This window comes from Lithobates pipiens, unplaced genomic scaffold, assembly GCF_037356315.1.
Source record: "Lithobates pipiens isolate NorthernLeopardFrog02 unplaced genomic scaffold, aLitPip1_a1.2 Scaffold_25, whole genome shotgun sequence".
Lineage (NCBI taxonomy): Eukaryota > Metazoa > Chordata > Amphibia > Anura > Ranidae > Lithobates > Lithobates pipiens.
Window position 1 is genome coordinate 74,199,840 of NW_027507787.1, and position 72,089 is coordinate 74,271,928.

Consider the following 72,089-nt stretch of genomic DNA (forward strand, 5'->3'; position numbering starts at 1 on the left):
AACACACACACACACACACACAAACACACACATTGCCGCTTAGCCAACCATATGCAAATATGTGGCCTCACACACACCAGGGTTTCTGCTGGGGGAAGGTGACGTGGCAAGTGGACAATACTCAACTTTGATGCCGAAAAGTGCTTGACATTTGGATACACATATCTCGGGGTCCCTTGTAGTTATAGATCCCAAATTTGGAAATATTTTAGTGCTAGATCCACTGTGTTTGCAGAAAGTTGAGGTTTCTAGCTATACTTGGCCCCGAGATACATGGCCCCAAGTAGTGTCGCAAAATGTCATTCTCTGCTACATAAAAGTACTTGCCATATTGTCCATATTTTGGGGTCACTTGGTGCTTGGAATCTCACAACTTGTGTCCGGTCACGTGGCTCACACGGCACATTACATGACTCACATGGCACATCAATGGGGCTCATGGGGTGGGTCACGTGGCACATGTGGCATTTCACGTGGCACATGTGGCAGGTCACGTGGCACATGTGGCGGGTCACGTGGCACATGACGTGGCTCACGTGGCACATGTGGCAGGTCACATGGCACGTCTCGTGGCACACGTGGCGGGTCACGTGGCTCACGTGGCACATCACATGGCTCACGTGGCACATCACATGGCACTCATGGCACATCACGTGGCATATGTGGCGGGTCACATGGCACTCGTGGCGGGTCACGTGGCACACGTGGCACATCACATGGCACTTGTGGCACATCACGTGGCACATGTGGCGGGTCACATGGCACTCGTGGCGGGTCACGTGGCACACGTGGCACATCACATGGCACTTGTGGCACATCACGTGGCACATGTGGCGGGTCACATGGCACTCGTGGCGGGTCACGTGGCACACATGGCGGGTCACATGGCACTCGTGGCGGGTCACGTGGCACACATGGCGGGTCACATGGCACTCGTGGCGGGTCACGTGGCACAGGTGGCACATCACGTGGCACATGGGGCGGGTCACGTGGCACTCGTGGCGGGTCACGTGGCACACGTGGCGAGTCACTTGGCACACGTGACGGGTCACATGGCACTTGTGGTTCATCACATGGCACTTGTGGCGGGTCACGTGGCACATGTGGCGGGTCACGTGGCACTCGTGGCGGGTCACGTGGCTCACGTGGCATGTCACGTGGATCATGTGGCACGTCATGTGGCTCACGTGGCACGTCATGTGGCTCATGTGGCACATCATGTGGCTCACGTGGCACGTCACGTGGATCATGTGGCACGTCATGTGGCACGTCATGTGGCTCATGTGGCACGTCATGTGGCTCACGTGGCACGTCATGTGGCTCACGTGGCACGTCACGTGGATCATGTGGCACGTCATGTGGCACGTCATGTGGCTCACGTGGCACGTCATGTGGCTCACGTGGCACGTCACGTGGATCATGTGGCACGTCATGTGGCACGTCATGTGGCTCACGTGGCACGTCATGTGGCTCACGTGGCACATCATGTGGCTCACATGGCACGTCACGTGGATCATGTGGCACGTCATGTGGCACGTCATGTGGCTCACGTGGCACGTGGACAATGCACAACTTGTGGCAGGTGACGTGGCAAGTGGACAATGCACAATTTGTGGCAGGTGACGTGGCAAGTGGACAATGACATGCAGCATATGTACTTGCCTTGCGATGGACATCCGTGTATAGTTTAAAAACTTGTCCTCAAAACCATGCAAGTTCTCATACATAGCCCAGAACTGCCCTCTGTTAGGTCTATTGACAATGAGTGGATGGATCCAGTAGCGACGTCTTCTTCTCATCCTCATCCTTCGCTTCCTTTCTTCCTCTTCCTCTTCCTCTTCCATCAACACTGCCAACCCAGCAGTTATGACAGCTGACATTAAATAACGCAACAAGAGCATTTTGGACACAGCACCAGGAAACAGGGAATAAGGAAGAGAACAGGAACAATAATTATGTCACAAGAGCAGATAAGCTCTTATTGGCCACTTGTACAGTATCCCTTTGCTGGAGGCGACTTGTAAGTCGCCCCAAGTCGCGTTGAAGTCATCACAAGTCGTGTTGAAGTCGTCCCAAGTCGCGCTGTGATCTCAACTCAAGTCGTGTCCAAGTTGCCTGACTCAAGTCGCCTACAAGTTGTGTTGCCCCTGTGTGAACGGACCCTAATTCTCACCCACAGGGAAGTTTGAACCCACAAATACACAAGGAATGTTATATTTATATTCCTTGTGTGTAACTATTTAACTTTGTATGTACTGTAACTATGTATTTAACTTGTTAAAATTCTCTCAAAAAGTTCTACCAAATTCAAGAATGACTTTCCACTTCAAAGGTCCTCTTCTGAATGTGCCAATATATGCATTTTGCAAGATGTGGGGCTTTCAACATGAACAGTAACACACGATCGGACATTGATTGGACGTAAATTTTTTCTGACAGATGTTGGCTCAAACTTGTCTTGCATATACCCCGTCACACAAAGTTGGTCAGAAATTGCGAACATCAAGAACACGGTGATGTACAACATGTATGAAGACCCGAGAACAAGTTCAATAGCCAGTGCTGCTCTTCTGCTTAATTCCGAGCATACGTGCCACTTTGTGCATTGGAATTGTGTACACATGATAGGAATTTGCACAAACTGATTTTGTTGCCGGAAAATTTGAGAACCAGATCTCAAATTTTGTGTGACGGAAATTCCAATGGAAACTGTCCGATGGAGCCTACACACGGTCGGAATTTCCGACAACAAGCTCCGATCGCACATTTTCTGTTGGAAAGTCTGACCGTGTGTACAGGGTATAACTGTTATTATTGGACATGTGACAATATTGATATTATTGTATACATATTGAGTATATTATTTGCAATAATACTACATTGTGTATGTTGGAATTTGGATTTTTTTATTGTAAATTGCATTGCATTGTAAAAATATTGAGAACTTACATACATAGTTACATAGTAGGCTAGGTTGAAAAAAGACAAAAGTCCATCAAGTCCAACATATGTGTGTGATTTTATGTTAGTATTACAATGTAATGACTTCTAAAGTCTCCTTTACACGGACGTGTCCGTGTACCGAGCCTGCTCTGCTCAGCGGGGGATCGCTCCCTCGATCCCCTCTGAGCAGGAAGATGACAGGTCCATCTCTGCACACTATGGGGGATTGGATGAGGATGGACTGTAGAGTTCGTGGTCACCCGATCTGATCATCATATGGATGGAAAAGTAGGTTTTCGGGGGGCGTGACCAGCGCATGAGCTGAATGGAAGCTCTGTGAGAGAGCTCTGTGACACGAACGGGCATATTAGCGACAATTCACAGCGAATATCGGTAAAAAAGATACGAACAGACAATGGAAGAGTTCCTGAATCCGAAGGTGATGTCAAAAAAGCGGAAAGACGAACGGAAAATGAAAAAACTAACGACATTCTCCTCTCAGTCAGCGGGAGGGAGAAAAAAAGATGGCACAGATCCTCTCACAGCTGCTGTACCAGCAACAGCCTCCTCAGGGAGAGCGCAATACACTGACAGGCCTGATGCTGCTCTAGAGGAATCACCTCAGAAAACATATCTGGAATCTCCTCATGAGGAAGATTACCTCAGTCCTACATGTCGCAGCCCGGCTAAAACTCGTATCAAACTGGATTTCACAGGCCAGGAGGTAAGCTATAAAATACCTCATATTAGTCAAGATAACACAGTCATAACTCCTATAGCTTCACCTATAGCCGCATTCCCCACTAATAACCAGCCTATTCTGGACACCCAATTAAAATAAATGCTATTAACTTTACATACTTCGCTTCATACGGATATTTTACAACTCACAAATCAATTCTCCAAAGCAGTGAACTCCTTAGGTGAAAGAGTACACACTATTGAGAACTCTATGGGAGACATGACCAATACTATTAATGATTTAATAGATGCTCATGAAGAAAATAAAGCTGAAAAAGAGTGGCTTAAATTTAAAATCGCAGATTTAGAAGACCGCTCAAGGAAGAACAATCTCAAAATCAGGGGTATCCCTGAAAATATACAGCAGTCTGATCTTAAAAAATATGCCACTGACTTATTCTCCAACTTGCTGCCAGCTATACCAGCCTTAGAGCTCACAATTGATCGTATCCATCGGATTCCGAAACCGTCATTTCTCCCTCCACAGATACCACGTGATGTACTACTTAGAGTACACTTCTACCATGTTAAAGAACAAATCCTATATAAAGTGCGACATCTAGGACAACTTCCACAACCATATAATACAATCCAGATTTATGCTGACTTGTCTAAACATACTCTAGATATGAGAAGACAACTTTCCACGATTACAAAAGCTCTGCGTAATCATAAAATTGAATACCGTTGGAAACAACCATCTAAACTACTGATACAGAAGAACGACACCTACCATACAATCACTTCTGTGGAACAAGGCATTAAGTTACTTCACGCATGGGATATTATCCCCGAACCAACTCCACCTATCGGAGCTAAGAAGAATCTGGAGAAACTTACGCCACAATGGCATTAGCTTTCATTGACTAGATCCGGTCAAAATACAATCCTATCTATAGGAAACCGATCTATCAGCTTGCCCGCCGTGCCGTGCGATACTAAATCTTTGGAACAGCTGACCTTTGAACTAATTCCCCATTCTAATGTTGCAGTATACATTGAAATGTTTACCACTGCAAGTTAAGTTTAATGTTTGGTTATATTTTTGTTTGTGCTTTTACTTTTATTTTTTTCTTCACAGTATCCTATACACAACTCATAGCATTCAAAGGGACAGGTATGTTGTGAACCTACAAAATTTGAATCAAAACTTTTCAGTCACTAAATTTTTGGACATTCATAGTCATTTCAGACTACAGATTGTTCACATGGAAGTAGAATTTAAAGCTATTATCAGGGTAGTATGTACTTACTTTTTCCATCTTATTAATATCCTTTTATGAGTATAAAGTTAATATCTTTAAATACTAATGGTCTTAACCATCCAGCAAAAAGAGCGTCGATGTGGCAAATGGCTAACACCCAGCGATGTCAAATATTGTGTATACAAGAAACCCATTTCAAAACAGGCGCTACTCCCACTTGCACCCATAAGAACTTTCCTCACATATTTACAGCATCAGGCCAACAGAAAAAAAGAGGAGTACTTATTGCCATACATCATTCAGTTAATTTTCAATTGCATGAATCTATTGTAGATACCAATGGACGATACCTCATATTAATATGTACCATTGATAATACACTTACTACATTGGTAAATGTGTATGCGCCTAATAAAAGGCAATCCCATTTTCTGAATGGCCTGATGAGAAAAATAGGTAAATGCCGAAAAGGTGCCTTAATAATTTGTGGAGACTTCAACACAATACATGAACAAGAACTAGACACTTCTAATCCCAAAACCAGAACCAACTGTGCACTTTTTTGAATAAAAGCGATCTCTATGATGTATGGAGATGCCATCATCCTGGAGATCGTGAATACACATATCATTCCCTGGTACATAATACCTATACTCGTATCGATTATATTTTTACGGATAAGTGGTTATTGCAGCGGGTGAGGGAGTCTGACATTGCACCCATCACTTGGACTGATCATGCCCCAATTAGTATGACTATTCTACCCATTTTCTATGGAGAACAAATGCATATCTTATCAAAATGCCTACCTATGCTACAGCTATACAAAACTAGATAACTGAATTCTTTAAATATAATGTGGGATTGGTGTCAGACTCCGCCACCCTATGGGGTGCTCATAAAGCATTTAGTAGGGGAATCCTAATGCAACTGAATGCTCAATTCAGGAAAAATAAAACGAAACTCATTGAGAAGCTTACTGCTGACATTAAAACATTAGATTCCCAAAACCAATCTCACCCATCACAACAACTGAAAACTAAACTACAAATATTACGACAGGAACTCAGAACGACTTTATTGGATACATTTGAAAAACATACTAGAAAACTTAAAGCTAAATATTACCATACTAGCAACAAAGCTGGAAAAAACATGGCACTTCGGATCAAAGGCAGATATTCCAAATCAAAGATTCCATATCTATACCACCCTATTACTAGAGAAAAATTGCAAGACCCCCAAGACATAGCGAATGCATTTAGCTGTTATTATAGCTCCCTTTACAATCTTAAAGATGATTCTCAAACTCCCACACCTACCCCAAAGATAATAAGTGATTTCTTAGATACTATTAGTCTCCCATCATTAACTACTGATCAAATCTCTGATCTTAACGTCCCATTTTCAGTGGAAGAAATTGCTAGAACTATAGACTCCCTGCCCAACAATAAATCTCCGGGCCCAGATGGAATGATAGGAGAATACTATAAATTACTTCGAGATATACTGGCTCCCCACTTATGCTCACTTTTTAACGAAGCGGCATCCAAATCAGAATTTCCGGCTGAGATGCTTCAGGCCTTGATCATAACACTGCCGAAACCAGGCAAAGATCCCAATGCTCCCCAAAATTTCAGACCGATTTCATTATTGAACATTGACATCAAAATATACGCCAAAGCAATAGCGAATCGACTGATGAACTACATACCAGACCTCATTCACAAAGATCAATCTGGCTTTACTAAAGGTCGACAATCTTCAGATGCAACAAGACATCTGTTTGATATTATACACTTCACTGAGAGACATCAAACGCCTTCTCTGCTCCTTTCTTTGGATGCAGAGAAGGCGTTTGATAGGGTCCATTGGGGCTATTTACAGTCAGTGCTTTTAAAATTTGGCTTTCGTGGAAATATTTTATTGGCAATTTTTGCACTGTATAAGGGCCCCTCAGCGAGAGTATACACAAATGATATGATGTCTAGGCCCTTTGGCATCTCGAATGGAACACGACAAGGTTGCCCCTTATCTCCTTTAGTATTTAATTTAGCCATCGAACCTCTAGCAGAACGTATACGATCTGACACAAAACTATCTGGTATAAAAATTGGGCGAATAGATAATAAAATAAGTCTGTTCGCAGATGACATAGTGCTTATAGTGTCTGATCCTATTTCATCTCTCCCGAATCTCCAAAATATACTAACGACATTTGGAGCAGCATCATATTATAAAATCAATGAAACTAAGTCCAATATTTTAGACCTAGGATTAGATAACACAACCAGGCAGTTATTGTCTAATAAATACCCCTACCACTGGAAAGATGAGGGGATTTCTTACTTAGGAATCACTCTCACTAACAAAACAAAACAGTTATTTAAAACAAACTTTTTACCATTTAAGAAACATTTTGAAACAGATCTGACAACACTTAGTAAATTCGAATTTACATGGGCTGGTCGCCTGGCAGCTTTCAAAATGATGACCTTACCAAAATTATTATATCAACTCAGGTCCCTTCCAATATGTATCCCTAAATACTACTTTAAATCCTTACAAAGCAGTTTGGGAAAATATCTATGGAATGGCAAAAAATCCCGTTGCGCATACCATATACTAATTAAACATAGAAATATAGGTGGTGCGACCGTACCTGATCTACAGGATTATTATGACGCAACTCTTTTGACCCAATTGCAAGAATGGTTCTTGCCTACTCCTAAAACTTTATGGGGACAAATTGAGAAAGACATCACACGACAGCCTAATATGCAATTCTGGTTACTTAGTAGGAAAGCTAAAGTCCACAATTACAGCTCAATACCCACCAACGGTGAAAGCGACGCTACACTCTTGGCAGAGAATCATCACATACAAATGGGATAAAACTCCAATCACGGTGTTAAACCCTCCTCTAACAATTATACCAACATTGATTCCTGGTGTACAAATACACGACTGGAATTTGGGTGGGGATATCAAACTTGGTTCCTTCTTCCAACAGGGCTCATTAAAGTCTTTTTCTCAGTTAAGTAATGAATTACAGCTTCCGAATTCTGAGCGATCTACATATATTCAAATAGAAAAGTGTCTGCTACACAATCCACAACTCAGAGCTTCAATCCCTCAATAACCATGCCACCTCACAGAAAGGAGTAGCTACAATATACCCAATTCTAGGGGAAAAAAACATACCCAGCAAACTACCTTCCTTCCTTAAATGGGAACAAGATTTGGGGCAAGACTTTTCAATTAAACAATGGATGGCTTCCCTACGAAGCATATATAGGGCCACTGCATGTGTTACACTATGGGAACTGGCACAAAAAATTGTTCAAAGACAATACCTGACTCCACATATCCTAGCAAAATTCAAGGGGAACTCGTCACCTAATTGCTGGAGAAATTGTACCCAATTGGGGACCCTATTTCATATTATGTGGGACTGCCCAAGCTTACATAACTACTGGCAGGCAATCTCCCATTTACTCACTTCCGTAACAGGTATTGTCCTTCAACTTTCACCAGAACTAGCCATTCTGAATATGAATTTACATACGATTCCCAAACAATATCGTAAAGTAGTAACACATATACTTTTAGCTGCGAGACTATCCATAACTAGAAAATGGAAAACTGACTCTCTTCCTACTATGACAGAAGTTATAGAATTAACCCAACTCCACCACTCCTATGAATTGTTATTTCCTAATGACAAATCCCTATATATTAAGGAACAACAACTATGGGAACCTTGGAGTACATGGTACAAAAATTATACTTCCACAATTTAGATAATGCTAGAGGTCTATGGAGTGTCCGTTCAGGTCCGCCTAAAAAACAGACAGGCGGACCTGAACGGACAGTCCGTGTGAAAGAGGCCTAAAACAGTTGGGTATTTACAATAAAATGGCAGTCCAAGGGCTTGTTCACACTAGCCACTGCATTGCAATACAGCCGCTGCTGGTGTGCAGTGCAGTCGGCTTGGACCAGCGTGGTGTTGATGCACTGATATCTACTGTTTCCTTATTTTAAAACAAACTTTAAAGTTTAAAGTTCTATCAGCAGGCGGTGACCCATGCTGCGCTGTAAAAAAGTACTGAATGCATTACTTTTTTTAGCACATACCCTCCCAAACACCACTGCAACCATTTTGCCTTGTCACGTGGTGGAGGCGAGGTGGGACTGCGCTGGAATAGTCACCCAACGCAGTCCCACTGCACCTGGTATGAATGGACCCTAAAGGCAGTGGATGTCTTACCCTGGTTCACAATATCTAAACTTGTTGTATACATTCATTTTTCATGCTAATTGGATGTTGTAAACCAGTAAGTTATATGTAGGATGAGAAAACCATGAAGAGGGTTCCGTTTTTGGGAGAATCGAGCTGGAAGTCTGTGAACACCAAACTTAGTGGTGAACCTCACTGAAGTCTACTGGAGTTTAAACTAGCTATTTTTTCTGCAATTTTTCAAAGCTAATAGGAAATCTATTGTTGAAAAATGCATGGTCACTGCCCTTTCCAAGATACCTCCCCCATTGCTGAAAGGCACATGGCCTGGTAAGGTATATAAAAGGGGGGCTACATGCTTTCTGCTATCCTTTTCCTGGTTACCCTGGCTGCATACCTGGATAAGGGCCTGGTTGGTATTTTAAGGAAATCTCACACAATTTCCCAATTTTTTGAAGTGACAGTACAGTTTAAAAAATAGTGTAGGTTTCTCCCTAAAATTTCAACCAGAAACGTATCCAAACATGCAGCCTGGGTGGCCAGGAAAGGGAGAGCAGTAAGCACCTGGCTCCATTCTAGAACAGCGCTTAGCAAAATAAAGAAAATAGAAGCGCAGGGCTGCATGAACAGGGGCACAAGGGAGCCAGGCTAGTGGGGGTTAATACAAAAACTAAAAAATGCAGCGTTAATGAAAAATAAACGTGCTAATGGAAATGAATTTTCAAAGCAGGATATATATAATAAATATATCTACTGTGCACGTGAGTAAAAACAAAATATGCAGGCGATATAGACCTAACATGTGGCCTAACCAAGCTTTGAAACAAAGTAAGACCACCGAAAATATGTGCAAATATCAAGTGTGCACTATAAAATAGTATTATGATCTACATTCAAGTAAATAAAATAAATAATGAATGTAACATAGCAATCACCAGTAAAGTGAAAAATCAATATTAAAGTGACATGGATATTAAACTGTATAGCTTGACTGTGTCCATTAACCACTCGACCACTGGGTACTTAACCACTTGAGATCCGCGCTATAGCCAAATGACGGCTATAGCGCGGATCTCCTTTTCCGGGACTACATCTATTGACGTCGTCCCGTGCACGAGCGGCCTGTGCGCCCCCTGAGGGGAGCGCGCGGCGCGCTCTGTGATCGGCGAGTCCATGAGACTCGCCTGATCACCGATCCGTGCAAGGGGTCGATCCCGACCCCTTATCACGTGATCAGCTGTCAGCAAATGACAGCTGATCATGTGATATAACGGAGCCGGTAATCGGCTATTATTCCTCCTCGCGCTGTCAGAGCGAGGAGAAAAAAAAAAAGCCGATCACCGACGGCCGTGATCGGGACATAAGTCCCGATCACGGCCAGCCCTGCTAGTGCCCACCTGCCCCCTGCCAGTGCCCACCTGCCCCCTGCAGTGCCACATGTATTAAAAGTAAGTGCCCCCCGTCAGTGCCACCCAGCAGTGTCCACAGTGCCACCCAGCAGTGCCCACAGTGCCACCCAGCAGTGCCACCCACAGTGCCACCCAGCAGTGCCACCCACAGTGCCACCCAGCAGTGCCCACAATCTGCCTCAAAGGTGCTGCACCCCAGTGCCACATATCCGTGCCCATCAGTGTCATCTACCAGTGCCCAGCAGTGCCGCCCATCAGTGCCCAGCAGTGCCACCTATCAGAGCCACCTATCAGTGCCACCTATCAGTGCCCATCAGTCCCATCTATCAGTGGTACCTATCAGTGCCCATTTGTGCCACCCATCCGTGCCACCCATCCGTGCCATCTTATCTGTGCCCATCTTTGCCCATCAGTGCCGCCTTATCTGTGTCCATCGGTGCCGCCTTATCTGTGCCTATTAGTGCCGCCTTAACTATGCCTATCAGTGCCCACCAGTGCAGCCTATCAGTGCCCACCAATGCAGCCTATCAGTGCCCACCAATGCAGCCCATCAGTGCCCACCAATGCAGCCCATCAGTGCCCACCAGTGCAGCCTATCAGTGCCGCCTAATCAGCGCACTTCAATGAAGGAGACAAATGACCCGTTTGCAAAATTTTATAACAAACTATTAAACATGATTTATTTTTTAATTTTTTTTGCATCTTTTTTTGTTTGTTTAGCAAAAAATAAAACTCAGAGCTGTAACTAAATACCACCAAAAGAAAGCTCTATTTGTGGGAAAAAATGATACAAATTTCATTTGGGTACAGTGTTGTATGCCCGCGCAATTGTCATTCAAAGTGCATCAGCGCTGAAAGCTGAAAATTGGTCTGGGACTGAGGGGGGTTTAAGTGCCCAGTAAGCAAGTGGTTAAACACACTTAATAACCAGACCAATTTTCAGCTTACGGTGCTCTCACATTTTGAATGACAATTATTCAGTAATGCAACACTGTACCCATAAGAAATGTTTGTCCTTTTTTTCACACAAATGGAGCTTTCTTTTGGTGGTATTTAATCACCACTGGATTTTTTATTTTTTGTGCTATAAAAGAAAAAAGACAGAAAATTCTATAAAAAAATGAATTTTTCTTAATTTCTGTTATAAAATTTAGCAGATTAGTAATTTGCCTTATACATTTTGGCCAATCTTACATATCTTTGGTAAAAATAAGTGCAAATTGGTGGATATTATTTGGTCTTTGTGAAAGTTATAGAGTCCACAAGCTATTGTGGCAATATCTGAAAATTTATCACACCCGAAGGACTGACGGCCTATCTAATTTCTTGAGACCTTAACATGCCAGAAAAGTACAAATACCCCTCAAATTACCCCTTTTTGGAAAGAAGACATTCCGAGGTACTTAGTAAGAGGCATTATGAGTTTTTTTGAAGATGTAATTTTTTCCTACAATTCTTTGCAAAATAAAGATTTTTTTTCCTTTTCTTTTTCACAAAATTGTCATATTATCAGATTATTTATCACACACAGCATAGGCATACCACAAATTACACTCCAAAACACATTCTGCTATTACTCCCGAGTATGGCGATACCACATATGTGAGCCTTTTACACAACGTGTCCACATACAGAGGCCCAACATGCAGGGAGCACCATCAGGTGTTCTGACATTTCTCTCCTACATGTAAAAATCATAATTTATTTGCTAGAAAATTACGTAGAACCCCAAAACATTATATATATGTTTTTTTTAGCAAAGACTCTAGAAAATACAATGGTGGTCATTCCAACTTTTTATCCTGCACGGTATTTGCGCAGCAATTTTTGGAACGTGTTTTTTTTGAAAAAAAAAACTGTTTTGTGCTAAAAAAAAACAGTAAAGTTAGCCCAATGTTTTTGCATAATTTGAAAGATGAAGTTACGCTGAGTAAATAGATACCTAACATGTCACCCTTAAAAATTGCACACGCTCATGGAATGGTGCCAAATATCGCTACTTAAAAATCCCCATAGGCGACGCTTTACATTTTTTTACTGGTTACATGTTTTGAGTTACAGAGGAGGTCTAGGGCCAAAATGATTGCTCTCGCTCTAACGTTCACAGCGATACCTCACATGTGTGGTTTGAACACCATTTTCATATGTGGGCTGGACTTACGTATGCGTTCACTTCTGCATGCGAGCACTTGGGGACAGGGGTGCTTTAAAAAATGTTTTTCTTTTTTATTGTTCATTTTACTTTATTTATTTTAGTTTGAAATTTTTTTCCCCAAAAATTATTTTTTTGATCACTTTTATTCCTATTACAAGCAATGTAAACATCCCTTGTAATAGGAATATGGCATGACAGGTCCTCTTTAAAGTGAGATATGGGGTCAATAAGACCCCACATCTCACCTCTAGGCTGGGAAGCCTGAAATAAAAAAAATAAAAAAATGGCAGGGTATTGCAGAGTATTGTCAGGGTATTGCAGAGTATTGGCAGGGTATTGGGTATTGCAGAGTATTGGCAGGGTATTGGCAGGGTATGGCAGAGTATTAGCAGGGTATTGCAGAGTTTTAGCAGGGTATTGGCAGGATATTGCAGAGTATTGGTAGGGTATTGGCAGGGTATGTACGAAGAAAAACTGGGCATATAGCTCAGAAAAACTAAGAGGAAAAAACTCTAGAATTGAGTTTCCTATTAGTTCTGTGGGAACAGGGACTATTGCGGTATCAAATTAAGTTGAAACAATCATTAAAATTCAATTACATTTTATTATAATTCGATCCATATAAAAGGTAATACATAGACATTGGTGTTACAGAACCACATTACATTCGATCCAATCAAAGGACAAAATGGGTTCAAAAACATGGTCTTAACATTTCTAAACACAAGGGTTTTTTTACGGAAGTACAGAGATGACGCATAAATCCGACCGGTTTCGCGGCACTAAGAACACCGCTTCCTCAGGGAACGCCACTTTATAAATCTAGTACAGAAAGATAGATATTTAATAATACCATACACAATATTAATAAGATTTAATGAGAAAGAAATGAACAACAATACAATCAATAGCCGAAATTAATAATCAATACATCAAAAATTCATTAGAAAAACAGTGGAGGATCATGACTCACCCCTGGAGCTCCCAACCCACAGCAGACAAGCGACCTACTTCGAGACACCCTCAAAACAGGGTGCCCCCCCTATAGGCGGACACGGGGGGCAAGGTGGAGAGACTCTAATCAACGCATAAAAGGACTGAAAAAGAAAAGTAGGTGCAATGGTCCATTTAAAAGATGTTCAATAGGTGAAAAGTATGTATCAGAGACCATGGGCTAATAGGATAGAACAAGGTTGGTTAGTTAATGAATAGATGGACAGGTAAAGTCTCTCATACCATAGAAAGCACCCGGTGAACCATGGTCAGTAAAAATAAATGTGCACCTCAAAAAATTATGATTATTAGGCAAAAGACATACCCCCAGTCAGTCAAGTAATTAAGCCAAGACTTATAAAATGTAGATCCCGAGAGATTTTCTGTAAGGGATATCCACGGCTTCAAAAGTAAGTTTTACTCTAGTTAAAGGTTTGAAGACAAACATAGTCAGTCAGCAAACGACCAGTTCTGCCGTCAAATAAATATATAAGTTGCATACAAAGTCTAGTGGGGGTATTACCTTTGGCTCAATGGTCCTGTATGTAGGTCATCTCCACGGAGGCACCGCTCTGAGGATTCAAATCCCGAGCGCGCCATTTAAGCCCCCGACCCGGAAGTACTCAGGGCGCAATTGTGCGCTCCTTAATGCTGTCCCTCCGTCACAGCGCATGCGCGGAATTCGCTTGTGCGCATAGGTAACGGGTCCCCCATAGAAGGTGGACCAGGGGGAATGTCTGGAGGCGTGACTGGGCGGGGATTTGCATAACACGCACTCCCCGTCCACCGTCACCTAATCCAAACAAGGATCAGTCCGGGTCAGGCAACCAGCGCATTATCATTGATAGATGCGCTCGCCCACACCGCTGTATAAGATATCTGCAGCGGAGTGAGAGGTGTAGAAGAAATATAAACCACAACAGGTTGCCACATGTCCGCCCAAGGGGGGGAGAATAAACTCCTCAGGTCTGTCTAGTTGCGGGGAGGGAGGAATCGATAGGGGAGAAAGAAAAAAGGAGTCATGATCCAAGACTGTGTACAGTACAACACTTTTTATTATGGATAGACTGGGGAATGTCACACCGCCGCAGATCTCGGCCACCGAGCAGAGCAGCATCAGCTAGCCGTTTCCACTCCATGGCCGGGGCTACCCACAGGTGACAGTCGCCAACCCAAACCAGTCAAACATAAAAATAAAGACAAATTAAAAAGTCCGTCCTCAGAATGGCACCTGAACCATATAGGTTCCCCAATAAAGGGAACACTAAAATTAATTTTATATATATTATTTTTTAGGTAGAGGGAGTTATATAGTATGATATCTAGAGAAGTGAATATAACCAAACAGGTATTAGCGCCTGGTAACAAAGAGTTCTAATGCCAAATAACATAGGGGGAGAGGGGAGGGTGAAAAAAGGGGGGGGGGGGGAGAAAAAGTGGGGGCGGGGGGGGGGGAAGAGAAGGGGGAAAAAAAAGAAGGGAACGAGGAAAGAAAAAAGGGTGAAAAGGCGAGTAATTCCTACCCAAAGAAAAGCCCTCTACTGCCCAATGCCCTCAAGACATGTACATAGTTTTAGATTATTGCCTATATTTTAGGACATAAAAATTGTACAGATAACACATATGGCATCTTCAAAGGAAGCACTTGTAGGAGTGGGCTTCATTTAGGCCAGGGGGGGTTACCCCCCCCCCCCCGCCCCCACTTTTTCTCTCCCCCCCCCTTTTTTTCACCCTCCCCTCTCCCCCTATGTTATTTGGCATTAGAACTCTTTGTTACCAGGCGCTAATACCTGTTTGGTTATATTCACTTCTCTAGATATCATACTATATAACTCCCTCTACCTAAAAAATAATATATATAAAATTAATTTTAGTGTTCCCTTTATTGGGGAACCTATATGGTTCAGGTGCCATTCTGAGGACGGACTTTTTAATTTGTCTTTATTTTTATGTTTGACTGGTTTGGGTTGGCGACTGTCACCTGCGGGTAGCCCTGGCCATGGAGTGGAAACGGCTAGCTGATGCTGCTCTGCTCGGTGGCCGAGATCTGCGGCGGTGTGACATTCCCCAGTCTATCCATAATAAAAAGTGTTGTACTGTACACAGTCTTGGATCATGACTCCTTTTTTCTTTCTCCCCTATCGATTCCTCCCTCCCCGCAACTAGACAGACCTGAGGAGTTTATTCTCCCCCCCTTGGGCGGACATGTGGCAACCTGTTGTGGTTTATATTTCTTCTACACCTCTCACTCCGCTGCAGATATCTTATACAGCGGTGTGGGCGAGCGCATCTATCAATGATAATGCGCTGGTTGCCTGACCCGGACTGATCCTTGTTTGGATTAGGTGACGGTGGACGGGGAGTGCGTGTTATGCAAATCCCCGCCCAGTCACGCCTCCAGACATTCCCCCTGGTCCACCTTCTATGGGGGACCCGTTACCTATGCGCACAAGCGAATTCCGCGCATGCGCTGTGACGGAGGGACAGCATTAAGGAGCGCACAATTGCGCCCTGAGTACTTCTGGGTCGGGGGCTTAAATGGCGCGCTCGGGATTTGAATCCTCAGAGCGGTGCCTCCGTGGAGATGACCTACATACAGGACCATTGAGCCAAAGGTAATACCCCCACTAGACTTTGTATGCAACTTATATATTTATTTGACGGCAGAACTGGTCGTTTGCTGACTGACTATGTTTGTCTTCAAACCTTTAACTAGAGTAAAACTTACTTTTGAAGCCGTGGATATCCCTTACAGAAAATCTCTCGGGATCTACATTTTATAAGTCTTGGCTTAATTACTTGACTGACTGGGGGTATGTCTTTTGCCTAATAATCATAATTTTTTGAGGTGCACATTTATTTTTACTGACCATGGTTCACCGGGTGCTTTCTATGGTATGAGAGACTTTACCTGTCCATCTATTCATTAACTAACCAACCTTGTTCTATCCTATTAGCCCATGGTCTCTGATACATACTTTTCACCTATTGAACATCTTTTAAATGGACCATTGCACCTACTTTTCTTTTTCAGTCCTTTTATGCGTTGATTAGAGTCTCTCCACCTTGCCCCCCGTGTCCGCCTATAGGGGGGGCACCCTGTTTTGAGGGTGTCTCGAAGTAGGTCGCTTGTCTGCTGTGGGTTGGGAGCTCCAGGGGTGAGTCATGATCCTCCACTGTTTTTCTAATGAATTTTTGATGTATTGATTATTAATTTCGGCTATTGATTGTATTGTTGTTCATTTCTTTCTCATTAAATCTTATTAATATTGTGTATGGTATTATTAAATATCTATCTTTCTGTACTAGATTTATAAAGTGGCGTTCCCTGAGGAAGCGGTGTTCTTAGTGCCGCGAAACCGGTCGGATTTATGCGTCATCTCTGTACTTCCGTAAAAAAACCCTTGTGTTTAGAAATGTTAAGACCATGTTTTTGAACCCATTTTGTCCTTTGATTGGATCGAATGTAATGTGGTTCTGTAACACCAATGTCTATGTATTACCTTTTATATGGATCGAATTATAATAAAATGTAATTGAATTTTAATGATTGTTTCAACTTAATTTGATACCGCAATAGTCCCTGTTCCCACAGAACTAATAGGAAACTCAATTCTAGAGTTTTTTCCTCTTAGTTTTTCTGAGCTATATGCCCAGTTTTTCTTCGTACATACTAATTGGGACGATGGTATCTTGGTGACTTTAGAGGCTATCTATTATCTATTGGCAGGGTATGGCAGAGTATTGGAGAGTATTGGCAGGGTATGGCAGAGTATTGCAGAGTATTGACAGGGTATTGGGTATTGCAGAGTATTGGCAGGGTATTTCAGAGTATTGGCAGGGTATTTCAGAGTATTGGCGGGTATTGCAGAGTATTGGCAGGGGATTGCAGAGCATTGGTGGGTATTTGCAGAGTATTGGCAGGGTATTGCAAAGTATTGGCAGGGTATTGCAGAGTATTGGCTGGTATTGCAGAGTATTGGTGGGTATTGCAGAGTATTGGCAGGGTATTGCAGAGTATTGGCAGGGTATTGGGTATTGCAGAGTATTGACAGGGTATTGCAGAGTATTGGCAGGGAATTGAGGGGTTAAATTTCGGTGAGCAGTGATGTGGGCACTGCAGATGCAGCCCACAGCGCTGCTGACACTGATCTCTTCCCCCTCCGCTGTACCGATCGGTACAGAGAGGGGAAGGAGGAACTGACGTCATAACATGATTTGTTTACAAGCGATCGCTCCATCATTTGACGGAGCGATCACGTGGTAAACGGCCACGATGAACACGTGTTTACTGTGATCCGTGATGCGCCGGGTCCATGCTCTCGAGTGCGCGCCCCAGGGGGCGCGCGAGAGCGGAATTCTGGGAGGCCGTTATTTAACAGCCTCTGAGAGTTAAACAACCGCCCTGTAGCCATCATTCGCCTATGGGCTGGTTGTTAAGTGGTTAAATACATTTCTCCACAAGGAGATCGCCAAAATTCCTACAGGGGAATTCAAGTGTGTGGAAATGACTTAAAATCGCATATAACTTCTCATCCAACATACACCAAAAGAGGAATTGGAGATATACACAATGACATCAGATATAGGTAATAGATACTCTTACCACAGGATGTGGACTCACACACTGTAGTGGTGAGTCAATCAAGAGTGAATATGATCAACGGCGACTGCTCCTCCAGTTAGAATGATGCAACATCAAACAGCTTTAAGCGATACCGCTTCTCCAGTCAGAATGATAAAACATCAAACAGCATTCAGCAATATGTCCATTCAGGATGTCAAGGATAAAATATTTCCATCCAAACTTCGATTCAGAGAGAGGTATAGTCATCCACATAGAAGGCAATTCATGGAGAAAAAAATATAAAGGAACAAAGCCTCCACATAGAGCAGGTCACTCTAGTAAAAATATGTATTAATAAAGAATATAAAAAATAGTCGGCGAAGATGTATACAAGTAATAAATATAAAAAAGCGTGGTAGATCCAGCCAGCAGGCTATGTACCCGACATGTTTCGTACAAGTGTACTTCAACGGGGGCATAAACCTTTATAGTGGGGGTTAATACTGTTGCTAGGCAACTAGAGCAGGCCATAGATTGGCTAGTTAAGTGGTGGGGAAGGTACTGCAGGAGCTAGAGTGAGGGAGGTCAGGGGTGACAGGATATCCGCCCAGCAGACACGAGGAGAAAATTGTTCTGTGCTGAGCCCTTCTCCTGTGTTCCTGATAGAGGATCCATGGCGCCTGGCTGAACAGTTCCGCCTGATGAGTCCATTTAGACCAATTGGCTGCAGAGCCAGATTACAGCCCTGCACGGATGACCGCCCCAGCTTTGGCTCAGCAGGCGCACCCCCCCAGAGTGCTTCAACCCCTCAAAATCCCCACGGGCTCAGTGATATATTGGGAGCCCAAACTCGGACCCTCCAGCCCAGCCGACCCAGCCACCCTGAGCTGGAACGGGTGTGGGTGCTGGGAGGAATCCCCGTTGGGTGTGGCCCCATCCCTGACGGTAACATCGCTGGGAATGTTGGCTCAGCGAAGGACGAGTCGTGCTGTGGGACACGGCCAGTCGGGTAGAGTGTTCAGTGACCCCATCACACCCAGATCCAGTCGGGATCTGAGGGCCTCCAGTTCGGGTTGGCACAGCAGGGCTCCGCCCAACAGCGGGGGGGTTAAGAGGAGCTACATACCTACAGCCGGGCACAGCAGTCCTGGAGTTCAGAGATGCAGACGGGACAGCGAATAGCCGGGTCCTTCCACGGGCGGATTATCATAGCCAGTTCAGTCTCCTGAACGTCACCATGATTGCTCCCGCTCTGAGGGCGAGCTGTCCAGTGCAGAAGAGGATACTGCCCCGTGGAAGACATTGATGGGGGATTCCAGAGTGGCGGCTGTGGGACCTTATCCTGGTCGGCCCTGTAAGTCATTGTCTAATGTTGTCCCTTCTTTGAGCTTCCTGTTTCCCCTGTTGTGGGTTCAAGGGATGGGCAGATACCAGGGGTGGGTCCTGGTGTCACTGGTCCTGGTGTCTCTCCACAGGTAGTAGATGAGGCCTCCCCCTCCCTCACATGGGACGGCAGGCCTAGGGCTGGCCGTGATGGGGGATGCTGCGACCGTACTGGACCTTTTGGTCCAGCTGCATTCTTTGGTCCGATGCTTTGATGCAGGCATGTCGGCAAGCTCTATGCCAATATCGGCTTGGGTTTCAGACTCCCTGGTGGTGGGTCAGGCAGCAACACAGGTCCTGAGAGTCCTGTGCTGGGTCAGGTATCGGTGGTGTTAATGTCGCATGGGGTTACAGTGGCCCCAGGGACTAGTGTCGATCCCCCTGTAGAATCCGCAAAAGAAGCTAATAAAAGCATGGACTCGGTTCGCCTGGCCGATTTAGCCAAATGCGAAGTGTATGTCTGCTTTGAAGGTTTCCTGGGAGTGCACCTCAAATCTGAGATAAGAGAAAAAATTTGGGGGAATATGTGTAGATATTCACGTTGCTCTCCCTGGAAAAGTTTAATTTAGGATAAAACCAGAAGAGTCCAAGAAAGAAGATGAAGAGACGTGGTGTTATAGCTTGATTCCATGTACGTTTAACAATTGGCTCCAGGCATTCGCCATTTTTACGAGCGCTATCGTCTGGAAATCCCCTGAAAATAGTTTTTATCCATTTTTTTGTTAACTGGATTCCATTAGCGAGGCCCAGAGGGTTTATAGGATGTCTATGTCTTCTCCACGAGCCTCGACTTCATTTTTTCCACCGGGAGTCCTACAGCCCCTGGACAACCGGACGCAAAAAGGCGGGGTTAATGTTGGCAGTTTAATGAAGGTTCCTGCAAGTTCTTCGGCACTAGTTGCAGACACAAGCCCGAATGCTCTCACATCGGGGGGGGGGGGGGGGTTCATACCTTGTCATGTTGCTTTAGGGCCGGCAGGGCTCATCCCAGAGATTCTGCAGGAAAAAAGCCAGACTCCGGTGAGGGTAGACAGGATGGCTCCCTTTCTATATAGATACCCAGACTGGCCTGCAGCTCGTTTGCTGTATGCGGGTTTCACTAAGGAGTTTATAATACCTTGCTCCCTTATTCAGATTCCCCCTGTGGCCGACAACCTGCTATTGGCTAAGTTACACTCTGAAGTGTTTTCTGTGAAACTAGCTAAGGAAATTTCATCAGGCTGCATGTGTAGCACGTTTCTGCATCCCCCTTAGATAATTTGGTGGTCTCGCCCTTGGGTTTCATTTCCGAAAAAGGAGCCCAATAAGTTTTGCCTGATCCACCATCTTTCTTTTCCAAAAGACGGCTCAGTCAATGATGCCATTGACCCCAAATCTTGCATGGTGTCATATACATTGTTCAATGCCACGGTGTATTGGGTAAGGTGCTACGGCTGCGACAACTTGGGTATAGTACAGGTTATCAATTCTCTTTAATCTTACAAGCGTGAGGTAACGACCTAGGGAGTCGGTTCAGCAGAAGCCTTATACGTGATCTCAAGTTTGGCATGCTTCATTTGCAGATGGCATTTCGAGATACAATGTTGGTATGGTACGGACATGGTGGGCCGCACCACCTGACGTCTTGCCAGGTCAGTGGCAAAGCTCAACAGGGCATGAGTGAAGGCTAACAAGGAAGTTGAGAGATTCATAACATGTAATCAGGGTTTCTCAGTTAGGCACCGAGAGCTTGAAGTGGACACATGGAGGTATCTCCGCAGTGAAGGGGTTCAACTTATGACCAACCTACGAAAGGTGTGAGGTTTCACACTTTGAGCTGTGGCGGTTGGGTCTTTGGAGGCATTTTAAATAATCTGCTGTAATTAGAGGATTGGGACACATCTAAGGTATGGGTCCCCGGTGGTATACCAGTTACGGTGGATTAACTGGGAGTACAATGGTGTATCTGCAGAAGGTTTTCATGCAGTGTGGCAGGGACTGTGAAAATAGTTTACCTAAATACAAGGAAATATTTCTGATACGTAGTGCCTCCAAGGTTCAACAAACATAAAGGTTACATTTTTGTTGCTGGTGTTATTATTATTTACACAATTGTTCAATTTTAAATAAAGGGGCTGAAATTACTAGTTTACTCCCAACCTTTGTGTCAATATATTTTTTGGGTAATTATAGTATTAAGATGGGGTAGTACAGTAAGTTGGATACAAAGAATCAGGATACATTTGAGTTACCTTTTCATGTACATTCCAAACATTGCCTTTCAGCATTGAAGAGTACCTTGAAATGGGGAGATTTTGTTCCATTTTTAGGAGGAACACTACACCAATTTCTTCCTTTTATAAGTGTCTGGAAGCAGGATACATAAGTACAAAGAGTTAGAAGCAAATAAAGATAAAATCACCCACACTATAAAAAAAGTTCTTTAAAAATAAAAAAATAAAAATATAAATATAAATAATGTCTCCTGATGTAAATACAACACCAGTCACGTTGTTTAGAGATATACTGTAGATCAATTTTCAGTCACTACAACCCTTCATCCAACAATGTTTCCCTGTTCTCACGATGGACTATCAAATTGCAATGCTTCCCTGACAGCTGTTTTATTTACATTTGCTGCAGGGATTTGGGCAGATGAACTGGTCAAATAGGCCAAGATTTTTGTGTCCTCATACTTGTTGCTTCTTTATAGGAGCACATTCAATTTCTTTTAAAATGTTAATTTTTTTGCCAGAACACAAAAAGTAAATAAATTAAAAAGAGTATCTACCCATGTCTAGAAAGACAACTCATATAGGACACTGGCACTGGTGCATCATCAATATGATAATTATGATGAGTTAGTTTGGAGAACTTTGGGTGATGCTCATAAGTAGGTCACAAAATATGCACATGGTCTGATCTTTTCGTTCCAAATGAAGATATCCTGGCATTAAGGCTCGCAAAAGCATGAGATATTTGGAATACAACAATGAGCTAGGAGTATAAATTAATACATTGATTAACCACTTCAGGACCGCCGTATTGCCAATGTACGTCAACACAATGGCACAGGCAGGCACAATCACGTAGATGTACGTGATTGCCTTCCAGCGGGTGGGGGGTCCGATCGGACCCCCTCCCGCTGGTTACGGCGGTCCGGTTCGCTCCAGGAGCGCTCCGTGATGAGGGGATGGCCGTTCGTTTTCGGCCACCCCCTCTGGATCGCTCCTGGCCAATGAGAAGCTTCCTCCCACTGTGTATTGTTTACACAGGAAGGAGGAAGTGATGTCATTCTCCTCGGGGCGGTCTTTTTGACCGGACTACGAGGAGAAGACTAATAGTAAGTGTGCACCAACACTACACTGACATGTAGGTACACACAGGCACACAAACCCCCCCCGATCCCCCCCCCGATCGCCCCCCGATCCCCCCCCCCGCCCCCCCTCCCCCCAGTCACAGTGTCACTGATTGCATTGATCATTTCTTTACTGATCAATGCATTCAGTGTCAGTTGTGACAGTAAAAACTGTCAGGACAGTTAGTGTTAGGTCCAGGGTAGCCCCCTATCACCCCCCAATAAAGATTTAACCCCCTGATTGCCCCTAGAGTTAACCCTTTCACCCCCTTTTGCCAGTGTCACTAAGCGATCATTTTTCTGATCGCTGCATGTGTCGCTAGGTAGCTAGTTATTTTTTTAGGTTCACCGCCAGGTTTTTATATCGCTAGGTACCCCGATATACTACCCAATAATGGTTTTAACCCCCTGATTGCCGCTAGTTAACCCTTTCACCCCCTTTTGCCAGTGTCACTAAGCGATCATTTTTCTGATCGCTGCATGTGTTGCTAGGTAGCTAGTTATTTTTTTAGGTTCACCGCCAGGTTTTTATATCGCTAGGTACCCCGATATACTACCCAATAATGGTTTTAACCCCCTGATTGCCGCTAGTTAACCCTTTCACCCCCTTTTGCCAGTGTCACTAAGCGATCGTTTTTCTGATCGCTGCATTAGTGTCGCTACAGTCGCTAGGTAGCTAGTTATTTTTTTAGGTTCACCGCCAGGTTTTTATAGCGCTAGGTACCCCGATATACTACCCAATAATGGTTTTAACCCCCTGATTTCCGCTAGTTAACCCTTTCACCCCCTTTTGCCAGTGTCACTAAGCGATAATTTTTCTGAACGCTGCATCAGTGTCGCTAGTGTCGCTAGGTAGCTAGTTATTTTTTTAGGTTCACCGCCAGGTTTTTATAGCGCTAGGTACCCCGATATACTACCCAATAATGGTTTTAACCCCCTGATTGCTGCTAGTTAACCCTTTCAACCCCTTTCACCAGCGATCACAGTATAAGTGTCACTGGTGACGCTGGTTAGCCAGTTAGTTATTTAGGTTCCCCGTCAGGTTTTTATATAGCGCCAGGGACCCCCATATACTACCTAATAAAAATTTGAACCCCCTGATTGCCCCTAGTTAACCCTTTCACCACTGATCACCGTATAAGTGTTACGGGTGACTCTGGTTAGTTTGTTTTTTATAGCATCAGGGCACCCACCATTTATTACCCAATAAAGGTTTAACCCCCTGATCACCCGGCTAGTGATATCAATTAGGTTTTAGGGTCAGGGTCTGCGTCGCCCCAGGCAGCGCTAGGTTAGTGCCAGTACCGCTAACACCCACATGCAAAGCATACACCTCCCGTAGTGGTATAGAATCTGAACAGATCAATATCTGATCTGATCAGATCTATACTAGCGTCCCCAGCAGTTTAGGGTTCCAAAAAAACACATTGTTAGCGGGATCAGCCCAAATACCTGCTAGCACCTGCGTTTTGCCCCTCTGCCCAGCCCACCCAAGTGCAGTATCGATCGATCACTGTCACTTACAAAACACTAAACACATAACTGCAGCGATCGCAGAGTCAGGCCTGATCCCTGCCATCGCTAACAGGTTTTTTGGTAGCATTTTATATTCAAATCCGGAAGGCAGTGCTTGGTTTTCGGGGTCCCGTACGTGGCTAGGCTCCCAAAAAGTCCCCCACATGTGGTGTCCCCGTACTCGGGAGAAGCAGCAGAATTTATTTTGGGGTGTAATTTGACTTCTGCCCATAGCATGTGTGAGCAATATATCATTTAGTGACAACTTGGTGCAAAAAAAAAAAAGTTTGTAATATTCCCGCAACTTTTGGCAAAATATAAAATATTCCATGGACTCAACATTCCTCTCAGTAAATAGCTTGGGGTGTCTACTTTCCAAAATGGGGTCATTTGGGGGGGTTTTGTGCTATTTTGGCATTTTATGGCCTTTGAAACTGTGATAGGTAGTGAGGAGTTAAATCAAAAATTTGCACCCTTAGAAATCCTGAAGGTGGTGATTGGTTTTCGGGGTGCCGTGCGCGACTAGACTCCCAAAAAGTCCCACACATGTGGTATCCCCGTACTCAGGAGAAGCAGCAGAATGTATTTTGGGGTGTCATTTCACATATGCCCATAGCATGTGTGAGAAATATATCATTTAGTGACAACTTGGTGCAAAAAAAAAAAAGTTTGTAATATTCCCGCAACTTGTGGCAAAATATAAAATATTCCATGGACTCAACATGCCTCTCAGTAAATAGCTTGGGGTGTCTACTTTCCAAAATGGGGTCATTTTGGGGGGTTTTGTGCTATTTTGGCATTTTATGGCCTTCGAAACTGTGATAGGTAGTGAGGAGTTAAATCAAAAATTTGCACCCTTAGAAATCCTGAAGGTGGTGATTGGTTTTCGGGGTGCCGTGCGCGACTAGACTCCCAAAAAGTCCCACACATGTGGTATCCCCATACTCGGGAGAAGTAGCGGAATATATTTTGGGGTGCAATTCCACATATAACCATGGCATGTGTGAGCAATATATCATTGAGTGACAACTTTTTGTAAAAAAAATTTTTTTTTTTTTTTTTTGTCATTATTCAATCCCTTAGGACAAAAAAAATAAATATTCAATGGGCTCAACATACCCATCAGCAATTTCCTTGGGGTGTCTACTTTCCAAAATGGGGTCATTTGGGGGGGATTTGTACTGCCCTGCCATTTTAGCACCTCAAGAAATGAGATCGGCAGTCATAAATTAAAAGCTGTGTAAATTCCAGAAAATGTACTCTAGTTTGTAGACGCTATAACTTTTGCGCAAACCAAAAAATATACGCTTATTGACATTTTTTTTACTAAAGACATGTGGCTGAATAAATTTTGCCCTCAATGTATGACTAAAATTTAGTTTATTCGATTTTTCTTATAACAAAAAGAAGAAAATATCTTTTTTTTTCAAAATTTTCGCTCTTTTTCCATTTATATCGCAAAAAAAAAAAATCGCAGAGGCAATCAAATACCATCAAAAGAAAGCTCTATTTGTGGGAAGAAAAGGACGCACATTTCGTTTGGGTGCAATATTGCATGACCGCGCAATTACCAGTTAAAGCAGCGCAGTGCGAAATTGCAAAAAGACCTCTGGTCCTTAAGGTGTTTATTGGTCCGGAGCTGAAGTGGTTAACTAAGGGGGATGTTATAGAATGTTCCAGGGTTTGTGCCAACAAATGCCCGACTTGTCATTCTATTTTAACATTCTGGTAACATTTGACATTTCCTTGTGCTGTTTTTGTGCCCTCCAATCTTATCTTTCCTGCAACCAACCAGAAATATGTGTGTGATGTTATATGAGATATAGCCCTTTCATAAATGCATTACAGGAGCACATTTGCCACTCTTTGAATACACTTTTAGACAGCCATTTCCTCTCTGTTATATTCATGAAGATTTCTATCTTATGTATCCACTGAGGGCAAAAAATGTTTGTTTTCCACACTGTCACTAGTTATTTTTACAACAAGAAGCAGACCTGGTAGTTTTCATTTAATTCTTCATGCCTAAATGTTTACCTTAACAATGTTTTCACCTTTAAAAGACATAGTAATTGACATGCAATCCAACTCCTGAACAAGATACCTAATTATTTTTTTAGCCTTGCAACAACAGCACTGTCACAGACAGATAAAACCATGCTTTCTTTTATTGCAACGTGGACAAACTTAAATGAATACAGTCATCGAGATCCAGTATTACAGAAAGGCAATTGTGAGATTAAAAACAAGTCAGTCATTATAAAGGCTTGATGCAATTCACTTTTTCAATTGTACTACGTGAAAAGTGGTTTCACTCTCTTTTTTCTATTGTTATAAGATGAGAACATTTTGTTATCTAAAAGTCTATTGTATCCAACCAACTTGGAAAGAAAACTATTCAAATCAAATCTATGCTTTAAATTTCAAGCATTTTATTCCTATGAATATAATATTTAATCGGTCCATCCAGAAAGCCTGTAAAACATGTATTTATTGTCAGACACTTTTGGTCAGTTTGTGTTTCAAAAGCGATTCTAGATGCTTTGTTCTAGGTGTTGAATTTAAAGACTAAGCAGGGTATACACATATCAAAATTCATCTGGTTCAGCAGGAACTGGCCACATTGCAATGTGTGTGATCCCCTCTCTGTTCAACAGAAGCCAGTTTAGCAACCAACATCTATTTAACAGCCCTGCTGGAGAACCAGCATTCGATCGGCCGCTGCAGCCAATGGCTCCAACACTTATCAGTGTATTCTGGCAGGGGGAGCCCCCTGCTGTCGGAATACAATAGCACATTGCTTGTATAGATGTAGGGATCTGTGAGTTTTTTTCCAACCTGCTGCATGTATAAGCAGCTTAAAGTGATTGTAAAGTCCTGTTTTTATTTTGTTTGTTTTTTCAAAAAAACTTTTTCATTCAAAAATATGTTATACTTACCTGTGGTTTTGCACAGGGGAACCTGGATTTTCCCCTTCTTGGGTCCCTCTTCACTGCTCCTAGCCCCTCCCTCCTGTTGAGTGCCTCCACAATAAGCAGCTAGCTGTGGGGGCACTTGAGCCGAGCTGCAGCTCTGTGTGTCCATACAGTCATGGAGCTACCATTCAGCCCTGCTCCCTCTCTCTCCTGATTAGCTAACTGACTTTGATTGACAGCCATGGGAGCCAATGGTGCTGATGCATCTTAGCCAATCAGGGGGGAGAGTCCCAGACAACCGAGGGACTCGTGGACATTGTTGGACAGAAATGAGGCTCAGGTAAGTATTAGGGAGGCTGGGGAGGCTGCGGGACACAGAAGGCATTTTATCTTAATGCACATGCATTAAGATAAAAAGGATTTATACAGGATTTATATAGTGCCAACAGGTTGGGCAGCGCTTTACAACATGAGGGCAAACAGTACCGTTACAATACAATTTAATACAGGAGGAATCAGAGTACCCTGCTTGTTAGAGCTTACAATGTAGAAGGGAGGATCAAGTGAAACAAAAGGTAATAACTGTGGGGGATGAGCTGATGGAGAAAATTAAAATACAGTTGTTATGTGTGGGTAGGATAGGCTTCTCTGAAGAGGAGTTTTTTTAGGGATCGTCTAAAAGCCAATCCCTGATTGTCACGTTAGGGCTGGGAGGTTGTATTTCTACATGGGACAGAGCCAGTGGTAAACACCCCTCAAAAGAACAAACACTGGAGTTGATTTACTAAAAAATGAGAGTGCAACTGTGCATGGTAGCCAATCAGCTTCTAACTTTAGCTTGTTCAATTAAGCTTTGACAAAAAAAAAAAAGGGGGAAGCTGATTGGTTTCTATGCAGAGATGCACTTTGCATTCTTCCTACTCAAAACAATAAAGCTTCTCTTCAAAGTAAACTGTTCAACGCAATATCTATATTGATCGTTGATATATTTTGTATTTTGCCTTGTTATATTTTTGTCATTAAATTAAAACTGCATGATACAAGTAATGGATGTTTTACATAGATGATGATTTTCCTGACTTCCACAGATATTACTAGACAAAAGTCTCAGTTTACAAAGCTTTAACTTAAAGATAAGGCTCTTTAATGAACTCACACGACTGTAACTGTAAAATCTGTTTGGATTCAGCTGAAAGTACCTTTCACTTTAAAAATAAATGAATATATGTCTGGTTGGCTTTGCGAGTTGAGCCTATTGTGGCTTATTCACTCTAAAAAGCTATTAAAAGGGCATTTTCAGTTTAGAGAATGGTCATGTAATCTTAAATTAGTCTAATTTCCTGCTTCACTCTTGATTTTTTGTGTTGTTTAATACACCTTTGTCATAAGAAATATTATATAATTTCAATGTGACTCCTTCTTTTTGAATACCAATCTGAAAATCTGTGAACTATATTAGAACCTTATCTTACATGCCTTTGTTATAGCTTCTCCTTGTGCTCATTGTCTACTAGTAATGGTTTGACCTAAAGGCTCTCATGAAGGTTTTTGGTTTTTCTCATTTCTGCTATAACAGGAAATCAATGGATGTAACAAAAGTTTATCAGTGTTGAGCTAGACTGTTATCAACAGAGATGTGTTGATATAAATATGTATTTCCTGGGTCAATGAAAGAAGATGAATATTAGGTAATTAAATCTTTTGAAAAATACAAGACCAGGTTTTTCTGCTTGGTGTATTGATAGCACATTGTTATCTAGAAGTGTAGAGTGACAATTGAGTTAAATTCCAAAGAACTGTGCAGATAAGGCTGTCTTAAAGGGGAATCCACCTACCATTTAGACTTAAACATTGGGAGAAATCCTTGTAGGGTACCTAGTGGAGAAGAGGATACAGGAAGACCAACAACACCAATACATTTTTGAAACAAGTATACAGGAGGTGAGAGTTCTGAGAGCACAGTGGTGATAGCAATACATACAAGCAGCACCGGGATAAGATCACCCAGCTCCCAAGGCATAGAAGCCAAACTGTGCCTCCTCCCCCCTTCATTGAGTGCAAACTTAGAGGATGTTACCCCCAGCAGTCACCCGCTTGTCAAAATGCCTTGTATCAGAATAAGCTGCCTGGTGCCTCCATCCATACTGTAAACCACTGTGCACCCCTTGTCCTGGCCCTGCATGCAAGTGATACAGAAGCACATTTGCACTTGAGGTGATGGGAAATAAACTACACCAGAGACTCTTTTATTCCAGTTTATATGAACTTTTATTGCTATTGCACTGATCATCGTTTTTTTATAAATTTTATAAATTCAGCAGCGTGGTATTATTAGAGTTGTGAGATTTCTATGTATAATACATTGGTATGCAATACATTGGTATGCCTATGCACATATTTGCATTTATATTACTTTATATAGCTTGCACCTTAGTCATTGCTTATTTGCACAGTTTTGCACAAGTTTAGTGTTTTTTGATTGCATGAATATTAGTGCATAATACATAATGTTCACTTGAATATGTTGCACAGGTTGCACATTTAGTTTACATACACACCAATCTGCACACACAGCAGGAGCGCAGCACCAACTGTTTTATTATTAGTCACTATTACATAGTTGTGGGAACACTATCATGTGTCTGCTGCAGCTACTGTATGTTGGATATCTATACAGTGACACAGTTTTAGCAGTGGTAGCACTGAAGGTTAATCTATTATAATCACAGTACATCTACTTGAGGATGGCCAACTTTACTGAACTGTGGCCATTATTTATATAAAAGGTAGTCTTACTGCATAGTAGTGTACACATGTTTTACCTGATCTGTCCAGGAAATTAAAAAAAAACATATATAAAAATGTTCAAGCATTGTTTTGTTTATGCCAATAAAGCAGAAGTTAGTTTCTCTGATCCCTGTAATTTACTCTAGCTTCAGAATCGAATACATTTTCAATACATTCTCCACTTATTAACAGAGGGATAGAAACAAGATGCCCTCCCTATCCTATGAGCCACCTAGATAACATTAGCAAGCTGCTAATAGTAAAACATATTTCAAGAACCCTCTGATATGCCCATCAACTTTTTTCCCATCCTTAGCTGCTAAGCCTGCATTAGGAACAGTTGTACCAGAGATATAATAGTTAGCACATTAGAAGTGTAAACATATCTTAAAAAATATGACATACTACCAGTACACTTATTGTGTTCTCAGAATAACTGTAGAATCTGCTGATGCATGTCAGATATCCACCAGCCCTTTATTGAGGGAAAAAAAGTATTTGATCCCTGCTGATTTTATACATTTACCCACTGACAAGAAATGATCAGTCTACAATTTTAATGATAGGTTTATTTTAACAGCGCAAGACAAAAATATACAGAAAAATACATTTAAAAACAACTATAAATTAATTTTGCATTTTAATGAGCAAAATAAGTAATCAGCAAGATTTCTAGCTCCCAGATATCTTCTCTACAGATAACGAGCTGAGATTAGGAGCACTCTATTAACCACTTAAGGACCGGAAGATTTTCCCCCTTAATGACCAGGCCACTGCATCATTTTAACTGACAATTGCATGGTCGTGTGATGCTGTACCCAAACAAAATGGACGTCCTTTTTTTCCGACAAATAGAGCTTTCTTCTGGTGGTATTTGATCAGCTCTTTGTTTTTTATTTTTTGCTCTATAAACAAAAAAAATACATAGTTACATAGTTAGTCAGGTTGAAAAAAGTCCATCCAGTTCAACCACAAAAAAAAAAAAAAAAAAAATATATATATATATATATATATATATATATATATATATATATATATATATATATATACCGTATATACTCGAGTATAAGCCGAGATTTTCAGCCTCTTTTTTGAGGCTGAAAGTGCCCCCCTCGGCTTATACTCGAGTCATCGCTGTCTGCCTGCTCGATCAGCGTATCGAGCAGACAGACAGCGGCCATTCTAACATTCAAACGCCGCGCCTCCGCCTCCGCCTTCGCCTGTGATAGGCGGAACACTGAATTTCCCAGCAGCCTGTGTTCCGCCTATCACGGGCATCGTCTCATCCTCGTACTACGGACGAGGATGAGACGATGCCCGTGATAGGCGGAACACAGGCTGCTGGGAAATTGAGTGTTCCGCCTATCACGGACATCCGATAGGCGGAACAGCAGTCAGTGGGAAATTGAGTGTTCCGCCTATCACCGACGGAGGCGCGGCTTTTGAATCCTAGAATGGCCGCCGACGAAGAGCTGAAGGACGGAGGCTCGGCTCGGCTCGGGACGGGACGGGCCGGGCCGGGACGGGACGGGCCGGGCCGGGCCGGGACGGGACGGGCCGGGCCGGGACGGGACGCAGGCTGGACGGGACGCAGGCTGGACGGGACGCAGGCTGGACGGGACGCAGGCTGGACGGACACAGGCTGGACGGACACAGGCAGGCTGGACACAGGTAGGCTGCACGGACACACACACACACACACACACACACACACACACACACACACACACACACGGATGCATGGACACACACACACACACACACACACACACACACACGGATGCATGGACACACACACACACACACACACGGATGCATGGACACACACACAGGGATGGATGGACCCACAGGGATGGACGGACACACAGGGATGGACAGGCATGTCTCACCCTCGGCTTATACACGAGTCAATAATTTTTTCCAGTTTTTTGGGGGTAAATTGGGGGCCTCGGCTTATATTCGGGTCGGCCTATACTCGAGTATATACGGTATATAATATCATACCAGCCCATATACCCAATTCTATACCCACAGTTGATCCAGAGGAAGGCAATACAGACAATTTTGAAGAAAAAAAATATATTTTTTACCTTTTGCTATAATAAATATCTCAAAAAATAAAATGTCTTTGGTAAAAAAAATTGCAATAAGTGTATATTGATTGGTTTTCGGAAAAGTTATAGCATCTACAAAATAGGGGATAGATTTATGGCATTTTTATTATTAATTTTTTTACTAAAAATGGCGGTGATTAGTGATTTTTAGTGGTACTGTGCCATTGCGGAGGACAAATTTGACCTTTTTGACACTTTTGTGGGACCAGTGACATATATACAGCGATCAGTGCTATAAAAATGCACTAATTAATGTATAAATGTCACTGACAGGGAAGGGGTTAACACTAGTGGTGATCAAGGGGTTAAATGTGTTTCCTGGGAGGTGTTTATAACTGTGGAGGGAGGGGACTGACTGGAGGAGGACAGAGATCGCTGTTCCTGATCACTAGAAACGGGAGATCTCTCTCTACTCCCCTGTCAGAATGGGGATCTGTTTGTTTACAAGCTGTTCTGTGAAGTGATCGTGGATGGCCAACGCACATCAGCTCATGTATCGCATGCGCTCCTGCTATAGCTCTTAAAGGAGTCGATATACTGGTATGGCGATTCACAGGCATGAGCCGACCTGCTGCAGTATTATGACAGCAGCTGATCAGAAAGTGGTTAAAGGCAGTCCTCCTAATCTCAGCTTGTTACCTGTATAAAAGACACCTGTCCACAGAAGCAATCAATCAGTCAGATTCCAATCTCTCCACTATGGCCAAGACCAAAGAGCTGTTTAAGGATGTCAGGGACAAGATTGTAGACTTACACAGGACTGGAATGGGCTACAAGACCATCGCCAAGCAGCTTCGTGAGAGGGTGACAACAGTTGGTGCGATTATTCGCAAATGGAAGAAACACAAAATAACTGTCAATCTCCCTCAGTCTGGGGCTCCATGCATGATCTCACTTTGCGGAGTTTCAATTATCATGAGAACAGTGAGGAATCAGCTCAGAAGTACACAGGTACATATTGTCAACTTCACCAAATCAAAGGGAAGGTGCATGGGGCATGTACCGGCAAATCTTGGATGAGAACCTCCTTCCCTCAGCCAGGGCATCGAAAATGGGTCATGGATTGGTATTCCAGCATGACAATGACCCAAACACACGGCCAAGGCACCAAAGGAGTGGCCTAGCTAGTATCCAGACCTTAATCCCATAGACAATATGCGGAGGGAGCTGAAGGTTCGAGTTACCAAATGTTAGCCTCAAAACTTTAAGGACTTGAAGAGGATCTGCAAAGAGGAGTGGGAGAAAATCCCTCCTGAGATGTGTGCAAACCTGGTGGCCAACTCCAAGAAATGTCTGACCTCTGTGATTGCCAACAAGGGTTTTTCCACCAAGTATTAAGTCATGTTTTGTGAAGGGGTCAAATACTTATTTCACTCATCAAAATGAAAATCTATTTATACGTTTTTTTAAATGTGTTTTCTGGATTTGTTTGTTGTTATTCTGTCTCTCACTGTTAAAATAAATCTACCATTAAAATTATAGGTTGGTCATTTATTGGGGCAAAAGTGGGCAAACATACAAAATCAGCAGGGGATCAAATACCTTTTTCCCTCACTGTATTGTGTTCTCAGAAGAACTGTAGAATCTGCTAATGCATGCCAGATATCATATCCACCAGCCCCTTTGTCAAAACTGCTATCAGAAATGTTTTTTTTTTTTTTATTGTATTTTTTATTGAAAATAGAAAGATAACAAGAACACAGTATCTTACACTTGCATAAGTGTACATAGAAACAGTAAGTTTGACATATGAGACCAATCAAAAACAAGGGAAGGGGGGGGGGAGAAGGGAGGAAGGGAGAAGAGAAAAAAAAGGGGGGGGGGCGGGGAGAAGGAGGGTGGGGTCATAATACTTCAGCATATTTAGTATGTCATCAAAAGATTATAAGTTATTTGCGGTACAGATCAGTAAATGCCACAATCAAATAGCCAAGTCTCAGTGAGTCGGGGGTGTGGAAATTTCTTCCTTTCAGAATTATATGACCTGGTTTGGTCGATCAATTTGAGCATTTAAACTCATCGTAAGAGGGCGTAGAGTAGTAATCTGAATTACACAGCAGTATTCAGTTTGGAGCGGTTCCACAGATCCCAAATCTTAGAGAACTGGGGCATAGTATCGTGGACTATGGCTGTAAGCTTTTCCATACGGCTGATATGTTCTAAGTTCTGCAAAACCTGGGTGAGATCGGGCGGAATATGAGATAACCACCGTGTAGGGACAGCTCTTTTAGCCGCTAATAAAATGAAGGTGGCGAGCTTCTGAGCATGCTTAGAAAGTCCAGGAATCGGTAACCCTAATAGGAAGTACAGAGGATCCAGTGGGAGGGAAATCTCAAACAAGTCTTGGATGAAAGACTGTATTGTCAGCCAGAATGGGCTAATCAATGGGCATTTCCAGAAAATATGAAAATGGGAACCTGTATCTCCTCGGGATCTCCAACAGACCGCCGGGGCCGTGGAGTCATATTTGTGTCTGCAATTCCGCAAACGATAGAAGTTTCCTGGTGAGAGGATGCACTATGTTGTGGAGCTGAAACATACCAGCTTGGGACCAAGGAATCATCTTATCATAAGCCAGGCTGTCCGGGATATCTGGGTTAAACAATATGTTTATCAAAGGAGGGCATTGGGAGGCTAGAGAGAACAACTTTAAGCATTTCCTCCAGACATCCAGGGAGAATAACATCGGGGCTAGACAAATGCTACGAAGTGGGCCCATGGAGGTTTTAAGGTCCGTCCAGAGCATGGCACAAATGTGTGCAGGTCTGGGGATGCTCATCCCAATTTCTGCCCACACTTTAGGGGCTTTCATGGATGACCAGGTAATAATTGGTTTAAGGTGTGTAGCGTAATAATATTTAATCAGATCTGGGGCTCCCAGACCTCCGCGCCATCTTGGAGCTAACATCACCGGACCTGCAACCCTATGCGCTCGATAATGCCATATAAAATTAAGAAAAGTTCTCTGAACCGCTTTTAGTTGGGACATAGGGACTGAGATCGGGAAAGTGTAAAAAAGGTAGAGGAGACTAGGCATCACTGACATCTTCAGGCCATTAATACGGCCCAGAAGTGAGAGGGGAAACGAATCCCATTGCTGCAATAGCCTATCAATGTCACGAAACAGTGGAGGGTAATTAGTCAAGTATAAGGTTGAATAGGAGGGCGTGATATTAATCCCTAAGTATTTAATGGAATCTGTACACCAGTGAAAGGTATAATTATCTTGCAGTAAATTGAGAGCAGAAGAGTGAATATGTATGGGTAAAGCTTCAGTTTTACTTGTGTTAATCTTGTACCCTGATATGGAGCTAAAGTCTTTCAGCAGGGATAAGAGGTTCGGAAGTGAGATGTGGGGACTAGTCAGCGTCAAGAGGATGTCGCAGAAATGTTAATATTGTTCAACCCATGTATCTTATGTTTAAAACTGTCATGAGACAGTTGAAAATAAAATCTTACCCAGCAGGCTGTAGGAACTCACAACAGTACAATAAACAACAAATTCCTTGGAGGATCTTCATAATTTGATGTACTTTATATTGAGCACAGCCTCAAGTGAAAAGTAAGAAGTGCAAACTTGACAAATAATACTGTTGTACAGTTGTTGCATGCTACTGATGATTTTTTTATTTTGTTGTTTCCTTCCAATCAGCTCTAAAAATAGCACTAGCTTCCTAGGTTTTCATAATGAATGCCAGAAAACAAAATAAAATAAGAAAAAAAGAAGCATTTTATATTTAATAAAGCCAACAGTCGGAGACTTCAAGCTTCAGAACAGATGAGCACTAAGTAAGAGTTATAAAAGGCATACTTCTTCATAATAAATAAGTCTAGAGAGACATAGATGAGGGATCATAAAAAAAGCCCAAAGCTCTAAAGATATTAGCAAAGCACTGGTTTTGCATTTGGATTTTATTAAGAAATGTACTGGTTTTCAAATTGCAATAGTTTTTTTTTTTTTTTTTTATCTTTATTGACGTTTTTAATCCAATAGAACATTGAATATAACAACATAAGACCAAGTAGATCACATGCTGACATATGGTAAATATAATCTGTGGGGGAGCATAATATGTTAATGGAACTTATTCTAATTTCAGGGTTTATAGCCTTGGTTACATGGGTAATGTTGTAAAAATTATGATTTTACTACCGATATATATGGTATTTAGTTTATTATATTAGACATCGGGGTTGATTTGCTAAAACTGGAGAGTGCTTCCAAGTTTATTTCTCAAAAACTTAACTGAACAAGTTAAGTAAGAAGATGATTAGCGACAATGCACAGCCTTACCAGATTTTGCACTCTGCACATTTAGTAAATCAACTCCATCTATGTAAAACTTCAAGCTTGAGCAAAAAATAGCATTATAATAGGGCACCCCCACTGAAACAGTTAAATGCCTATTGGTGCTGCACTAAGGACATATACTTACTTTATTTCATGCTCCAGCAGGCTGCCTCTATCCGCAGCCTCCTCTCAAGGCTGCTCAGGTGCTGGACACCACTGCACGGGTATAAGGTGTTCTGGGCAAGAGCTCAGACTTAAGTCTAGGTTCATACTATTGTGAATTGGATGTGGTTTCCCCACATCCAATTTGCATGTCAGGAGATTATGACCAGCTCTCAACAGAGCCAGTTCAGACAGCCCCAGGACAGCTGTGGAGCAAACTGCACAGTAGTCCTGCGCATCTTCTGGTCCATTTCAGGTCTGAAAATCAGTCCTGAGATAGTGAACAGGGACACACTGGACCCCTGCATTGAGCTGCTCCACACAGCAGTGTGAAATCAGCCTAAAGCTTGTGGATAATCATAATACAATTCATTTAAGTTTGTATGCCTCTAAGCTATTTGTTACTTTTTTTTCAAGATTTGGCAACTACAGTTTTTTAGATTAAAATAAATTGCCAGGAGACTTGGGGGTTTCTTTGCATCTGTTTAATAAGCAGAGATTCCATGGCAAAGTACTCTAAGTTGTTTCTTTGCATCTGTTTAATAAGCAGAGATTCCATGGCAAAGTACTCTAAGGCCGCGTACACACGGGCGGATTGTCTGGCCAACTAAGTTCGTCAGACAATCCGACAGACAGTCCGTCCAAACTTTTGAATGAACAGACTTGCCCACACACGGCACTTTTTGAGCGGACTAATACGGCGGACTAAGTCCGCCATACAATCCGCTCTACTTTTGAAATGAACGGACTCGCCCACACACGCGGAGGAAAGTCCGCTCATTTCGAGCGCGTCTCCAGGTAGGCGGGGCCCGCGAAGGAGACGTCGCTGGCCCCGCCGCCTGGAATGGACTTAAAGGGGAACCCCAACACCGAAAAAAAACGGCGTGGGGGTGCCCCCCAAGTCCACAACAGACCCTTGTCCGAGCACGCTACCCGGCCGGCCAGGAAAGGGGGGCGAGCGAGCGCCCCCCCCCTTCCTGAGCCGTACCAGGCCGCGTGCCCTCAACATGGGGGGTGCCTTGGGGAAGGGGGGGGCCGCATGGCCCCCCCACCCCAAAGCACCTTGTTCCCATGTTGATGAGGACAAGGGCCTCTTCCCGACAACCCTGGCCGTTGGTTGTCGGGGTCTGCGGGCGGGGGGCTTTTTGGTACTTTTATTTTTCAGGTGAATGGGTAGGGGTACATTGTACCCCATACTCATTCACATAGGGTGGGGGGCCGGTATCCGGGGGCCCCCTTATTAAAGGGGGCTCCCGGATTCCGATAAGCCCCCCGCCCGCAGACCCCGACAACCAACGGCCAGGGTTGTCGGGAAGAGGCCCTCGTCCTCATCAACATGGGGACAAGGTGCTTTGGGGTGGGGGGGCCACGCGGCCCCCCCTTCCCCAAGGCACCCCCCATGTTGAGGGCACGCGGCCTGGTACGGCTCAGGAGGGGGGGGCTCGCTCGCCCCCCTTTCCTGGCCGGCCGGGTAGCGTGCTCGGACAAGGGTCTGTTGTGGACTTTCGGCGTTGGGGTTCCCCTTTAAGTTCATACCAGGCGGCGGGGCCCGCGACGTCTCCGTCGCGTGCTCCGCCTACCTGGATACCCGCTCGAAATGAGCAGACTTTTCTCCGGGTGGGAAAAGTCTGCTCATTTCGAAAGTACAGCGGACTGGCACACACACGGGCGGACTGTCCGCTCAAACCAAGTTTGGACGGACAATCTTACGGAAATTCCGTAAGACTTTGTTCGTCAGACTGTCTGCTGAAAAAGTCCGCTGAAGCCCACACACGAGCGGACTGTCCGCTAAAATGTGTTTCGGCGGACTAAGACAGTCTGCCCGTGTGTACGCGGCCTAAGTTGTAATGAGTCTAAACATATCTAGCAAACCTCAGAACAAGTCCATGAGTAAAGTGTGATACCTGGGTGTTAACTTCTAGTATACTCTAATTGCAGACCCTTTGCCATATAGTGGTTTATTGGGGTTTTATGGTTAGCCTCCACCAGTGAGGTGTTGATTGCTATTTTGGAATTCTGATTAAGAGAGGTGAAATGAGATGGTTTAATTAGCTATTTACTGGACATGTGGGACACCAGAGCTGGATATGGGGGAGATACACCTAGTTGATGTCTCACCTGAGAGGTTGGAACCTTGCACAGGTAATGCCAGTGACTACACGTGGGACAAATGCTGGCAACCAGGGTACAGTATGCCTTCACCACTTCACAGTGGTTTATAAAAACCTATTATCCTACAGTGGTGTGAAAAAGTGTTTGCCCCCTTCCTCATTTCCTGTTCCTTTGCATGTTTGTCACACTTAAGTGTTTCGGAACATCAAACCAATTTAAACAATAGTCAAGGACAACACAAGTAAACACAAAATGCAATTTGTAAATGAAGGTGTTTATTATTAAAGGTGAAAAAAAATCCAAACCATCATGGCCCTGTGTGAAAAAGCGATTGCCCCCCTTGTTAAAACATACTATAACTGTGGTTGTCCACACCTGAGTTCAATTTCTCTAGCCACACCCAGGCCTGATTATTGCCACACCTGTTCACAATCAAGGCATCACTTAAATAGGAGCTGCTTGACACAGTAAGGTCCACCAGAAGATCCTTAAAAGCTACACATCATGCCGAGACCCAAAGAAATTCAGGAACAATTGAGAAAGAAAGTAATTTAGATCTATCAGTCTGGAAAGGGTTATAAAGCCATTTCCAAAGATTTGGGAATCCAGCGAACCACAGTGAGAGCCATTATCCACAAATGGCGAAGACATGGAACAGTGTTGAACCTTCCCAGGAGTAGCCGGCCGCCCAAAATTACCCCAAGAGCGCAGCGACGACTCATCCAAGAGGTCACAAAAGACCCCACAACAACGTCCAAGGAACTGCAGGCCTCACTTGCCTCAGTTAAGGTCAGCGTTCATGCCTCCACCATCAGGAAAAGACTGGGCAAAAATGGCCTGCATGGCAGAGTTCCAAGGAGAAAACCACTGCTGAGCAAAAAGAACATCAAAGCTCGTCTCAATTTCTCCACAACACATCTTGATGATCCCCAAGACTTTTGGGACAACATTCTGTGGACCCATGAGACAAAAGTGGAACTCTTTGGAAGGTGTGTGTCCAAGTATATCTGGCGTAGAAGGAACACTGCATTTCATAAAAAGAACATTATACCAACCGTAAAATATGGTGGTGGTAGTGTGATGGTCTGGGGCTGTTTTGCTGCTTCAGGACCTGGAAGACTTGCCGTGATAAAAGGAACTATGAATTCTGCTGTCTACCAAGAGATCCTGAAGGAGAATGTCCGACCATCTGTTCGTGTACTCAAGCTGAAACGAACTTGGGTTCTGCAGCAGGACAATGATCCTAAACACACCAGCAAGTCCACCACCGAATGGCTGAAGAAAAACAAAATGAAGACTTTGGAGTGGCCTAGCCAAAGTCCTGACCTGAATCCTATTGAGATGTTGTGGTATGACCTTAAAAAGGCCGTTCATGCTCGAAAACCCTCTAATGTAACTGAATTAGGACAATTCTGCAAAGATGAGTGGGCCAAAATTCCTCCAGGACGCTGTAAAAGCCTCATTGCACGTTATCGCAAACGCTTGGTTGCAGTTGTTGCTGCTAAGGGTGGCCCAACCAGTTATTAGGTTTAGGGGGCAATCACTTTTTCACACAGGGCCATGATGGTTTGGATTTTTTTTCACCTTTAATAATAAACACCTTCATTTACAAATTGCATTTTGTGTTTACTTGTGTTGTCCTTGACTATTGTTTAAATTGGTTTGATGTTCTGAATCACTTAAGTGTGACAAACATGCAAAGGAACAGGAAATGAGGAAGGGGGCAAACACTTTTTCACACCACTCTATATGTGCTGAGTATATACTGAATCAAGTGCGGTCAATGTACCAGTGGCTTACTCCCAGAGATGTGCCGACACAGGATGAGGTTCAAGCAGGACGCTTATTTCTGAGGAGTAACCTAAAGAGTGTATTCAGCCCTATATTGGGGAAAATAGGAGCTGGGATGGGTGTTATTAATGGAGTGGACATCTGGATCCTGAGGAACAAACTCTTAGCCATAGCTTCAGACAGTAAACAAGACTTTGTTACTCATGGGGGAATCCGTAATCACCCTTAAATAATATTTCGTTTAGAATAATATTTATTGTACCAATTACTTCATTTGGCACCCCAGAAGGCATGTGGAATTTATTTCTGCACAGAATCCAAACCCTAATGCATTTTTGTCTTGAGTCCTTATAAGCTAAGGAATCAATTACATCTAGAACTGGAAGCCTTCTCTACTGTAGACAAGATTTGTGCTGGTTTGTGAATTCTGAAGCCCTGCATGAGTGGTCCTGAAAGCTCTATGTAATATTTCATCAAGTGAGCAGATGCGCAAAATCTGGTGAGATTTTTGGCTGGTATATATGTGTATGTGTTAAAGTTTATTGTATTGTTATGCCTTGTGTCGGAAATTCAGACGGAAAAGGTCTGATCGGATTATATTGTCGGAAAATCTGATCGTGTGTGGGCTCTATCAGACTTTTTCCGTCTGAAATTTCCGACGGAAAAAATTTAAGAGTAGGATCTCAAAGTTTCCGACAATTTTCCAAGTTTGTAGAGAATTCCGATTGGACAAAGTGCCATGCATGCTCAGATCAAATTACGAGACCAAAGCTATTGGCTATTAGCCTCAATGTAGTCCTGTCGCAATGAACGAACGTCATCCTGTTCAGAAAGATTGGATTTTCCAACAACTTTGTCCGACCGTGTGTTCACCAGTTTAGAACAAAATCCATCTGAAAAAATCAGACGGATTTTGTATTCGGAATGTCCGACCGTATGTACAAGGCATTAGTGTGGGTTAGGCCTGTGTAGCAAGTCAAGAAGGCTGGTGAGGGGCTGATCACCCCTGGTTATCTGATGTAGCCTGCAGATTGACAGGATAAATCAACATTTTTGAGGAGAAATATATATTTTTATGTTTTATTTTTCCCCACATGAGAGTGAAATAGCTCTCTGTCGCAATAAAAGTTCAATGTGGCCTGCGTTCTAAGATAATAGGGCTAAAAATCAGTGGCAATAAGGAGACCGTAAGGCATTGATTAAGAATGTGCATTTCGGGGGAGGAGCCGGCAGCTGAAGGAGATGGCCGTGTGAGAGGAGAGCTCCTGAGACTCACGGCGGTTTCCGGTCATTTGTAGCAACAAAACTGGCATAATTGCACTCTCTGACAGTCCGAACCACAAGGACACCCCACCAAGCAACATGGGGAAACGCAAACCCTCCTCCGGTCCACGGAAACGTTCTAATTATTTCCGCAATGTGGCGGCCTGCTTGGACAAAGATGGCGCGGGAGGGAGCAGACGCGCTTGCCGTCCAGACACAGCACACCGCTCAGCTCCTGCAATGCAGTAATGAACAGGTGGATGCACATAACAAAGCTGAGGATGAAATGTTGAACATTAAATCCAAGCTCTCGGACCTGGAAGGCCATTCCAGGAGGAACAATGTTAAGTTCAGAGGGGTGGGTGAGAAGATCCCCCCTGCGGAGTTGCAAAACTTTATTCAACAAATGATTGCCTCACTTCTTCCTGAAGTGCCTGCAGCAGAAATAGTGGTGGACAGAGCGCATAGATTGCCCAGGCCATCCTTCCTCCCAGAGAAAGTACTCAGGGATGTCATTGCCCCTATATACTTTTTTCACGTAAAGGAGGAACTTATGTTAAAGGCCAGGAAAGACCCTACTCTGCCAGAACCCTATAGGGGCATCAAACTGTTTGGTGATCTATCAAAATACACCATGCAGGCACGTAGCAAGCTGGTTCCACTCACCAAGCTGTTCAGAAATCATGGGGTGGTCTACCGTTGGGGCTTCCCCGCCAAATTACTGGTTACTTGGAAAGGCAAGACGCACATTATATTTAAAGTAGATTCAGTTTTTCAACTGGCCGAAGCCTGGGGACTAATACCAGCAGACCAACCAGCGACCCCGCAAGGTACCTAGCAGCCAAAAATTGCCCCGCTTTAGAATACTACTCCTGAGTGATCCTCACGCCCGCTATATGAGGAGAGTGCATAAGCATTGCAACCGAGAACCCAGTGGCTCAAACAAGCAGTTACCCCCCAGTTGAATTGGCAGTTCACACTGATGCTATTGTTCTTGTTTCTTTTTACACCCCTTACCATGTCCTATTCTTCTTTCTGTTGTTTTTTCTTTTTGTTTACAAGTTTTTATGCTGGCGCCTTTAACCTCATCTGTGACCACGGTAAGTGCCCAAAACCTATGGAACGCAACCTGTGCCTCTTCTGCTGGCCCTGTCATTGTTGTGGGGCCCAAAGCAGCTGCCTCATACTTGCCAACTATCCCAGTTTACATAGTAGTGACATGCATATGTAAATATCTGAGGCCAACTGCATTGATATGTAAATAAAGGCAGCATTCATAGATATATCACGCCCCCCTGCAGTGAGGAGAAGATGTGCTGTAACCAGTGAGCAGTATTACTGTACAGCAATCTCTAGCAGTCAATCAACAAGCAGAAATGTGCTGTAACCTCTAGCAACTAATCAATGAGCCTTAAGGAGTGCTGTAACCTCTAGCAACCAGTCAGTAAGCAGTAGTGATATGCTGTAACCTCTGGCAACCAATCGCTGCCTGATCTGATACAGTAAAATGATTTTAAGTCTAGCTGCTATTTATTGTATGTCTCAGAGAAGGTGGAGAGCGAAATTGCATGGAGGGAGGGGGGTCCTAAGAACATTTTTGCCCAGTGTCCAATCAATATTAAAGACGGCCCTGTCTAAACCTCCTAAATGCACACATAAGCTGTTCCCGCACATTTTTACTTATAATGCTTCTGTCAAGAAAAGAGGTACTTTAATAGTGGTGAGGAACTCAGTGGCTTTCACTTTACGCCTTTGTATCCCAGACCAGAATGGGAGGTATCTTATTTTGGTGTGCAATATCAAAAATGTTACGTACACGATAGTGAATGCATATGCACCCAATACGCACCAAATTACATTCGTGAAGAAATTACTTAAGAGGGTCCGAAGAGTGTGCAAAGGGACTTTGTCTGTGGGGACTTCAATGCAATAGTTGATGCTCGCATGGACACCACAGCTACTTCACACAAGGGCACCACCCTGCAGCAACTCTTGCATAAGGAAGATCTATATGATATTTGGCAATGTCTCCATCCTTCTGAGAGGGACTTCACCTTTTTTTCAGCTCCTCACAGGGTTTATACCCGGATTGACCTTTTTCTTACTGATATCCAATCTTTATCCAAAGTAGCGGAGGCGAAGATACACTCTATTTTATGGTCGGACCATGCACCTATTTCTATAACTGTCCAAGAGGCTCAGGCCTCCAAACCAGCATATCTCTGGTGTAACAATGTAAACCTTTTTTCCTGGCAGCCTTTCAAAAAAGATCTTGAACTGAAGATTCAGGAATTTTTTGCAACTAATGACACTGGCACTTTCTTAAGCACGTAGCACTTTTTATTGTATGTTTTGCACAAACTTATATAAGCACTTTAACATTGCAATAAGAGGATTGTAGTTTCTAAAATGTGAGTCATTCGGCGAAGCCGCGATGATGTCACTCCCACGCATGCGCACGGGAGCCGCCACGCGTGGCATATCGCCATTGACGGTGGCGCGATCAATGCACCTGGAAACAGTGTAGACAGCGGTGCCTGTCTTTCGGCAAATATCTCCTAAACCGTGTAGGTTTAGGAGATATTTCTTCGACCTACAGGTAAGCCTTAATCTAAGCTTACCTGTAGGTCAAAGTGTGTTGTAAGGGTTTACAACCACTTTAAGTTAGCTAACCTACAGAAACAATTTCCCTATGTGTGGGAATGCAACAAATTACCCTATCTAGGTATAACCTTGACAACCCCTACTTCCAACACATATACGGTCAACTTCCAACCACTTATACACAGTATCTTCCTAGACACCCAACGTATTGCCAAATATGAACTCAAATGGTTAGGGCGCATAGCGGCATTTAAAATGCTAATACTTCCCAAAATACTTTACCTGTTTAGGACAGTGCCGATTGTGCTTCCACCTACTTTTTTCAAGCAGATCGACCAATTAATAGAAAAATTCACCTGGCAAGGAAAGATCCCTAAAATCCCATTCTCACTGTTACAAAAACCAAAAAAAGACGGGGGGATAGGTCTTCCGGTTCTACAACTGTACCATACTACAGTACTCCTGAAGCAGCTCCACTCATGGTTTGATAAGCCATCTGCTAAACTGTGGGTGGGTCTGGAGGAAGCTCTCATGTCCTCGAGGGATCTCCCTTCCCTATTACTAGCTAATAGGACGGGCCTCCAAACGTACATGCCAAATCTACCAGCCATTAAGGCCTCCGTACATGCTTGGGAATTAGCCCATCAAGCACAGGCTACAAAACAAGATTACCTTGAGGTTATAACCCCAATTTCAGTTTTAGAGTATATAATCCCATCACTTAAAGTTCTCCTATAAATACAGAAAGGACTTAGATTTGTTTCGGACCTGACCACTACCCTACCGACTTATAACCACTATGAAACACTTCAGGTCAAACACTTGCCTAATCACACTCCCATGGATAGCATAAAGGTGAATGAAGAGTTGTGGTGGGGCCTAAACAATAGACCGTACAAAATAGAGGCATCTCTAGATACTATGCATATCTACAGACTAGTGTGGTCAGTGTTAAATCATCTTACATGGTAACGTGGGAAAAAGATCTCAATTCTCCCTTTGATGTTGGGGATTGGGAAAAGGCCAGACAAGCAACATTTAGAGCCTCCAAATGTGTTAACCACTGGGACAACTTTCTGAAAATGACCAATAGAAGCTATTTAGTTCCCTCTAGACTATCCAAGATTTTCCCTTCTGCAGACTCTAAAGCCCCGTACACACGAGCGGACTTTTCAACATCCAAAGTCCGTCAGACCGAGTCCGTCAGACTATCCGATCGTGTGTGGGCTGCAACGGACTTTAGCTTCGCAAAAGTCTGACGGACTTTAGAAATGAAGCATGCTTCAAATTTTCCCGACGGAACTCCGCCGGACCCGGTCCCCTTCGAAAAATTCGCTCGTGTGTGTGCTACTCCAACGGACTAAAACCGACGCTAGGGCAGCTATTGGCTACTGGCTATGAACTTCCTACGTCGAATCCAGTCGTACGTCATCACGTTCGACTCCGTCGGAGTTTGGTGTGATGGTGTGTGGTCAAGTCCGTTCGGTCAAAAAGTCCGCCAGAACTCCGTCGGAACTCCGGCGGAACTCCTTTGGAGGTCTGTCAGACTTAATCCCTCTTGTGTGTACGGGGCATAAGTGTTGGAGAGAGTGTGGGGAATGTGGGTCCATGTACCATATATTTTGGTCCTGCAAAAGCTTACGTAGCTTCTGGAACGGCATATTCTCCCTCATATCCAAAATTACGGGCTTCTTCACCTCTCCAAGAGTGGATTTAGCCCTTCTTCCCTTGAATATAGGAACCATCCCCAAACAATTTTGTACTGTGGTAATCCAGATTCTCACTGCCGCCCGTATGACTATTGCATATTTGTGGAAGTCTAATAAAGCCCCTAACATGTCAGATACTATTAAAAGAATACAGAATGTTGTGCAATGTGAAAAAAGTCCTGGCCCTTAACCAGGACTCTATCCAAAAATTGAATGATAGCTGGAAATATTAGTTAAATGAATATCCATTACTAGAGATGTAAACCAAGCTTATTTGCTTAATAGTACGAGTCTTAAGGAAGGAGTGAGGTGAGGAGGTGTAAGGTAGTCAGCACTAGTTACCGTCTTTTCACACTTGTTTTTTTATGTTACCCTTTATGATTTATCCCTTATTGCTCTAATATTTCAATATATTTTTGATATTACTTATTAGGAAGTATACAGGACCACCATAATGGAAAAAAACCTTTCTATGGTACATCTGAAGTTCTGGCAACGGTCTGAAACTGACGGCCCAGGGCACCTGTAGGTTCCTGGAGATGGGAGGTCCCCCCCGGGAAAGAATCTCATTGTGGTTGGGTGGAGGGGAGGCGTCATGCTCCACACCAGGGCACAGTTAGCTCCCATTGGGGTGCTGGGTGTGGGGAGGGCGTCGCCACTCCAGAATGGTGATGGTGTCCAGCTGGGAAGCAAACTTATTTGTATGAGATTGTACCTGAACAATGTAAACTTGATTGTCTGTATAGTTACGCTTGTTGATAACAAGTACATGTCTATAATGAACTCTTGTAACTTTCTGTTTGATCTTGAAAACTCAATAAAAATGAATTGAAATAAGAATGTGCATGTCTCCCGATTGTGGAACTACAAGTCAGTGTTAGCTTTAACCACTTAAGGACCGCCGTATTGCCATTGTACGTCAGCACAATGGCACAGGCAGGCACAATCACGTACATCTACGTGATTGCCTTCCAGCGGGTGGGGGGTCCGATCGGACCCCCTCCCGCTGTTTACGGCGGTCCGATTCGGTCCAGGAGCGCTCCGTAATGAGGGGATGGCCGTTGGTTTTCGGCCACCCCCTCTGGATCGCTCATGGCCAATGAGAAGCTTCCTCCCCTGTGTATTGTTTACACAGGAAGGAGGAAGTGATGTCATTCTCCTCGGGGCGGTCTTTTTGACCGGACTACGAGGAGAAGAGTAAAAGTAAGTGTGCACCAACACTACACTGACATGTAGGTACACACAGGCACACAACCCCCCCCCCCCGATCCCCCCCCCCCGATCGCCCCCCGATCCCCCCCCGCCCCCCCTCCCCCCCCAGTCACAGTGTCACTGATTGCATTGATCATTTCTTTACTGATCAATGCATTCAGTGTCAGTTGTGACAGTAAAAACTGTCAGAACAGTTAGTGTTAGGTCCAGGGTAGCCCCCTATCACCCCCCAATAAAGATTTAACCCCCTGATTGCCCCTAGAGTTAACCCTTTCATCCCCTTTTGCCAGTGTCACTAAGCGATCATTTTTCTGATCGCTGCATGTGTCGCTAGGTAGCTAGTTATTTTATTAGGTTCACCGCCAGGTTTTTATATCGCTAGGTACCCCGATATACTACCCAATAATGGTTTTAACCCCCAGATTGCCGCTAGTTAACCCTTTCACCCCCTTTTGCCAGTGTCACTAAGCGATCGTTTTTCTGATCGCTGCATTAGTGTCGCTACAGTCGCTAGGTAGCTAGTTATTTTTTTAGGTTCACCGCCAGGTTTTTATAGCGCTAGGTACCCCGATATACTACCCAATAATGGTTTTAACCCCCAGATTGCCGCTAGTTAACCCTTTCACCCCCTTTTGCCAGTGTCACTAAGCGATCATTTTTCTGATCGCTGCATGTGTCGCTAGGTAGCTAGTTATTTTTTTAGGTTCACCGCCAGGTTTTTATATCGCTAGGTACCCCGATATACTACCCAATAATGTTTTTAACCCCCTGATTGCCGCTAGTTAACCCTTTCACCCCCTTTTGCCAGTGTCACTAAGCGATCGTTTTTCTGATCGCTGCATTAGTGTCGCTACAGTCGCTAGGTAGCTAGTTATTTTTTTAGGTTCACCGCCAGGTTTTTATAGCGCTAGGTACCCCGATATACTACCCAATAATGGTTTTAACCCCCTGATTTCCGCTAGTTAACCCTTTCACCCCCTTTTGCCAGTGTCACTAAGCGATAATTTTTCTGAACGCTGCATCAGTGTCGCTAGTGTCGCTAGGTAGCTAGTTATTTTTTTAGGTTCACCGCCAGGTTTTTATAGCGCTAGGTACCCCGATATACTACCCAATAATGGTTTTAACCCCCTGATTGCTGCTAGTTAACCCTTTCACCCCCTTTCACCAGCGATCACAGTATAAGTGTCACTGGTGACGCTGGTTAGCCAGTTAGTTATTTAGGTTCCCCGTCAGGTTTTTATATAGCGCCAGGGACCCCCATATACTACCTAATAAAAATTTGAACCCCCTGATTGCCCCTAGTTAACCCTTTCACCACTGATCACCGTATAAGTGTTACGGGTGACTCTGGTTAGTTTGTTTTTTATAGCATTTTATATTCAAATCCGGAAGGCAGTGCTTGGTTTTCGGGGTCCCGTACGTGGCTAGGCTCCCAAAAAGTCCCCCACATGTGGTATCCCCGTACTCGGGAGAAGCAGCAGAATTTATTTTGGGGTGTAATTTGACTTCTGCCCATAGCATGTGTGAGCAATATATCATTTAGTGACAACTTTGTGCAAAAAAAAAAAAGTTTGTAATATTCCCGCAACTTTTGGCAAAATATAAAATATTCCATGGACTCAACATGCCTCTCAGTAAATAGCTTGGGGTGTCTACTTTCCAAAATGGGGTCATTTGGGGGGGTTTTGTGCTATTTTGGCATTTTATGGCCTTCGAAACTGTGATAGGTAGTGAGGAGTTAAATCAAAAATTTGCACCCTTAGAAATCCTGAAGGTGGTGATTGGTTTTCGGGGTGCCGTGCGCGACTAGACTCCCAAAAAGTCCCACACATGTGGTATCCCCGTACTCGGGAGAAGCAGCAGAATGTATTTTGGGGTGTCATTTCACATATGACCATAGCATGTGTGAGCAATATATAATTTAGTGACAACTTGGTGCAAAAAAAAAAAAGTTTGTAATATTCCCGCAACTTGTGGCAAAATATAAAATATTCCATGGACTCAACATGCCTCTCAGTAAATAACTTGGGGTGTCTACTTTCCAAAATGGGGTCATTTTGGGGGGTTTTGTGCTATTTTGGCATTTTATGGCCTTCGAAACTGTGATAGGTAGTGAGGAGTTAAATCAAAAATTTGCACCCTTAGAAATCCTGAAGGTGGTGATTGGTTTTCGGGGTGCCGTGCGCGACTAGACTCCCAAAAAGTCCCACACACGTGGTATCCCCATACTCGGGAGAAGTAGCGGAATATATTTTGGGGTGCAATTCCACATATAACCATGGCATGTGTGAGCAATATATCATTTAGTGACAACTTTTTGTAAAAAAAATTTTTTTTTTATTTTTTTGTCATTATTCAATCCCTTAGGACAAAAAAAATAAATATTCAATGGGCTCAACATACCCATCAGCAATTTCCTTGGGGTGTCTACTTTCCAAAATGGGGTCATTTGGGGGGGATTTGTACTGCCCTGCCATTTTAGCACCTCAAGAAATGAGATCGGCAGTCATAAATTAAAAGCTGTGTAAATTCCAGAAAATGTACTCTAGTTTGTAGACGCTATAACTTTTGCGCAAACCAAAAAATATACGCTTATTGACATTTTTTTTACTAAAGACATGTGGCTGAATAAATTTTGCCCTCAATGTATGACTAAAATTTAGTTTATTCGATTTTTCTTATAACAAAAAGAAGAAAATATCTTTTTTTTTCAAAATTTTCGCTCTTTTTCCATTTATATCGCAAAAAAAAAAAATCGCAGAGGCAATCAAATACCATCAAAAGAAAGCTCTATTTGTGGGAAGAAAAGGACGCAAATTTCGTTTGGGTGCAATATTGCATGACCGCGCAATTACCAGTTAAAGCAGCGCAGTGCGAAATTGCAAAAAGACCTCTGGTCCTTAAGGTGTTTATTGGTCCGGAGCTGAAGTGGTTAAATAGCTTTATCTGTGTGACTGTGTCTCTGTGTGTTTTGTCTGGGTGCATTGGGTAAGCAACTGGTGTATAGACTGGTTGAGCCTCTTCAGTGCAGCCTAATTAGCATATCAATTGAAGTCATTGAAGATTTTATTACAAAACATGTCTGTGTCAAATTTGAGACTATGCCTGAGAATGCTTTAACACACCAATTCATTGACCTTTTGAAAAAATTTTATATTCATAATGATGAGGCAAAACAAAAAAAATTCTTCAAAAAAGGCAGGAAGAGGATAGTCGCCAATGTGTTATGCATGTTATTGAAAATGAAAGACTTTGCTATAGTGAAAGAAATCCAATGGTGTACTGAGAGAAAGCAATTCTTGGAGCAGGTACAAAGTGTAACTGACAATACAGTAGCAATGGTTGCAAAGGCAGATGCAAATGTTGCTGATCATATTGAACAATTAGTGACTGAGAAATGTGTATTGAAGCAGAGATTGGATAAGTTGGAGGAAACATGTATGTTGAGGGAACAATGTATCACATCTTTAGGACATAGAGAGGTTGGAAATGAAACCACAATAGAAATACTTAAGAGAGAGTTACAAGAAAGTAAAACTCAGCTATCCCAAAAATATCATGCCATTCTAGCTTTGAAAACACAGGCAATGGAGAAAGTGCACAGCCATTGTTGTGCTAACAAGGATACACATCCTTTTGTGACAGAGGAGCAAAAGTAACATTTCTGTCTTTGCAGATGACACCAAGATATGCAGTGGAATAACGTCCTTACAGGATGTCTCCAATTTACAAGCCGACCTCAATACACTGTCTAATTGGGCGACTATGTGGCAGATGAGGTTTAATGTTGATAAATGTAAAGTTATGCCCTTGGGGGCTAAGAATATGCATGCATCATACATGCTAGGGGGAGTAGAACTGGGGGGATCCATAGTGGAGAAGGATCTGGGGGTTTTGGTAGATCATAAGCTCAATAATAGCATGCAATGTCAAGCTGCTGTTTCCAAAGCGAGCAAAGTCCTTTCTTGTATTAAGAGAGGCATGGACTCCAGAGAGAGAGATATCATTTTGCCCCTTTTCAAATCATTAGTAAGACCTCACCTGGAATATGCAGTTCAGTTTTGGGCACCAGTTCTCAAAAAGGATATCGGGGAACTGGAGAAAGTGCAGAGAAGGGCAACCAAACTGATAAAAGGCATGAAGGAACTCAGCTATGAGGAAAGATTAGAGGAACTGAATGTATTTACTCTTGAGAAGAGGAGAATAAGGGGGGGATATGATCAACATGTTCAAATATATTAGGGGTCCATATAGTGAACTTGGTGTTGAGTTGTTCTCTGTACGGTCAACCCAGAGGACAAGAGGACACTCTTTACGTCTAGAGGAAAAGAGATTTCATCTTCAAGTACGGAAAGGTTTCTTCACAATTAGAGCTGTGAAAATGTGGAATAGACTCCCGCCAGAGGTGGTTCTGGCCAGCTCAGTAGATTGCTTTAAGAAAGGCCTGGATACTTTCCTGAATGTACATAATATAACTGGGTACTAACATAGGTAAAGTTGATCCAGGGAAAATCCGATCGCCTCTTGGGGGATCAGGAAGGAATTTTTTTCCCCTGCTGTAGCAAATTGGAGCATGCTCTGCTGGGGGTTTTTTTCCGCCTTCCTCTGGATCAATTGTGGGCATAAAATTGGGTATTTGGATTGTACAATTATTTTTTATTTTATTTATTTGTTTTTAAGGTTGAACTGGATGGACTTGTGTCTTTTTTCAACCTGACTAACTATGTAACTATGTAACTATGTAACTATGAAGACAGGATGCTGATTGAACAGCAGCCAGTATATTCGGCTGACAATCCTGAAGAATCCTCAAACCAGAGTTCTTCTCTCTTTTTTTTTTTTTTTTTACAAACAATAAATTGTTTTATTGAGAAAAGCAAAGGCAGTTTACAATTTACACTCCGTTGTGACATTATTTGATATACATTCATTAAAGCGAGGGAACACCAAGGGTACTTGTGCAAGTTATTCTCTACGTACATCGCTACAACATGTGGACCAAGCGGATACAGAGATAAGCACAATACATTAACCAGTATGTTAGCTAGTGTGGGTGAGGGGTAAGAGCATCAGATGTACTTCAGAGTATCATTCAGCTATTTCATTACAGGTAGTAGCGTTGCCTAACAAGGGGTCCCATATCTTGCCGTATTTAGACAGGCAGCCTCTATGGGCATACATTTATTTTTTGTATGGGAGAGCCCTATTGATAGCAGTCATCCATTCCTGGAGTGTTGGGGGCGTAGATTGAAGCCACTTTCTGGCTATGAGTAGCCTAGCAGTAAAGAATGATTCTTGGAGGAATATTTTGTGAAATTTGTCAGAGTCGGGGTCTGGGAATATCCCCAGTAAGCACTGTTTAGGGCAGAATGTCATGGGGAATCCCATTTCATCATGAATACATTTTACAATATGTGTCCAGTAGTCCTGTATAGCTGGGTACAACCACAGAATGTGAAAGAATGTACTAGAAAGACTACTGGGGGATATGGGGATTGTAGTTAGGCTTATACTTAGCTAGTCGGATCCAAGTCAGGTAGGTCCTATGTAATATGTAGAGTTGTGTTGGAGCGGTCAGATAGCTTGGTGGATACTTTTTTACAAGCATCCAGCACTTCCTCCCATTCGTCATCCTCCAGCCCACCCACATCTCCAGACCAACGGTCTCTCAGCTTGTATGCAAGTGTTACCGCTGAAGGACGGAGAAGGGAGTTATAAAATATTGATATTAGCTTCTGGGAATCTGGTCCTGTTGCGTTACATACAGTGGTGTGAAAAAGTGTTTGCCCCCTTCCTCATTTCCTGTTCCTTTGCATGTTTGTCACACTTAAGTGTTTCGGAACATCAAACCAATTTAAACAATAGTCAAGGACAACACAAGTAAAAACAAAATGCAATTTGTAAATGAAGGTGTTTATTATTAAAGGTGAAAAAAAATCCAAACCATCATGGCCCTGTGTGAAAAAGTGATTGCCCCCCTTGTTAAAACATACTATAACTGTGGTTGTCCACACCTGAGTTCAATTTCTCTAGCCACACCCAGGCCTGATTATTGCCACACCTGTTCACAATCAAGGCATCACTTAAATAGGAGCTGCTTGACACAGTAAGGTCCACCAGAAGATCCTTAAAAGCTACACATCATGCCGAGACCCAAAGAAATTCAGGAACAATTGAGAAAGAAAGTAATTGAGATCTATCAGTCTGGAAAGGGTTATAAAGCCATTTCCAAAGCTTTGGGAATCCAGCGAACCACAGTGAGAGCCATTATCCACAAATGGCGAAGACATGGAACAGTGTTGAACCTTCCCAGGAGTGGCCGGCCGCCCAAAATTACCCCAAGAGCGCAGCGACGACTCATCCAAGAGGTCACAAAAGACCCCACAACAACGTCCAAGGAACTGCAGGCCTCACTTGCCTCAGTTAAGGTCAGCGTTCATGCCTCCACCATCAGGAAAAGACTGGGCAAAAATGGCCTGCATGGCAGAGTTCCAAGGAGAAAACCACTGCTGAGCAAAAAGAACATCAAAGCTCGTCTCAATTTCTCCACAACACATCTTGATGATCCCCAAGACTTTTGGGACAACATTCTGTGGACCCATGAGACAAAAGTGGAACTCTTTGGAAGGTGTGTGTCCAAGTATATCTGGCGTAGAAGGAACACTGCATTTCATAAAAAGAACATTATACCAACCGTAAAATATGGTGGTGGTAGTGTGATGGTCTGGGGCTGTTTTGCTGCTTCAGTACCTGGAAGACTTGCCGTGATAAAAGGAACTATGAATTCTGCTGTCTACCAAGAGATCCTGAAGGAGAATGTCCGACCATCTGTTCGTGTACTCAAGCTGAAACGAACTTGGGTTCTGCAGCAGGACAATGATCCTAAACACACCAGCAAGTCCACCACCGAATGGCTGAAGAAAAACAAAATGAAGACTTTGGAGTGGCCTAGCCAAAGTCCTGACCTGAATCCTATTGAGATGTTGTGGTATGACCTTAAAAAGGCCGTTCATGCTCGAAAACCCTCTAATGTAACTGAATTAGGACAATTCTGCAAAGATGAGTGGGCCAAAATTCCTCCAGGACGCTGTAAAAGCCTCATTGCACGTTATCGCAAACGCTTGGTTGCAGTTGTTGCTGCTAAGGGTGGCCCAACCAGTTATTAGGTTTAGGGGGCAATCACTTTTTCACACAGGGCCATGATGGTTTGGATTTTTTTTCACCTTTAATAATAAACACCTTCATTTACAAATTGCATTTTGTGTTTACTTGTGTTGTCCTTGACTATTGTTTAAATTGGTTTGATGTTCCGAAACACTTAAGTGTGACAAACATGCAAAGGAACAGGAAATGAGGAAGGGGGCAAACACTTTTTCACACCACTGTATGATATCCAGACATTCTGTATGGGGAGGGGGCATCAGGAAATTGTGTCTGGAGAACATGGCAGAGCTGCAGGTAGCGAAAATGCATGGAATTAGGAAGTCCTTGAGTTGCTGGAATGATTTTAGAACATTACCATGGTATATGTCTGATAAGTATCTCCCCCCTTGGCTTAGCCAGATGATGTGGTCAGGTATAGTTAGCAGTTCCTGCAGGCCCGGGTTATCCCACAGAGGTGTGTGAGAATGTGTGGTTGGCAATTTAAGTCTGCATCTCACTACTTCCCATATCTTACAGTGGTGGTATGGTAATCCCATCTTGCCTGTATCTGTGAAGTCTTTAAGAATAATTGGAAATAGGTGGGTAAATCCCGTGGAGAGGGAAGAGCATGTTAATGCTAAATAATCCTTATCATTTTTATCTATGTAGAAAAAGTGGGACAACTGCGCCGCTAGGTAATAGAGGTTGAAGTCGGGAAGTGCTGCGCCTCCCAGCTCAGTGGGGTTTTTCAATGTTTGCCACGACAATTTGTGTAAAGTAGAGCCCCAGACAAAGGAATTAAGGAGTGCCTCAATAGATTTAAAGAGCCTGGGGGGTAGATAGACTGGGGAATGCCATAAAACATATAGAAACATGGAAAGAATAACCATTTTAATTAGGTTTATCGGGCCCATCACTCCAATTGGTAGCTTGGCCCAGGTTTGTATTTTAGCTTTCAGATTTTCAATTAGGGGCTCTATGTTAAGCTTGACAAAGTCCTCTGGGGAGCGGGTAATTATAATTCTGAGATATTTCATGGAACTAACTCTGAGGAGTGAGGAGGAGGCCTGTTGCACTGATGGGGCACCTATGTCTATGGATAGAATTTGGGATTTGTTCCAGTTTATTCTAAGTCCGGAGTGATGGCCATATGTCTGGATGGTCTCAAGGGCTGCTTGCAGGGATGGGCCTGTGTTGGCAAGGAACAGCAGCATGTCATCTGCATAGAGGCTAATTCTTTCTTCCAGATCTCCACTCTGCAGACCCTGGATGCCTGGGTTTGTTCTAAGGGCAGATGTGAGGGGTTCCACCGGAAGGGCGTATAAGAGGGGGAACAGGGGGCAACCTTGGCGTGTGCCCCTGGAGAGAGGAAAGAGTTCAGATTTCCTACCATTGACCATGCATGGGTTCTGGTATAAAAGATGGATTCACCGGACAAAGCGAGGTCCGAATCCAAAACTGGCCAGACATTGCCAAAGGTAGTCCCACTCAACTGAATCAAATGCCTTGGCAGCATCAAGCAATACAACTGCTCTAGATCCCATTTGGTCGTGTCTGGCCTGCAGGTTCATATGGCGCCTCCTTAGGTTATGTACCGTGTTTTTAGCGGGCATAAACCCCACCTGATCAGGGTGGATCAAGGTAAGTATCACGGTGTTTAGACGTATCGCTAGGATTTTGGCCAGGATCTTGATATCGAGCTGAAGTAGGGAGATGGGGCGATAGGACTCCGGGAGTTCTACGTTTTTAGGAATGAGTACTATGTTGGCTTCACTCAAAGAAGGGGGTAAAGATCCTGATTCAAATATATGTGTGAATTGCTCGTGGAGTTTGGGGGCTAGGGTATCAATATATGTTGTATAGTATTCGAGGGGGAGGCCATCCGAGCCTGGCGCTTTAGATGGGTTGAGCATTGACATTGCCTTCACTATCTTGTCTCTAGTAATAGGGGCCTCTAACATCTTGACTTGGGGTTGTGAGAGCCTAGGTAAGTCTATATTGTTTAGTAGTGTGGCTATCTCTTCTCTGTGGTCATTAGCAGTGGATGAATAAATGTCTGCAAATAATGTCCTAAACTCTCAAGCCACCTCTTCAGGGTCAGTAAGCAGGGACCCATCAGTTGTGCGGAGAGCAACCACCGTTGGGGGTTTGTGGTCCATATGGGCCAAATAAGCCAACAGGCAACCAGCTCGCTCTCCACATTTCTTCTGACCTCTGTTTGTTGTAAAATATTTTTCTTTCCGCCTTTTCAAAGTGGAGATTGGTCACTACCCTGGATTGCAACTTCAGTTGATCCGCCGTGGGTTATTGGTGAATTCTTTTTCCGCATTTGCCAGGGACTGTTCTGCCTGCCTTACTACTTGGGAAGACGTTTTCCTGTATCTAGAGATGTGTTGGGACAGATACATGCGCGCATGGGATTTGAAAGAGTCCCATACTAGCTCAAAGGGTGCGGTGTCTTTGTTAGTCTGGAAGTAAAACTCCCATTCACTGTCCGCGTCCTCTAGATCTGGGACCACCTTCAGCCAGGATGGATTAAGCTTCCAGGAGTATGACATGTGAGATGCATCAATCCGAAACTCTATCCAGTATGGGGAGTGGTCAGATAGGATGAGAGGGTTAAAGCCTACATTACCTAGATGTGGGAGAAGAGTTTGTGAAATTAATATGAGGTCTATACGTGACATTGTGTTGTGTGTGGTGGAAAAGTAGGAACATGTATTTTCCAAAAGATATCGGTGTCGCCAGGTATCTACTAAGGCGATGTTGGTGAGAAACCTGCCAAATCTAGTGTGTGATCGGATAGAGGTGTCTAGGGAGTTTGTCGTGAGTTTATCTAAGTCTCTATTTGCAACATTGTTAAAATCCCCTAGCTATATGGCTGGAACGGTGGGAAATTGGGCCACAAACGCTAGCCCTTCATTTAACACTGCAAATTGAAAGAGAGGGGGAATATATATCCTTATTATCAGCACCTCCAGGCCATATATCTTGGCATGCACAAATAGATACCTGCCCTGCGGGTCAGATCTGAGTAGTAGTAGGATGAATTGTGTCTTTTTGGCCACCAGTATGGCAACTCCTCTAGAGTTGGTAGTATGTGAGGCTTGGTATACCCATCCCACCCATGGTTTCTTCAGTGTGAGCGTCAGTTGGCCCGTGAGGTGAGTCTCTACCAATACTATGAGGTCTGTATTCTGTGCTTTGAGGTATGAAAGGACTGCATTTCTCTTAGGTTTGACTCTGAGCCCTCTCACATTCCATGTTATGCATTTCATGTTAAACATGACATCCAAATACAAGTATCAACATCCCAATGCTTCATGCCTCGTTTGTAGCTGCCAGGGGAGGCCCCATCAGTAGGAAAGCCAGGGGTAGCGGGTATAGCGTGGAGCACACAATTTGCAGTATTTTGTCGGTGTTCGGTAACGCTGTGCATTATGCGGTACCCAGTGTACCAGGAGGACATCATTGCTCTTCTGCCTTAAATAAACAACTATAACATTAAAATAACAAAAATAACAAGAAAAAAAACAATAAATCTTAACGCTCTGGAATGGACGCTCTGGCATTGATGTGCGCCAATGGTAGCTTCAGTGCACCAGAGCTGGACAGACCAGGGAAACTTGGCTTGTGTGCTGCAATAAACAATGCAGCCCTTATTTGGCATAACCTGACTCCCAACGAGTCATATAACTAAGAGGGCAATTAATCACTGTACAACCAGCAACAGTATGAGGGGTGAGACCCCCGGGTACAGTTTTCCAGGATAGTCCGCAGGGGGGGGAATGGTAGGATAAAGGTAGTTGGTTACCTGTCCCGGGTTTCATAGTGGGCCACAGCTTGCCACAACAGACATCATTGTGGGGCTATAGATCGTAGCTGGCATCTGGGGAAAGAGCCTTGGCAAGAAGTCTGGGAGTGAAAGGATGGGTAGTGTGGGAGAACAGTGTGGATGGGGAACAGTAGTGTATGAGAATGCTGGTATGGGGAGAAGTCTTTTGGCAGGTGAGTCTCATTTGGGGGGGGGGGGGGGTTAATACCGGTCAGACTGTAGGAAAAGAGGGCACAGTACCTGAAATATTCACGGTTCGATTCCCCGGAGGTTCCGACTTTCAAAGGTCATTTTCAGCGTTGAGGGCTAGGTGTTCTCCGCTAGAAAATGTGCACAGCCTTAGGCGGGTTCGCGGGCGAGGGCCGCACTGTTCTCCATCCAAGTGAACACGGCCTCCGGTGTGTCAAAAAATGTGCTCTGTCTTCCCCGGTAACACGGAGTCTAGCTAGGAAGAGCATAGCGTAGGAATAGTTACGGATTCTCAGTTGGTGTTTGGCTTCAGTGAAGAGAGCCCTCTTTTTCTGAACCTCTGATGAGAAGTCCGGAAAAACTCTGATTTTGCCGTTCTTATAAGGGATGTTTCCTTTCAGCCTGGTGTGACGGAGGACAGCATCGCGGTCTCGGTAGTTCAGCATTTTGCCGATGAATGTCCGCAGCAGTGCCCCCGGAGAGGGAGGTTTGCCAGCCAATCTGTGGGCCCTTTCCACTTTGAGCGATGTGGAGAATTCCGCACGGCCAAAAGTGGAGACAAGGAGTTTTTCCAGGAATGAAGGGAGGTCTGGTCCCTCCTCACCCTCAGGTAGGCCAACAAAACGCAAATTGCATCTCCTGAGATGATTTTCCATATCGTCCTGTTTAGCCATAACAGAGGAGAGCTGATGTTGTAGGCGTTCAGTGGCAATCTGTAACGGCGGTACCTCATCCTCCATGTGGCTGATACGAGTCTCCGTTTCAGTTACTCGTTCCCTGAGTTTCTGTAGGTCTTGAAGCAGGAGGGAAACGTCTACCTTCACCTCTTTGATTTTCCCCATCAGCGTGCTTTTGCAATCTGATATGGCCTCCAGTACTCTGGCGTCCGGGTCTGCGGGGGAGCTGGGGTCGGTGCCATTTTCTTCCTCAGTCTCCTTCTCGACATGTCAGTATTTTGCCAGTTTTGCGGAGGTGTCAGGCTTCGTTTTCGCCAGCGACATGGTCCTTGCGATGGCAGAAGAGTTTTAGTGCCAAGGGACAGTGGTTTGCTGGTAATAGAAGCCCCAAGATATGTGGAAATGGATTTCTGGCAAGTGTAGCCACACGTTTAGCACTCCTCACACCATGCCAGCCAGGCCACGCCCCCGGTTCTTCTCTCTTTACTGCTGCATCACTAAGGGCTGGGCAAGGAATAGGAATTATAAAAAGGGAGGGCAGCACACAATCCACAACACGCTCCATACAAGATCACACAAATCTGTGCCAGATTTTGTGGAAATTTGACTCTAGAGCTTCACCCGTTTCTCTCAAATAGGCTGAAAGCCGTGGTGGCACAGTACATTTTAAACAATAGGGATACATGCACACTCCTCCGCGCATGGCTTCCATTGCAACTGTGTGAAAAACTGCAACCACCAGTCGGAAGTCACAGAGGTCTGTCTCTCGAGTTAAACTCAAATTGCGGAAACTCTTCAGACAGAATGAGGGAAATGCAGCGCATAATAGGAGGAAGAGATACTAGGGGTTCAGACGCCCTGGAAAATACAAAGTTAAAGAGGAGAATCAAGGTTGGAGATCTGAATTAGGGGTATTTAAATTAAAGTGCAGTAACTGCGCTTGAAATTGATTCAGGAGTTGAAACAGCTGCGCACAAGCACGCGCCCGCACATTAGTGCTCACCCGCAAGCGCCAGCATGCACCGGCGCACCCCAGAGCGCCCAGTATCGCGTCCATTCCAGACATTTCCCTGACAGTGCCCCCTCCTCAAGGGCAGCCTCCAGATGCCCATCTGGTCCAATCTATCAGCGTGGGTACTCTTAAAAGCACTTAGAAGTTCTTCCACATGCAAATTACTTTCTGGCTCCCAGGAGTTGTTTTCCGGTCCTTACCCTCTCCACTTGATTAAATATTGGATTTGGTTGCCCCTTTTTCTACAGTCCAGTATCGCTTCCACCTCAAATTCCTCTTCATTGTCGATGATTACAGGTTTAGGTGGACCAGTATTTCGGCTGGTAAAAGGATTGGGAGTAACAGGTTTCAATAGTGATACGTGGAAGACTGGGTGAATCTTCAGTGAACCGAGTAAGTTAAGCTGGTAAGTCACATTGTTAATTTTTCTCTTGACCAAAAAGGGGCCCAAGAACTTAGGACCTAGTTTTCTTGAAGGACAAACCATCTTTAGCTTAGCCGTGGAGAGCCAAACTTGGTTGCCAGGTACTAGGACGAGCTCTCCCCACATCTTCCTATCAAACATCCTCTTGTTGTATTCCTGAGTTTTGGCCATAGTCTCTTGTAGCAATGTGTTTTTGATCAGGAAGAAGTCAATTGTTTCGGACACTTGGGAATGGCTCACTCAGTTACAGAACCAGGCAGGAAGGATGGATGGTAACCGTAATTTGCAAAGAATGGTGGTAGCTTAATAGCAGAATGCAATGAGTTGCTGTAGGCAAACTCGGCAATAGGCAGTAGAGAGACCCAGTCATCTTGTGAGAAGGCAGAGAAGCAGTGGAGGTACTGTTCCAAAGTTTAATTAGTTCTCTCCATCTGCCCATTCATCTGGGGGTAATAGGCAGATGCGAATGCCAACTCAGTTTCAAGGGAACCGCAGAGAGCCTTCCAGAACCTGGAGGTAAATTGAACACCTCAATCAGATACGATACTTGATGGAACCCCATGCAACCTTATTACCTCTTTGATGAAAACCTTTGCTGTTTCCATGGCCGAAGGTGTGCCCTTCATAGGCAAGAAGTGGGCCATTTTAGACAATCTGTCGACCACAACGAAAATGGTATAGAAGCCTTCTGCCTGAGGTAGCTCCACGATGAAGGTAACAGGTAACAGGTAAGGGTCTTAGTAGGCCCCAGGTTCTTGCCCAGCTAGTCTTGTTCTGGGCACAGGTGGTGCAAGATTCCACATAGTTCTTACAATCGTTTGTCAGCTGAGGCCACCAGAATGCACGCGGCACCAACTCTGCCGTTTTCAGAGTGCCGAAGTGTCCGGCCAACTTGTGGTCGTGGCAGAGTTACAGAATTGCCACTGAAATTCTCCGGGACCAGAATTTTGTCCTTGTACCAGAACACGCCATCCTGCAACCTTACATTGTTTTCAACAGATGGGGTCCATCCCACAGAGGCTTGCCTAATTCGAGACAGGAATAACAAGAAATTTCCAGCAGGAAGGATGATGTCTGGGAGTAAAGATTCTTCAGCATCATGGAACATGCGCGAAAGAGCATCCGGTTTGATGTTTTTGGAGCCAAGTCTGATGGTGATGTGGAACTGAAATCTGGAGAAAAACAGGGCCCATCTTGCCTGCCGTGGTTTCAATCACTTCGCTGTTTGCAGATACTCTAGGTTTTTCGTGGTCGATATAGACCAGGATGGGGTGTGCAGCACCCTCTAGCAAGGAACTCCACTCCTCCTAGGCTGCCTTGATGGCCAGAAGCTCCCGGTCGCCCACATTGTAATTTTTCTCTGCTGTGGAGAGCTTGCGCGAGAAGAAGGCTACTGGATAGGGGAGGGCCTTGGCAACTTGCTGCTGGGAGAGCACAGCTCTCACTGCAATCTCCGATATGTCTACCTCAAGGACAAAGAGCAATGCAGGATCCGGGTGTTTCAGGATAGTGGCGGAGGTAAACACCTCTTTCAGTTTTTTGAAGATGGCTTGGGCCTTAGAGGACCAACAGAATTGATTCCCCTGCTTGATTACTTCAGTGATGGGGGCAATTACTGCAGAGAAGCCCTTGAGGAACTTCCGATAAAAATTGGCGAAGCCAATAAAATGCTGAACTCCCTTTTTATTAGTAGGAGCGGGCCAGTCCAGAATGGCGGACACCTTTTGGGGGTCCATTTTGATACCATCAACGGAAATGATCAGGCCAAGAAACTGTATGCATTGGAGCTCAAATTCACACTTCTCCAATTTGGTGCCTGGGTTGAGTTAAAACATTTCAGACATGCCTGTGATGGTCAGTAACTGACGAAGAAAAGATTAGGATATCATCCAGGTATACTATGACATACAAGTCCAGAAGATCATTGAAGATATCATTTACAAAGTGTTGAAACGTTGCAGGTGCATTGCATTGACCGAAGGGCATGACGATATATTCGAAGTGTCCGAATCGAGTACAGAAGTCTGTTTTCCCCTCGTCCCTTTCTCGAATACGGATCAAATTGTAGGCACCATGGAGGTCTAGCTTGGTGAAGATGACAGCAGATCAAAGCCTTTGGAAGAGTTCAGGCACAAGAGGCAACGGGTAGCGGTTCTTAATTGCTATTTTATTTAACTCCCGGTAGTCAATACAGGGCCATAGAGAGTGGTCCTTTTTCTCAACAAAAAAGATGCCAGCCCCGGCTGGAGAGGTAGACGGGCGAAATAAAGCCTTTCTTGAGGTTCTCAACAATATAAGTCTTTAGGGTTTCCAGCTCCTGCTCTGTTAGTGGAAAAATTCTCCCGAAGGGAACTTTAGTTCCTGGCAGAAGCTCTGTCGAGCAGTTGTAGGGTCTATGCGGTGATAAAGTCTCTGCCCCCTTCTTGCTGAATACATCCAGGAAATCCCGATAGGGTACAGTAATCGCCTGTTGCAATTCGGGGTCAGTGTCCAGGCAAAGGAGCTGAGTAGGTTTAGCAGGAACTTCGTGCAAGCAGTGCTGTTGACAATATCCAGAAAGGAACTGGATTTCCCCTGTGGCCCATTTGATGTTAGGATTACGGGCTTGTAACCAAGGCATTCCCAGAATTATGGGAAAAAGAAGGGAGGAGATGGCATCCAGGCATAAGAGTTCTTGATGATCAGAGCCCATGGTGGCCAACAAAAGGCCAGTTTCCTGAGTGACGGGGCAGAACTGAGGATGGAGCCATCAGCAAGATGTAAAGCAAGGCTCTGAGGTTTTGATCGGAGGGGGATGCGATGGTTAACAGCAAAAGTTAAATCAATAAAACAACTGCAGGCACCGGAGTCAATTATGACTGGAACTGGTATATCCTTGTCGGGAAGCTGTAGGCTGACAGAGAGAGCAAGGTGAGAAGCAGATTTAGGCAAGGTAGATGCATGCTTGGGAAGAATTGGAAGAGACTTACGTGTCTTGTTGGGACAAGATCTCACGTAGTGGCCGGGTTCACCGCGATATATGCATAGATTAGAGACTCTTCGGCATTGCCGTTCTTCCGGAGTGAGGGATGGACGTATGAGACCCAGCTGCATTGCTTCGGGGGTGTCGAGAACCGGAGACGGAGGAGCAAGAGAGGTCCGCTGAAAAGAGCCGGTTGCACTAGGGACCTTGGGAAGGACCCAGATGGGCCGAAATTGGCTGGAGGTCTTCTCAGAACAATATTCCCTGAGGCCAATTTGAATAGAGAGATTGATAAGCTCTTCGAGGGACTGGGGAATACCAACCATGCCAACTCGACCTTAAGCGAATCAGATAGTCCCATGCAAAATTGGTAACGCAAGGCAGTGTCATTCCATTTGGTATCGGTACCCCAACGCCTGAACTCCACCACATAATCCTCAAGTGCCCTGCTCCCCTGCTGCAAGGCGTGCAAGGCGGCCTCAGCGGTTGCTTTTAACTGGGGATCCTGATATAGTTGGGACATGGCAGCAAAGAAGGTATCCAGATTATCAAGGGAGGTAGACTTCTGCTCCATGAGGCGGTGGGCCCAGGTCTGTGGTTCCCTGGACAAAAGAGAAATTACGAAGCCCACTTTAGTCACTTCTAATTAGAAGGTGCGTGGTTGCAAGGCAAAGTAGAGTTTGCAAGTGTTGCGGAATGAGCGGTATTTACTGCTATCTCCAGAAAATCTCTCGGGGGTAGGTACCCTAGGCTCAGGAGGTAGCATTACTACAGAGGGTGCTGATGCTGGTCTGGCAGTGGAAACTACTTGTTGGTGTGTGGGAGAGGACAGAACCTGGATTTGACCTTCCAATCTAGTGTAGCCTTCTTGAAGGTTCTTCACGGCTTGTGTGAGACCCGCCAGGTGTCTAAACAGCTCTTCCACGGGGAAGCTCCCTGCTCGGGCTCGGACATTGCTTTCCAATACTGTCAGACTTCACGTACCTGACTGATGAGCCCGAGATAGCCGGGGAAGGCCTCCCTTACGTGTCTGGTTCGTGGCCCCTGGTAGTATGGACAGGAGGCACAGGAGCACAGATTGGTATGAGAGCCTGGCGGGCCCAAAAGGCTTGATGCAGATGGGTCGATGGTCTCCAGGCAGCTGGACGCTGGCAGCGGATGCAGAGCAGGAGCTGGTGAGGCGAGTTCAGTCACAGGCACGGTCGGCAGCAGACAGGCGGTTCAGTACAAGAGATCAGGCAAGTTCAAAGTCCAGGTCACAGGCAGGGTTGGCAACAGGCGGGCAGCGCGGTACAGTGGAACAGGCAGGTTCAGGGTCACAGACAGGCCAGGGTCAAAGGCAGGCAGCAAACAGGACAATCCAAAGGTCAAGCCGGGTAGTCAGGAAATCAGGAGCTTCAAACGGGTACTAGGACACGGGGATCTGCAGATTGGACAGCACCGAGCACACTGCTGGGACAACCTAAATAGGCTGATTGGTGCCAAGTGCCATGCTCGCGCCGACATGCATTGGCGCATGCATGCGTGAGCACAGGCGCATGCACATGCACACAAGCACGCGCCCGCACATTAGCATGCACAGGCGCATGCCCGCGAGCGCCCACGCACACACCAGAGCGCCCAGTAGCGCATCCGTTCTGGGCATATCCCTGACAGGAGGGATGTATTCAGCACTATATTGGGGAGAATAGGAGCTGTGATGGGTGTTGTTAATGGAGTGGACATCAGCATCCTGAGGAAAAAACTCTCAGCCATAGCTTAAGAGAGGCTTTGTTACTCAGAGAGATTGGTGGCATCCTTAATGATATTCAACAAAGTCACAAAAATACCCAGGTTGACGTGGCTCCGGATTTTATCAACCATGTTGAAAGGTTGGGTGAGAGTGTGATGGTGCAGGACAGAACTCTGTCATTGGCTCGGGCGTGCACACAGGGGCAGGCGTAGTTATTAACCAACATCAAACTAATTGTACAGTCTCTGTATGAGGAACAGTGGCCTTATGAGTTAGCATCACAGTAAGATTCTGCCATAACACATCGCTTAAACTAAAACAAAGTGGTAGTTGAATGCCTGGATGGGCTGTGTTAGTTTGGATTGTGAAATGTGTTATGTTGCCTCATTGATCCCATATAGAAAAGTGCAGACACAGTCTGTGTATTTGGTGGCATTAATGGGCTTACTGACTACCTTGTTGCATCTGAGGCTAAATTATCCACATGTGATCAGAGAGGATGGAAGCTGGAAGCTGGAAGCAGGTTGATATTTCCCTCTGTCAAAAGCATGATCATGACATCCATAGTATGCCAGGTCAATTCATGGTGGTGAACGAGAAAGGTTGGGGAGATATTTCACTCTGGATTCTGGATGGAGAGATCATTGCTGGGAAGGAAGCACCTGGGTATTATTTGGGAGTTTGTTTATTTGTCCTAAAGGATACTGATGTAATGTTAGTCATGGAACTAGGGTGTTCCTTGAACCTAACAATAGATGAATGGTATACCCTGGGCATGGTCTCTGAAATCCAGGCACAAGGATGGGATTTTGTGGTTTGTCATTGTTTCCGGTTTATATGTGTTAGACTCAATATTTATATAGAAGGGTCTAATTTATCTATGCAAGTTGAGGGACAAATTGACAGTAAGGTCTCTTTGTACAAGTTAGAGGCTTTGCTGCCAATTCAGAGCCCTGAAATACCGCTGATGTGCCAAAATTGCGGTAGGAATGGCCATTTTGAGCAAGCCTGCCTAATCCTGACCCACATTTACAGTAAAGGGTTATAGGAAGTTGGGAGTGGGTGTGTAATTTGATGGGTCTCATATATTATGGTAATGGGTTGATTTATGTTACGGTATAGTGTGATATATGTGTGTTTTAGGTTAGTAATATTGGTGAGTAAGGCCCTTCTTGAGACGCTGTATCTGAAAACTGGTGAATACATTGCCGGTGAATGGTGAGTGAATGGACATACCTTGCTTGTATTGCATTCCATCATGAAGAAACCAGAAAGCAGAAGACACAGAATGGTGACATGGAAGCTGTCACTGAAGAATGATGGTGGTGTGTCACTCAGTGGCAAATTGGCACATGTTGGGAAGCAAAACACTTTAAGACCGTTAAGGAATGTTCCATAGGAATTGATTTGGAGGTAAGACAGTTATGGATTTTTCCATGGGAGCCGTGTCTGAAGAAGGGTGATATGCACCCTTTAGGCGCAAAGTGACTGGTTGGAAGGAAACATGATTAATATCATATTTCTGGAGTTTCTTCCTGGGTAATACAACCAAGTCTTTGCTTTCTTGGAGGCGGTCTGGAATGTATTTGTAGCATATCTGAAAGAAAAGATCAGGCCTCCATCAAGGCTGAACAATGCTTGGCTCCGGATCGTCTGTTGTTATAACACTGCAAGCAATCTTGAGAGTGAGCATAGCTGACAAGATGATTGATGAATGTTTTGCTACAAAAGATCAAAGGACCAAAAGGCATTGACGATATATAGACATGACACATGGACAATGCTGCCCCTAGAGACCAATACAGCAGGACAGACAGTAATATAATATATTGAGGAGGACTGCCCCATAAGTACTGTTATTCATCAAAAATCTAGATGGGATGGCAATGGGGTTGGGTCTGAATGGAGTATGATTGAAGTATAGAAGGACTGAACGGGTCAGAGAGCTTTCTCTCTCTACCTTTTTTGCTCTCAAGCCTGGTGGCTCTCTGAGACACATGGCTTTCTCTTTACCATTTTGAGTCCAGCCGAGGAGACCGTGCGATAAGTGTCTTTGATGTTCTTGTATTATATATTCTGGTGTTATATACTTTGTAATATCTTTCTTTAGTATTTTCATGTTAGCATTTTCATATTTTCTTGGGAAATAAATAAGACATTGTTTTACTAAGCAGCGTTTTTGTTTTCATAGCTCACCTTATATCATTGTGCTTATCAGAGTTTTACTAGACTAGATAATTATGGGGATAGACAAGTTACTACATATATGCAATAAATAGAGGGAATCCATAACCGCCCTCAAATAATATTTATTGTATCAATTATTTCACATGGACATATACAATGAGCTACAACACTAGCAAAGTATATTATTTTATCACTGGTATGATTTTTTTTTAATTTTCTGTCACCCATTGGAATATAATTATATTATTTAAGATGACCTTTCACATAAACAATTACAATAAAGTTTATCAACCAATCAAACTTAGCATGTTATGCACTAAAATCAGCCAAAATATGCAGCTTTATAGTACTAAATGATAGGTATATTGGGATCATTATATGACTCTGATATCTAGGAACATCTGCTGGTCAGTAATTGTGAACCAACAGATTTAAGGTGTGTGTGTGCGTGCGTGCGTGCGTGCGTGCGTGCAATATATTGGTAGGATTTATTTGGCCAATAGCTATTCCACCAAATGTGTGTTTGTTTCTGAAGAGGAAACTAATATACTGTATAATCCTGTTTCCCAAAAGCTAACACATATTACTCAACAAACAATTTAATCATAAAGTGGGAAATGTAGGACAGGAGGATACTTTTATCTGAACTTTGCTTGAACCATTTGAACCCAGCAGGAGTCTTCTAAAATAATCTACCAGATACAGTAGTTTGGTTTATACACTAGTAATCAAGTTTAGGATTCAGATACATCTTGACCAATCTGTACATAGATGCAATTATATTGTTCCTGACACAAAACGTTATATATACAGTATCTCACAAAAGTGAGTACACCCCTCAAATTTTTGTAAATATTTTATTACCCTACTCCAGTATATGCCAAGATTTTCAGCACATTTTTTAGGCTAAAAAAAATCCCCCCTCGGCTTATACTCAAGTGAGAGTCTAGAGTGAGGGTGCCCATCTGCAGCCGTACCTTTGATTACTAAAACAGCAGTTGTCTCCCGCTGTATTATGCAGTCTGTTTGGCAGCCATCCATTGTAACAAAACCCCACCTCCTCCTCATCTGTGATAGACGGAACACTGATACAATATTGGGGAACTGTATCAGTGTTCCATCTATCATGGACAAGGCGAAGGCGGGACTTTGTTACAATGAATGACTGCTGAACAGACTGCATAACACAGCGGGAGACACCGCTGCAAATGGGTACAATGAGGCTGCAAATGGGCACAGTGAGGCTGCAGATGGGCATTGTTTACCCAGTAGCTGCTGCATTTTCCCACCATAGGCTTAAACTTGAGTCAATAAGTTTTCCTAGTTTTTTGCCTCAGCTTATATTCAGGTCGGTTATACTCGAGTATGTATACTTACAGTATATGAATATTACGGTATATCTTTTCATGTGACAACACTGAGGAAATTAAACTTTTCTACAATGTAAAGTAGTGAGTGTTTAGCTTGTATAACAGTGTAATTTTTCTGTACCCTCAAAATAACTTAACACCCAGCTATTAATGTCTAAACTGCTGGCAACAAAAGTAAGTACACCCCTCAGTGAAAATGTCCAAATTGGGCCCAATTAGCCATTTCCCTCCCCGGTGTCATGTGATTCATTAGTGTTTCAAGGTCTCAGGTGTGAATGGGGAACAGGTGTGGTAAATTTGGTATTATGGCTTTTACACTCACTATACTATTCACTGGAAGTTCAACATGGCACCTCATGGCAAAGAACTCTCTGAGGATCTAAAAAAAAAGAATTGTTGCCCTACATAAAGATGGCCTAGACCCTGAAACTGAGCTGCAGGACAGGTTCCACTCAGAAAAGGCCTCGCCATGGTCGACCTAAGAAGTTGAGTGCACATGCTCAGTGTCATATCCAGAGGTTGTCTTTGTTAAATAGAAGTATGAGTGCTGCCAGCAATGCTGCAGAGGTTGAAGGGGTGGGGAGGTCAGCCTCTCAGTTGTCAGACCATATACCACACACTGCATCAAATTGGTGTGCATGGCTGTCGTCCCAGAAGGAAGCCTCTTCTAAAGATGATGCATAAGAAAGCCCGCAAACAGTTTGCTGAAGACATGCAGACTAAGGACATGGATTACTGGAACCATGTCCTTAGTCTGATGAGACTAAGATAAACTTATTTGGTTCAGGTGGTGTCAAGCGTCTGTGGCAGTAACAAGGCGAGGAATACAAAGACACGTGTGTCTTGCCTACAGTCAAGCATGGTGATTGGAGTGTCATGGTCTGGGGCTGCATGAGGGAGCTATCCTAGGGAGCTACAATTCATTGAGGAAACCATGAATGCCAACATGTACTTTGACATAAGATTTTCATTTATGCTTAATGACTTTACCTATAGCATGGTTAATCTTGTATGGTACTGTAATTTTATTCTCTTTTATGTACTTAATCTTGCTAGGATTCAAACCAGTGCGATGATATTCAAAATCTAAAGTCCAATAATTCCAAAATTCTAAGTTCAAATTGTAATAGATCTGGAGTTTTGTATCTATGATGCGTGTATATATAGATTTATATATTTTATATATATTTTTGCTTTTTCATTTTAGACCAATTGGGGGATTTTATATATATATATATATATATATATATATATATATATATATATATATATATATATATATATATATATATACATTTATACTGTCTTTCCATATTTATCTATTATTTGGATTTATGGACCGCTTTAATATACTAAGCGGGCTCATTAACAAAATTAGCCATAGTTTATATATTATTCCACATTTATATTTACATAATCCCCATAGATATTTTACATATGCATATGTTTTATATTTGGTTGGAATAAATTGTGTTTTTTACAATCTTAAATTTTTTAATTTAAAAGATCACTAAAGGTAAAATAAAAAAATAACAAACATGTTACACTTACCTCCACTGTACAGCTCGTTTTGCACAGAGTGGCCCCGACCCTGCCTTTCTGGGGTCCCTCGGCGGCTGTCTCGGCTCCCTCCCGCAAGGACTCCACAACTTCATGCAAGCTCCCTCACATAGTGTGAAGTGCTTGTGGGCGCGTTCCTGTGATACAGCGAGCAGCTGTAGCTGATCGCTGTATCACTCGGCCCCACCCCCTGGCACGCCACATCATTGGAGGTGATTGACAGCAGGGCGAGCCAATGGCTGCGCTGCTTTCAATCCATCCACTCTAGCCAATCAACGGCCAGGGTGAGCGTGGGACTTTCGAGGAGTCAGGTAAGTAAAATGCATTAAGGTGAAAAAACATTTACCTTTACAACCCCTTTAAGCCAGCCCTTATTGATAAGTGTCTTAAAACTTTTTACTTTATCTTCCGGTTTTATCCCTATTACGCTATTTTGTTGGGTCGAGTCTACTGTTCCCATTGCGTCAACTTATTGGATAGACAAGTACTTGTTTTAATTTTGAAAATGTGAGTGTAACCTTTCTTTTTTTAAATCTTTTTTTTGTTATGTGGATTCATGCTATGTGTGCTTTTTATTATTTTTTGGACATTTATGCATGAGTCCACACCATGACATATACCCTTGAAGCCTCCCTTCCCTTGTTGACTGTGGCTATAGTGAGAAAGTGGTATCGATATTTATCCAATTGTTTGATCGTCTGTATCCACTGAGGTGCTTCGATCATTGGTGTCTAACCACGACAAGCCTGGATGATTCATGGGGCGTAGGTCCTATTGAATCCATACACTCCGGTAAGCCTCAGTATTATCGGTGGTGGTGCTCTGTTTTCACTCTTTATGCATTTTTAGTAATGGTCCAAATGATCAATGTTGTGACTAGCAGGATTCACATATGCACTTTAAGATATATTCATCTATAAACACCTTTTATCAACAAGTGGACTTTTTGTTTTATTTCATTTTATAACACTACTGTTTTTTGGATTGTGTATAGTTCATTTCAAGTTGCTTCAATGCATTTGTATTTTCAAATTATTGTATTTCCACGGTTCCATATTTGGAATTTTTGAACTTATATATGCATGCAATGTTATTGTGATTCATTATTTATCATTATTATGAGTTTTTATTTTGTTTAAAATACCTATATGTTTTCATTTGATTTATTTTTAAATGATATTAATACTGCACCATTATATTTCAGGATTGTCCAATAGTCCAAAAATTTTGGAAGGCAGTTTTTGATTTAGCTTCTAAAATGTTCAAAATTTCCATAAAACCTAATCCTGCTATAGCTCTTCTGAATCTAAAACCAGACGGAATTACACAGAATAAATGTTTCCTTCTTTTAAACCTCTTAACAGCTGCCAAAAAAAACATAGCTAAGGCATGTAAAACTCAAAATCTGATTGTACCTGAAACCATTCACGGAACTAATAGAGTACTTGTTCATGATAAAATGGAAGCAACTGAGAGTGATCAGACCTGCAAATTTGGTTACCTTGGGTTAAACATTGTTTATCTCCTGACTTTGATGACACTTTAATATT